The following is a 62,077-nucleotide window of genomic DNA, read 5'->3' as shown; positions in this document are numbered from 1 at the left end:
TGGCCTCCGGGCATAAGGAATAAGTTACATTCCATGTTCAGCACTGGATGAGTTGATTTTTCACCTGCTGTGAAGCACCAAGTATTGGCTATTGCCCAGAGCCAGCAACTATGTCAGAGGCAAAACCAAAAACCAAGTCCCATGAGAGCTGGGTGCATAATACCTTGGAGGACCTGGGCCTGGAACAAGTTCTGAATTCCTATCTACTGCACGAACTTCCTTAGGCTCCCTTGAAAATAAAAGCCCAAATATGTAATTTTTTGCACAATTCTGGAGTCCTTTCAGGATGCAGAATAAAAGTGACATTTGAAAATGTAGCTCAAAATAATTATTGCAAATTTTGTTTTAAAATTAACAAGACAGCAAATACAAAGATTGAAGGACTCCTGAAATGAGCTGGACTTGGCATGTGAGGAAATGAGGCATTGTAGGCATCACCTTTGAATGGACTAAAATCTCACTATCTTAGGAGCTACAGGAAGACAGCAGCTTTTGATTTTTATACCAGGCTCAGCGGTAAGTCATTATTAATGTTCACTTCCAAACATACACATGCACAAATATTTTCCCATAAATACACCCATCATGTACATGTAGAAACACACACACAATAATTCACAGTCACAATACACATGTAGTCACACAATATTTTTCACTAATAAACACACAATATTGTGTGTTCACAAAGACAACAATAACGCACACTTGCACTCCAGAAGAAGCAGTGACAACACACACAAAAGTTACACAACATTTTTCAGTAATAAACACATGATATTGTACATTCACATCATGTATGTTCTCAAGGACACACACAGGAATAGAAAACTCACATGCACATTGATTTTAACTCAGGTATACACTCACAATAATGTACACTGACAACAACACACATGTGAGCAGTGTACTTGTCTCTTCTGTCCATAACGTCTGCTAATTTATGAAAAACTGAGCGTGGCATGGGGAAGAGCCTCTCGTGTTCTTCTGTGTAGTTGGTGTCATCCCCACAATGAAGAGTCATTGAGTGGGGTGATCCAGGGGAAGCAGCTCAAACATCCAATGTGGCTGGACAGGGGCAGGACATCAGCACTGCAGGGGAGGGGTGGGTGTGGCAGTGACATCACAAGGGCCTTTGGCAGGACCTCAGCCTATTGGACAAAGGTGGTGGGGAGGCAATGATCTGACAGAGAGATCTTGACATCAGCCAGGCAGGACAGGGGTGCAGGACAGGGGAACCTTGGAGATCCCTGTGGCTTTGCTTCAGAACGTGTCCTTCTCTAGGTCTCTCCTTGAGGACTGAGAAAAAATTCACTTTCACGTACATGAGCGCAAGGAGGACCCTCTTCTGAGTTTTCTCCTTTTCTTTTATTGATTTTGCTATAAAACAGATGTCCCTGTATAGAAGGTAAGAGCCTCTGAGAGGTTTGGAACCTGTTCAGTCTGATCCATCAGGTGCCGGCTGATTTTTAGGAAAGGAAAACACTAGATTGTGGGGGCAGCATTTTATTTCCGACCTAGGACTTCGTTCCTTAGAATTACTGGGGACATTGGGGTTTCTCCTTTTTGTTTTCCCTTTTCCTGTCTCTCCCTCCTTTCTCTTCTTCTCTTGCATCTTTGTCCTTTTCCCCTGCTCTCCTTTCACCATGTTGGTGTCACTAGGCATCACCCTAGATAACTCGGGGGGATCGAAGACCACGAGAGTCGATGAAGCCCCCCTGCTATAGGCCAAAGTGAACCAAAGCCCCTCCATGTTAAACTGTACTAACCTCACAGGCCAGCAGCTGGAAAGTGGTAGTGATAAGGGGAACCTACATGCTTCTAGCTGAAGGACAAGATTACTTGCAGAAGGGAACATTGCGAACAAGCTACACAGCCAAGATCGTTTAATATAACTGCTGCAGGGGGAGGAAGGGGTCGGGGAGGTAGGGAAGGAAAAAAAAAGAATAAAGAGGGAAAAACTGCTTGTATCAGTGCGCTTGATTTGAGACATGCTGGTCTCCTAGTGCCTATTCAGAGGTCTTGAATAAACTTTGTCTGCTTCTCCACCCTGGTGTGTTCATTGGCGCAAAGCACACCGGGCAACGAACCCCGCTGTTGCCCCCCTCGGGCCCTCTGTGCCAGCAACAACCACCAGCACCTGTCTGTGCATGTGGGGCGGGGGTTCACTCCAACCCTCATTGTGGGAGGCCCTCCCAAAGACATGTGGCTGGAATAGTGCTCTAAGAGTGACTCACTCCGGTGGTGACCTGGGACATCTGGTGAGAACTCTCAGCTTTCTGATTCTCAGAGTCTCAATGCTGATTGGGCGAGCATGGGGCTATTGTGAGGGAGGAGACTCAGGTCCTTGTTACTCTCTTTTAAGACCAAGGAAATAAGCCATAACCAAACATGTATTTGATTGCTCTTGCCGCTTTTCTCCATTTATTGTCTTTGAGTAATTCATGATTCTCTCTCTAATGGGCTAGTTCTTCTAAAATACTTACTGAATAATTAGGTTTTAATAAAGCCATAGGCAAACCCATACTTCCAGTAACAAAGGAGTCAGGCGGCACCTTACAGAATGGGGGACAGTCTGCTGGAAGGCAGTGACCCTGAAAAGGATTTTGGGGCCATAGTGGATGAGCTGCTCAACATGATCTGTCAATGTGAAACTGTGGTAAAAAAGGTTAAAGCCATTCTTGGATGGATAGAGTAGTGAGTATGGAAAGGGAAGTGATACAGCATTGGTGAGACTGATATTGGAATGTTGACTCCAGTTCTTGTGTCCACATTTTGAATATTATGTTAAAAATATTGGAGAGGGGACAGAAAAGATTCATAATTGAGTGATGGGGATGATGCCTTATAATGAGACATTGAAAAAGCTCAATCTGTTTAGTATATACAAAAGAAGAATGAGAGATGAGTTGCTTGACTTCATGGAGAGAAAATGTTGAGTATAAAAGGGTTATTATCTAGCAGAGAAAGGCATGACAAGACCCCATGGATGGAAGCAGAAATCAGAAAAAGTATAATGACAATAAGACCCAGATTTGTAAGAGGGTGATTCATCATTGGAACAAACTACCAAGAGAAATTATGGCTTCTCCAGCTCTTGATATCTTCTAATAAAGACTAGATGTCTTTCTGGAAAATGTGTGAGTAAAAGAAAAACCTGGCTCTTCTGACATACAGGAGGCATTAGGATACACAGGGGATCAGATTACATGCTCTAATTGTCTCTTCTGTCCATAAAGTCTGCTAATTTATGAAAACCTGATTGCGGCCTGGGGAAGAGCCTCTCGTGTTCTACTGTGTAGTCGGTGTCATCCCCACAATGAAGAGTCATTGAGTGGGGTTATCCAGGGGAAGCAGCTCAAACATCCAATGTGGCTGGACAGGGGCAGGACATCAGCACTGCAGGGGAGGGGTGAGTGTGGCAGTGACATCACAAGGGCCTTTGGCAGGACCTCAGCCTATTGGACAAAGGTGGTGGGGAGGAGATGATCTCACAGAGCGATCTTGACATCAGCCAGGCAGGACAGGGGCAACTTGGAGATCCCTGTGGGTTTGCTTCAGCATGTCTCCTTCTCGAGGTCTCTCCTTGAGGACTGAAAGAGAATTCACTTTCACGTACGTGAGCGCAAGGAGGACCCTCTTTGGAGTTTTCTCCTTTTCTTTTATTGATTTTGTTGGAAAACAGACATCCCTGTGTAGAAGGTAAGAGCCTCCGAGAGGTTTGGAACCTGTTCAGTCTGATCCATCAGGTGCCGGCTGAATTGTAGGAACAGAAAACACTAGATTGAGGTGGCAGCATTGTATTCCCAACGTAGGACTTTGTCTCTTAGAATCACTGGGGACATTGGGGTTTCTCCTTTTTGTTTTCCCTTTTCCTCTGTCCCTCCTACCTTTCTCTTCTTGCTTCCTTTGTCCTTTTATTCTGCTCTCCTTCCACCACCAGGAGCTCTGTGTGTGTAGCGGGGGCTGGGGGTGTTGTGGGAGGCCCTCACAGAGAGGTGAGACTGGAATAGTGCTTCGAGAGTGATCTCCTCGGTGCTGACCTGGGCCATTCTTTGGGCTATTTGATGAGAACACTTCACCTCCCACCCCTCAAAGTCTCAACCTTGATTGGCTGAGGAGGGGGCTATTAACAGGGAGGAAACTCTGGTCTTTGTTGTTCTCTTTTATGACCAAGCAAATAAGTCACAACCAGTTATATGGTTGACCAATGTTGATGCTGATCTCCATTAATTGTCTCGGAGCAGTTCATGATCCTCTCTAACATTCCAATTGTTCTAAAATACTTGCTGGATAATTACTATGAACAATTGTTGGTCTGTAGCTCATTTGAGAGCAACTCTGCTACTGACTGGCTGCATCAGCGAAGACAAGTCACTGCTCCTTTCTCAGCCTTAGTTTCGCCTTCTGTCAAGTACGAATAATAATCCTCTCCCACCTACCTCATGATGAGTGGATGATGGGGATCCATTGAAGAGTGTCACTAGTAGCAGTGCAGAATAGGAGGTGTCCTATCACATTGAGCCATATCAGATTATGACATAATATTCTATTTTATTTGTATTTTATTCTTTTGAAATTGTTAAGAGCAGGAACTACTTAGCTCAGACTGAAGCATCTCGTCTAATTTTCTAGATCATAGTGTCTCCCCTTTATGTACGACAAGACAGTTTAATGCACTGTGACAAACAGGAGATCCTCTTGTTTTGCAAACAAATATTTTTGCAAAGAATTTTCCTTCTACTTGTTATGATTTCAAGAAACAAAGTGGTTTAGTCTGAATGGATTTTCTGACAGAAAACGGTTTCCATGAAAATTTTCACCCCTTATTTCCTGGGCTCTATCCCTGCCTCCGGGGGGAGTTGTTGTCTGTTAGTTAGAACAAGAGTCAGGACTGTTGGCTTCTCTTTCTGGCACTGTCACCGCTTTGCTGTGTGACACCTTGGGTAGGTCCAAAGGGAATAGGGTCAGTTCTCTAACTCCAGGCAGCAGTGAGCCTGGATGAGATAAGGGATGTTCAAGCCATCTGCGAAGGAGAAAGGGATGTTTCCAGGTGTTGAACGTCAAGAATTCTAAACTTTGCTAAAATGGCTAGTCTAGAGAAACAAGAAATAGTTGGGGCCAAACTTGAACCATTGTCTTTTTTAAAGCCCATTCAGGGATGTGAGTCCCAGAGAGCCATAGAGAGTGGGAGTAACTTGCTCAAAGTCCCACAGATCAATAGGCAGCAATGGAACCAGGAGTGACACTCCCTCTCAAAGGCAGGGGGACTGGACATGAGGGCCTGGTTGTAATTGCCAGCTGTGTGAGGGAGTGTGCAGCAGTGGTTAGTGAAGGGGTCCATCCGTGGTTCTGACACTGGGTGTGACCCTGAGCCGGTAGCTCAGGCCCATTTGCCATCAGTAGGGTTGGGGTCCCATTGCTACAGTCCAGGGGGTTGGGAGGCTCCAGGAAGGTGTATAAGTGCTGGGAGGTCAGGATCCTGGAGGCGCTGTCACCTCCGCACTAGGGCAGTGTTCTGCATCCCGCTGCTGCTGGCTGAGTTTCTCTGTCCCTTGACAATAAGACAAACTCCTCTTTTTACAGAGAGTTGATCGTCCACTGTCATCACCCTGCCTGCTGGCTGGGCAGGGTAACTCCTCAGATCACCACCCTCTCCAGCCTACCTTGGGCTTGGAGAGTGAGGAGGAGGGTGAGGGACATCTGCTGACCCTGAACATCTGCCATCCATTATACCATCACCTAGAGCAAGTGCGTGGCATTAGGGTTCCTCGGTGGCTTCCCCTGTCTGTCTGGGAAGAGGCAGAAACAGGGGGAAAGAACATCTCCAAAGTGGGATTTCATTTGCAAACAGCCCCCAAGAGCCCCTCACTCTCCGACTGGGCAGAGGCTTCTCCAGAGCCATCTCCAGTGTGTTTGGAAAGGTTCTGGCAATGGGGCTCCCAGCCCTTCCCTTGTGAGACACTGTTCCCCAGGCTGAGAGTCTCTGAGTTGGGCCAGAACCTGTGAGCTGCTGAGCATGGAAATCAATGGGGAATGAGGAGGGCCCTGATCTTCCTGTGCCTGGGGTCTTTGTGACTTTGACGTGGGGAATGGTTTCCCAGGAGAAGTCCGGACTCCTGGGTTCTGTTCTTTCTCTAGCCTGGGCGGGGGAGTGTGGCCTGGGACGACAGGAGGGGGCTGCTTGTCCAGAGTAACCGATGGTCTTTGGGACTGACCCCATTGCTCTAAAAGGTTGAGACTTCCTGGATATTGCAGCAGCAGCAGGGATTATGAGGGGGAACGTTGGGAGCAGATCATGCAATGAACTCCTGCCAGTGTGTGTAGCTTGCACTCCCTGCACTCCTGTGGGGGAGAAGGGGCTGCTCTGGTTGGAGCAGGGATGAGGAGGGACCGAAAAGGCCCATGAGTGAAAGGCTGCCTTGACCCCAGACTCACACCTGCTCCCGCTCGGTTCCAGGATGGCCAAGCTCCTGAGGATGTTCAGGAAGAAGGCTCTGCAGGTGGCCCCAGAGCCTGAGGGAAGCAGCTCCCATCTTCCCAAGGGGCAGAGCAACCTCTCCATCCCCACTGGCGGGGAAGCAGCTCCAGTCCAGACCAGAAGGCGGAAGTGCCCAGCCTTCTGGCAAACAAAGCCCGCTCCCGGCGCAGGCGCCGAGCTGGGAGAGGCCCCGACCAGGCCCAAATGGAGTGGGCTGAGGATGCGGTTTCGCACACTCCACCACCATTCTGCACTTGCTCAGCCGGTAGTTGAAGAGTTCTTCTTCACTGTCCAGGGCGCCTGTATAGGGCTTCATGAGCAGGGCCGGCTCTAGGTTTTTTGCCGCCCCAAGCAAAAAAAAAATTTGGCTGCCCCCCACCCCAGTCCTGGGCTCTTCCCCCCCACACACACCAGTGCCCTCCCCCACCCGCTCGCCCCAGCCCTGGGCTCTCTCTTCCCCCCCCCCACCCGCACCCCCTGCTGCCCCAGCCTGAGCTCCCCCCAAAACATGACCTCCTTGTTCACCACAGCAATCCCCATTTACACTTGCAGTGGGGATCAAACCGTTTCTCCTATTTTTGTTTCACTTTAGTATAAATCTCGCCCCCGCAACCCCATCTTTAATGCTCCAAATGCACATGGAAGGCATAGGGACTAACCCTCAAACTTTGTACCCAGAAAGGGATGGTGATCTAGTAAAGAGGGTTCAGGCAGAGGAGCGGGTGTGGGGGTGCTTGGGGGCTCTACACTGGCAGAGAGGCGGGATGTGATGTACTTGTGGAGGAGGAGAGGGGGTATCAGGAGGGTTGCGGGAGAAGAGGTGCAGGGGAGGGGGGAGGTGTGGGAGGAGAGGGCTGGGGGAGGGTACAAGGGGAGAGGTGTGGGTGAAGGGAGAGTACAAGGGGAAGGGGTGCAGCGAAGGAGCAATGGGGGAGGTACAAGTGGAGGGGCTGCGGGCAGGATGAGGGGTACAAGGGCTGAGAGGGGCAGGCGCTGACAGCTGCTTCCCCAGCACTGTCCAGGCAGAGCTGAGAGGACAGACACTGATAGTGTTACCATATCTAATAAATAAAAAAAGAGGACCCTCCATGGGGCCTGGCCCCGCCCATTTCCCCACCCCTAGCCCTGCCCCAACTCCGCCCCTTCCCCGCCCTAACTCTGCCCCCTCCTCCCTCCCACTCCCAGCCATGGGGAAAGGGCTGCCCCAGCGCTACCGGCTTCACAGTTTGCCGGGCAGCCCCCGACCCTGCGCACCCGGCCGGCGCTTCCCCAGCACAGCTGGAGCCTGGGAGGGGAAGCTCCCAGCCGGGGGCGCAGGGTCTGGAGGCTGCCCGGCAAACCGTGAAGCTGGTAGCGCTCGGGCTTTTGGCAGCCCCTATGCCTCCGGACCCTGCGCCCCCAGCCGGGCACTTCCCCTCCCGGGCTCCAGCGGCGCAGGGTCCGGAGGCACGGGGGCTGCCCGAAGCCGGTAGCGCTTGGGCAGCCCAACTCTTAAACAGAGCCGAAGAGTCGGGGAGGAGCAGAGCTGCCATTTTCCCGGACATGTTCGGCTTTTTGGCAATTCCCCCAGGACGGGGGTTTGACTGCCGAAAAGCCGGACATGTCCAGGAAAAAGAGGACGTATGGTAACCCTAGACACTGACCCCCAGGTGCCTGAGCTGCGGGGGTCCCCCGGCAGGGCAGTATCCTCCGCTGCCCCGCTTGGAGCCGGGCTCTGCCTCTCCCCTCCCAGGGCAGGCAGCGCGGGGCTGAGGCGGGGGAGGTGCGCGGTGGTCTGGGTCTGGGGGCAGGAGGCGGCAGCTCCCTGGCAGCTCGGGCTGCCCAGCCACTTGCCCTATCAGCGCGAGAGCCGGGATCCACGCCCCCTGCCCAGCCCGGCGGCGCCTGCACAGCCCACTCGGGCGGGGAAAGGCCACGCTGCCCTGGGGAGACTCAGAGCAGCAGCGGTGGCAGGACCCCTCCTCCCTCCCTCCCTCCCTGGCTCCTCACACCCAGGCTGGGCTGCAGTTCAGGCTGCCCGGCCGCTGGAGAGCCGGAGCATCATCCCCCGGAGCTGAGCCCCTCTTGCCGCCGCAGCCGGGCTCAGCTCCGGGGATGACGCTCCGGCTCTCCAGCGGCCGGGCAGCCTGAACTGCCGTCCAGCCTGTGCGACTCCGGCTGCCATGAGCGCCATCTACTGACTGCAGCCAGAACTGCAGCGTCAGTTCCAACTCCTGAAAGCCTCAGCTGACAGGGAACATCTTGGTTCAGGTCCGGCTCCCGGCTTTTTGTGCCCCAAGAAAAAAAAAGGGGGGGGGCCTGGAGTGCCGCCCCTTGGAAAGTGCTGCCCCAAGCACATGCTTGGAGCGCTGGTGCCTAGAGCCGGCCCTGGACCCAGCCAAGAGAAAGAACAGTCTCTCTTATCTCCCCTGCCCCTGTTTTTCATTCTTTTTTTCTTCATCCTCCTCCTATAAGTAATAGCAAGTAAATGAAAATAAAGTGAGGTACCGTGATTGTTCTTGTAGTCTAACTTATTTTTCCACAGACCATTTGAAAATCGCTGAGGGTCTTGACGGACCACTTAATGATCTTTCCAAATATTGTTTGTACCATGTACTTTTAGCTAACTATTGTAAAGCACTTTGGTTAAGAACGCTTATTAAAAAAAATGTTGGGGTTCAGGGTCTGGCCAGGAGCTAGGGAGAGGGAGGGGGCTCAGGGTTGGGGCAGGAGGTTGGGGTGTGGTGTGCTTACATAGGGCAGCTCCTGTTTGGTGCGAGGGGTGGGTGCAGGAGCTCCCATTTAGTGCTCAGGGTGGGGGTGGGGATGTGGGGGTGAAGGAGTCAGGGCAGGGGTGTGGGGGTGGGTATGTGTGGGGGGGTGCAGGAGTCAGGGCAGAGGGTGTGGGGGGCTAGGTATGTGGTGGGGTGCAGGAGTCAGGGCAGGGGGGTCTAGGTATGTGGTGGGGTGCAGGAGTCGGGGCAGGGGGCTGGGTATGTGTGGGAGTGCAGGATTCAGGGCAGGGTGTGTGTGTGTGTGTGTGGGATGCAGGGGTAAGGGCAGGGGGATGGGGCGGTATGAGGGGGGTGCAGGGGTCAGGGCATGGCTGGGGGTGTGGGCTGGGGTTGTGGGGGTGCTCATGGCATGGAGATGGAGGGGGTATGCTCCGATTCCACCCCCTTCCCCAAGGTCCCGCCCCCACCTCTTCTCTGCCTCCTCAAAAGGTAAGGAACAAAACTTAAGTCTGTAGATAGTTTCTCTGAGCTGCAGCTGCATTTACTTCTCAGCAAACCCACAGACAAGTAACTGGTATATGCGATATTCTATTTCTGCCAATAAATCCACAGTAACACAAAGTTTATAGGCCAATTCTTCAGCTGGCATTTAAGTCTTCGGAGCTTTGCTGACTTACAGGCTTAGCCTCACCCTACTGCTGGGCAGAGAAGACCCGGACCTGCTGATAGTGGGGAGCCAGGGCGGTGCCTTCCCAGCTGATGTTACTGAGCACGCTCATTGCAAGCTAAGCAGCAAATCTCAGGGGGGAAAGGGGCGGCACATGGCTCCATTTCTTTGTCCCCCTCCCACCCACACACAGTGCCTCTGCTGCTGGGAGATGGGGAAGGGTTGTTACATCCATTTTAGACAAGAGAAAATCAGGCCCAGACAGGATAAGTGACTTGCCTGACTTCACACAGAGCAGGGAATGGACCCTGGATCTGCTCAGGCTAACTTAGCACCTTAACTACTGGGCAAACCTTTTCCTCTACAGCCAGAACCTGGGATAGGAGAAGGGGATGGGCAGATGCACACGTGCACAGAGTTTGTCTGATAATCATCTCACTGACCTTCCTTCCAGTCTCTAGGCCAGTCTGTGCAGAGTCAGGTGAGAATGGTGATGTCACCAGTCCTTGATATGGTTTTCCAGGGGGTCTCTGCTACTCCCCAGTTGGCTTTCTTTGGTTAGCCCCTGGTCAGAACAGGTCTTGGCCCTTGGAATCTAATTAGGCCAAGCAGTCTGTATCAGTGCCTTTGGGCTGTGTCTCTAGAAGCAACCAGGTACAAGAGTATTAGCCCTTTGCTAGTCCAAGCCTTTCTACCCCCTTTCCAGCTCCGGCCTCTCTTCTGTTATAGCAGGCCTTGTTTCCCTTATTGGTTGCAGCTCTGGGTGCCTGCCTCCCTGACTGGCAGTTGAGGCATCTATGGGGGGGCGTGGTCAGGCTGCTCACCTGCAGGCAGGAGGGGCTCCCCTCCCCCTACAAACCTCTACTCCGTATGGAGTGTGTGTGTGTAGACCCCAGTACAGGTGGATAGGAGTGAAAGTGAATCATTTTCAGGCCTGCTGTAAAACGCTGAGGTTCTCTCTGAATGCCCAGCCACTTTCTGTGCTCAGCTATTAGGTCCAGCTGCCTGCAGCCCCATCTCCGCCCAGTTCTGTTTGCATTCCCTAGATGGGATTCTCTACTGGGCATCCCCTGTTCCCATTAAGATCCCTTTGGAGGAAGGGATGAGAAAGAGAGACAAACATTTCTCCCTCCCCCACAATTTCTACCAGTCCCTGCTCCTCATCTGGTGGGGAAATAAAGTAAAACCAGCCCATTGGGGCTGTGAGCAGGTAAATCTCCTCCCTCCCCAAGCAGCTCCCCCAGAGCACTAACCCAATGGCTCCCCCCCACCACATGGACAGAGGCTGAAAGTCCATCTGATGGCGGCTCAGGGGCCAGTGTGGAATGTGCTGGCCCTAGTGGGGCAGGTGACCCTGTAACACAACCACACCCAGCAAGGCCTGCACCAATTTTCTCCCTTTTTGTCAGTCCCCAGAAGACTCAGGGACTAAGTGGTCCACAGAGACCAAGCTCCTCCGCACCAGGTGAGGGCTGGGGACCAATGGCTGAGGGGAGTAGGTGTGAGGGGAGCTCACACTTGGGGTCCTGCAGTGCCCAGGGTGTGGGATAAACAGGGAGCTCTAGGAGTCCCTGGTTCAGTGCTGAGTGCACTAGCCAAGAGGGCAGCCGTCACACCTGTTCTTAGCCAAGTGGCTACTGCTTCTGTTTCCCTGCACAGTCTCCCCAGCTCTCGGGGACTCCTGGCTCTCTGCAGATGGCAGCGGGTGTGAGGGGAGCTGGCATTGGGGCTCCTGCGCTGTACAGGGGATGGGCTAACCACAGATCTCTTGTCTCCAAGGCTCTCCGGCCCCCTTTCCAGTCTGGCTGCAGGAGGGGATCTGGGGACAGACAGAGGGGGCCTGGGAGAATCTGGGGAGCAGCCACCTGGGACCAAAAATGGAAATCCAGCTGTGGTGAGAAGGGAATGCTTGCCAGGGATGTAGCTGGTCACAGGGGCCGCTGTACAGCTGGACACAACTTTGTAGCTCTTTAACACTTTGCACTGTGGAATTCATATGTTCTTGCAGCTGGATGGTGTGAGCTGAAATTATTTTCTTACAGGGGAGGGCTGGCACTGCTCCTTGTTTTGCTGGAGAATGCCTGGCTGGAGATCTGTAGCCATCAGTCACATGCCTTTATTCTGCTGCTGTTTCCTGTGGCTGGGCACTGCAGCCAGGACTCTTTTGTAGCAGAGTGGATTTGAGATCAGATTCAATAGGGAATTTGGGGAGTGGCCGCCTGGACCCAGAACAGGAGCTGCAACTGCGATGGGACAGGCGTGCTGGGCGGAGATGCTCTGGGGAAGCAGCTGGTTACTTCATGAGCAAGAAGATACCATATTGTTACGTTTTACTCAGACTGTGATGAGATGTATTGTAACCATTGTGTAAGGCAAACTTGCTTTCAACCAGTCTTGCTACTTCTTGGCAGCCAGATGCCGTCAGCTCTGGTGGATGTGCTCAAGCAGAGGTTCTCACTGTCGGCGGGTTTTTTGCTGGTGAATGTATTGCCTGAGAACTGTAGTCATCAGTCAAACACAGATGACATGCCATTATTTTTGGCCAACAGAAGTGACCTCCAGGAGCTGTGAGGGGGAGGCTGGAGAGATGAATCCCTCAGCCCATGTCACTTGCAGGCAGCTGACTGTGCCAATGAGACAATTCCCAGACTGCTGAGTGGAACAGCGGGATGGGGGAGTGGGGACACTTTCCAACAGCTAGGTCAAAAAACATGGGCTGGGGTAAAGCGAAACAAGCCAGAGGACAAGTACAATTCTCACTTGACCTTCCAGCCCTAGCAGGCAGTCTAGTACTGAAGACCTTTGCCACCCATTCTACTCCTAATTTACCAGAGAAGTTGCAAAAGGTGACTGAAGCCAAAATGGGGAATAGAACCAGGGTCTCCAACATAGAAGGTCCAGGTCTTAGCTACTCAGCCCCACTGCCTTGGTTGAAAGTGTCAACTATCTGTTCATTAGGTCACTTATCTCTAACCGTTACAGCAGAGCCAGCAATAGGAGCCCAGAGTCCTGATCACAAATGTTCTACTGATGATGACTAGCAAATACTTGTGTAACCCACTGGCAAAGCACATGTCACATCGCCTCTACTGGCTGGTCTACACACAGCACAACAATTATTCCCAGAGCTGGTATGGTGGGGCTCCGAAAAGACAAGATTCAAATCATGTAGCAGAGCTAGGGAGAAAAGCTTTGTAGTTCAATGTGTTTTATTTTTATTTTTATTTTTTTTAATGGTTTGTTTAATTCACACAATAAGGAAAAAATACTTTAAAGCAGGATTATAGTTTATAAACATTTTTATCTGTAGGTTATGGAGCAATGTGCAACCAAACACAGCTGTTCCACATTTCAGCTATTCAGCATATACATTTCTTGCTGGTGCCACATCTTCGCATGTTTGAAGGCTGATGGGCACCGTGACCAGCCAGCTCCCTCCAGAGCTCCATGAACAGTTCCTGAGTTACATGGTTATATGCAGTAAACACCCAGACAGGCCGTAAAGGAACATGTCACAGGCTGGCCAATGTACCTGGACAGGCAGTTAAATGTGTCTCTCTCTTTCACAAAAAAGGTAAGCATTGCAAGTAAACACACTGGAAGTCTGTTGGCATATGGAACAAACAGGAGTATGAGATGACACCTTGGAGCCCCACAAACAGACCCACAGGGTTCCACCTGCCTTTCTGGAGCAGAACAATGAGTTCTGGAAATACAAGAAGAAGCAAAACAACATTTCCCCCCCCCATTTCCTGAGAAAACCCCTGGTACAGCCTGGGGTGTTCAGGAAATCTTGGATCCTGGTTACGACTGTAAAGCAGCAGCTCTGTCAAAGACAGAGACCTTGGGAGAAACTCCAGGGAACTGGAAGCAAAGGGCAGTGGGGAGTGGCCAGGCGCATGATGGCCTCAGTCTATGGTATTTGCATCTATTGATTCCAGTGAGACAATTCTCAGTATGCCTGGAGCAGAGCTGGGCCCTGACTTCATTCTGAGTTGTTGGTACTCAGCACCTTTCAGGGTTGGGCCTGAAGTATGTACCTGTTTCCCAGTCTGGTTACTATGGGCCGAGGGAAAGGGACAAGTGCTCAGTGCAGTTTTCCTTAGGTATCTACAGCTCAAGTCAGTGAAGATGGTGATTGGTTGGTCTCTGGGGGTTTAACAATCAAAATGATCATTAAAACGACAATAGATCTTAGTCATTTGTATTTTAAAATTATTGAGAAACCTTCACTAGCCAGTTCCCCAAGATGCCGATAACCTGAGTGTTAATAAACTTCTTTTGCAGGCTGGCCCCTTGAAATCAGTGGAAAGATTCCCAACCACATCAAAGGCCTTTGGATCAATCGCTAAGTGACTTGGTCCGTCACCCCAAGTGCCATTCACTGCACCCCAGTAACTGGGTTCTCTGCAGGTGAAGTGCCAGGGGGTGGAAAGGTGAAATCCACCCCCATCCTGGGGCCAGGACATAGGGCTCCAGCACAGCACATCCTGTCCACCCTAAAGTCAGCCCCTCCCCCAGCCTGTGCCCTGGAGCGCTGGTTTCAGCCCCCCTGCACCACTGGGATTCCCCTTCCATGCGACATTGGGGCTGCTTCCCCTCCAGCAGCTAGTCCAAGCCGTCCCTTTGCTGCCACGGCCTCACTGCTATTGGTAGTGTGCTCGCTCCAGCAGTATCAGCATGTTTACATGTACCCGAGCTGGGAATCACACCTCCCAGGTGCGGTGTAGATGTGCCCTCAATTGAACTAGGACATTCTTAATGTAAGTAGGGTCTGAATGAGCTCTCCCCCACACCTAGTGATGAGCTGGGGAAGAGGACCTCAGGAGCTGCCCTTGTTTGCATGGACACACCCACCCTGCCTCGGTGCTCAGCATGATGGGGCTGCTTTGACCAAATGGTCACTTTTGGCTGGTGTTGGATCACCAGTCACTTAGTTATTGGGGCAGGTACTAAAGGGTTGTTCTTCTTGTTGTGTGAATCAAGGGCAGCAGAACTGTGCTTGGCATACCCTGATTGAGGGACTCACCTCAACTAAACTGCACTCGCTATGCAGGGGACATGGGTTCCAAAGACTAGTGGAGGTGTGAGGGGGTGGTGAGATATCTGTACTAGATGGTTGAAGCCCTGGATGTGATCTGATCTTTTCTGTGTCCACTGTGTAATCACAGAGATGGTTAAGATTCAATGGGGAGTCTTGTTATGTACAAATGGAGCTGAAATCACTGATTATCAGGTTTAAGCATTAGGTCTGCTTTGGGAGAGTTTTTCTGATACAATAGACTGCCCTGTCTGTGCTACCAGTGAGTTTCCCACACTAACAGCTGAAATCACTGAGAGCTGTGCTATGTGGTATGACTTGAAGATGTCCTAGTGAGTGTGGGGCGGTGAGCTAATAACTGGCTGAGCAGCTGGTGCAGTGGTAAGTAGAGCTGTGAGTGGCTGGCAAGGCAGTTGGTGCCAGAGCAAATGCCTGGACAATGGAGCAAGCAAGATGCACCCCCTCCACCCACCACCAGGGGGAGAGGTGAACTCTGCAGATGCACCTCTAAATTCCGGATCTTCACTGTGAGTGCGGCAGAAGGAGAAGGGACGGGTACGTTAAAGGAACTTTTGGTTGCTGGACTAAAGAGCCTGAGACAAAAGGTCACTGCCCAAAGTACTCCAGGGTGGTGGTTTTGCTCATGGTTTTATGTTTATTAATCCAGCTTGCAGCGTTTTCCCAAATGAATGCCCTGTGATTTCCCTCCTTTCATTAAAAGTTTCGTTTCTACACTCAGACTCTGTGCTTGCGAGAGGGGAAGTATTGCCTCCCAGAGGCACCCAGGGGTGGTGTGTAATTTTCGCAGGTTACTGGGTGGGGGCTAGAGCCGGTTCTGTGTTGTATTGTTGAAGAGGAACCCCTAGATATTGAACCCAGCCCTGGTTGCTGCCAGCTCCACCGGGCAGAAGGGTTATATTAATACACAATGAGGGCACCCACAGCCACACACAGACTTGCACTGAAACAACAGTGCAAACAGACACACAAACAGGTGTGTTGTGAGCAAGACATGAGAAGTCATTCTTCCGCTCAACTCTGCGCTGGTTAGGCCTCAACTGGAGTATTGTGTCCAGTTCTGGGCACCGCATTTCAAGAAAGATTTGGAGAGAGTCCAGAGACAAGCAATAAGAATGATTAAAGGTCTAGAGAACATGACCTATGAAGGAAGACTGAAAGAATTGGGATTGTTTAGTTTGGAAAAGAGAAGACTGAGAGGGGACATGATGTTAGGATATAGATATTCAGGCCTGTCTGCAAACGCCTATACTTTAAGAATTTAGGTGTATTCTTATCACTTAGCTAGTTATAGAGGTATAGAAGAAAGAATCAAAATCACTGTCTGCCGGTCTAAGGGCCTTCTCTTACTGTGACAGTCTGAGGCCCTGTTCTTAGGCTAAGGCCTTCGGCTAAGCAGCAGAGGCAGCCATAAACTGGGAAGTGTATGGTCACATCCTCACATTCCAAACTAGTCACATTGAAATAAGGTGCTATTGGGCTGTTAGGAATCCAATCCTGTCCTGATATTCCTATCACCTCCAGAGAAAGGGAAGAGCCTAGAAGATGTAAAAGGAAACTTAGTTTGATAGCATCCTGTCTGGCAAGAACTCACTTATCAATAGCTGGGATGTGAAATCCTCATTTCTGTGTTGTTCTATCACTGTAGTCTCCACTTCCCTATTGTTTGTCTGTATAATCTCTGTCTGGTTCTGTGATTGTTTCTGTCTGCTGTACAATTAATTTTGTTGGGTGTAAACCAAATAAGGTGGTGGGATATAATTGGTTAAATAACCATGTTACAATATGTTAGGATTGGTTAGTTAAATTTCAGTAAAATGATTGGTTAAGGTATAGCTAAGCAGAACTCAAGTTTTACTATATAGTCTGCAGTCAATCAGGAAGTAAGGGGGGAATGGGAACAGGGACTGGGGGAATTGGAATCATGTTTTGCTAAGGGGGGAATGGGAACAGGGAATGGGAACAGAAACAGGGACACAGGCAAGGCTCTGTGGTGTCAGAGCTGGGAAGGGGGACACTGAGGAAGGAAACTGGAATCATGCTTTCTGGAAGTTCACCCCAATAAACATCGAATTGTTTGCACCTTCGGATTCGGGTATTGTTGCTCTCTGTTCATGCAAGAAGGACCAGGGAAGTGAGAGGGTGAAGGAATAAGCCCCCTAACACATGATAGCAGTTTTCAGGTATATAAAAGGGTGTCATAAGGAGGAGGGAGAAAACTTGTTCATCTTAGCCTCTAAGGATATGTAAGAGGGGGAATGGTCCCGCCATTGTGGGGAACTTTCCTGGCTTCTGCACTACCCCGGTGAAGTGGGCTAGCGAAAGGATCTGAGTCCTCGCTCCCACTCCCTGTACCCAGAGGCCTCCCTGCCCTTGAGGATTCTCCTTCCACACTCCTGTCTGGCAGAGTCCTCGTAACCCCAACAAGGCTGGGCCCAGGATTCCTGGGCATTCGACCCCCAACCCTGCTGTGGTCACCCAGGATAGGGGCTAGGGTGTCCCCACTCCGGGGTACTCTCTCTGCACTGGGCACCTCCCTGACCCACTGATCATTTCATACAATTTAAAACAAATACAAGTTGTTTAATTAACAATTACTTAAAAAAAAAAAAGAATAAGGAAAAATGGGAAAGGTTAAAGGAAAACACATCACCCTGCTCTGTGGCAGGGAACATCACAAACAGTGTCTCTGGACATCAGGGCACTTCACAGTCTGTTCCTTGTAGGTCCCAGCTCCTTCTCAGGCCCTGGTTGTGCTGCAGGGATGCTGCGGGTTGGACACTTGCAATGGTGGTGGCCACACACCTCCGGGCTTTGGGTGGTGGGACCCTTCTTCCCAGCATCAGCCCCCCGTCGGGCTAAGATCCCCCTCCCAGTCTGGCCTGCAAGAACCCTTGTCTGGGGGTGTCTTTCTGCGCTGGGCCATTGGCCCAAGGTTCCCCCTTGGCTGGCCCCAGTTGCTCACCACACCTGGCTCTGTGGCTGCAGCCCTGCTGCCAGTATAGGATCTGCTCTTTCCCTGGGCTGCTTCTGTGACTCTGCTCCTAACTCTGACCTGCTTCCTGAGCTGCTTTTCTGTCCCCTCTGGATTCTGCACGGCTCTGCTCCCCAGCTCAGCTTGGGTCCCTGCTCTCTCCTTAGCTCGGCCCCACTCGGTCTGACCCAGGCAATTCCAGCTCACATGGAGGATGGGACCCCCCTGGCCTCCTGACCCCCTGATTAGCCTGCCCGCCCTGTCAACGAGGCTCAGAGGTTGAGGCTAACCTGGAGCATTGGCCTCTCCCCAATCTTTTAGTGCTGGGAGCTAACCAACCAAAACACCCCCATTGAACGTTAGTAAGGGGGCAACAGTCCCCTTGCAGATAGAACAAGAAGCAATGGTGTTGTACTTAAAGTACTGCACAGGATCTTTTCAGGGGGAATAAGACAAAACGCCACATTTATTAGTAATACATGTATTCATTAACACTGTATTATATGCATATAATATATTACACTTACACTCACACACACACACACAAACACACTCCGTCTTGTTGTTACCAATTAGTTGCTCCCCTTAACTTCACTGGCCAGGTGAGTTAGATGGGGGAGGGGGTGGAGCCGGGCTTCTGCCGATCCGGATCGATGCTCCCATGTTGACAAGACGAGACCCGGGGTCCTCTGCAAGACACCTCACTTTTATAGCAGCTTTCCTCTTATGCAAATCTATACCAGATTCAAACTCTGTGTCTGTGTCCATTGGTCCTTTGTGCTGCTTTTTTTGAGTGTTGTCCCAATGCTGCAAAGAGGGTGTTTCCAAAAGAAGGTGCTTGCTTCTAACCCCCGAGGCCGTCAGTATGTCTGCTTGTCTTTAATGAGCCCACTTGACACGTTTTATTGTCCTTGGGTCTGGCTCCCAGCCCCTCTCCAACAGTTGAGGCTGTCTGGAGGTGCTGCCTTCCATGCCTTCCTCATTCACACCTCATTCATTCAACAGGGCAATTGATTAAGAGTGGGGGAGGGGGGGGAGAGCTCTTGTTCTACTGCTAGCAAACAGAAATTTTTCTTCTATCTTATTATATCCTTAGGGGCTATAATATTATACCAAGGGCAATGCAAAATTTCTAAATGAAGCTTTGATACAAAGTCCCATGAAAACAGAGGTCACACGTGGGTAGACCCACCACAAGGTTATATGAAGAGGCACAATGTAAAGTCATATGAAAATTATCAGAGATTGATCTACAATGGGCTTAAACTGCAGCAAGGGAGGTCTAGGTTGGACATTAGGAAAAAGTTCCTAACTCTCAGGGTGGTTAAACACTGGAATCAATTGCCTAGGGAGGTTGTGGAATCTTCATCTCTGATATTTAAGAGTAGGTTAGAGAAATGTCTATCAGGGATGGTCTAGACGGTATTTGCTCCTGCCATGTGGGCAGGGGACTGGACTCGATGACTTCTTGAGGTCCCTTCCAGTCCTAGAATCTATGAACTATAGGTGGGAACTAAACCCCCATTGAGTTATTTCAGTGACAGTGTGTGTGTAGAGGATCCTTGGCTTCACTGTTTCTTGCTGAACATCTAACAACCCTCCTGGGACCAGCCAGGCTAGAGGGGCTCCCTGGGTTAAGGTCAGAGGCAGCTGGTGTGTGTTAGTGACAAGGCATGAAAATGGCAGCAACTCATTAACCCAGAGCAACCCTTGAGCTGAAGGGTGATTTTATGGTAAATCTTCTAAGATTTATGTCATCGCAGTCTAAAGGTTACAGCCCGGCCCATTCAAAACACGAGCTAAGAGCTGGAAAGAAGATTTTAGGTTTTAACTTTGTAAAACTCCAAACACAAAAGGGAAAGTAACAATCCTACCCGTTCCCCACCCCAATCCTCCACCCTGTTCCAGCTGCCCCAGTCTCTTCCTGTCATTTTTTCTCCTGGGGCCAATACTGAGTTCGTTATCACTGTGTGGACTGGTTCTGCTGGGGGGAAATACGAGCCATGGATCCATGTTTTGGTTTGTCTGACTCTGGGCAGAGGAATGTCAGGCCGGAGAGAAGGGGCAATGGGGACTGCTCGGCGCACAAAGCTGGACATGCTCAAGTCCACAATCAGCAGCAATCTGCTCCTCTGCACAGGCTCTTTGCTGCTGGAGCTCCCGGCAAATGTTTCCCACCAACACATTTGCCTCCACAGGTCTAGATTCTGACTCGGGTTGTACCATTGCTCCTTTGACCTCCGCAGTTAGCCAGTGTTTGGGGCTTTGCTAGGTTCTTCCATTGGCAGGAGAAATTGATTATAGGAGTTTGGTATTTCTTTAGTGATATCTTTATTATTTACGAATAATGTCCACACATTCCTGTGTCCTGAACACGATAGAAACAAACAGCCCCCGGCAGTTTCTTTTCTCAGAACTCCACATCTCCCTTTCCAGGGAACCCTGTGCCTGAAGCCAGCTCCGTCTCTCCGTTTCCTGCTGGGATCATACTCACGACTGGTTCTCTTGGCTTTCTGCCTCATGCACACCAAGCTCCAGCCAGTCCCTCAGACTCTGTGTTTTCAGCCAGCTCCAGGGAAACCGCTCTTAGGCCTGCTCTACACTTAACACTTAAGTCAACCTGGTGACATTATTCAGGGCTGTGAAACATTGTGTGTTCTGAGTGCTGCAAGTAGATTGACCTAACCCCCGGTGCAGACAATGGAATTCTGCCGGTGACCTGGCTACAGCCGCTCAGAAAGGGGGATAAACTAGAACAATGGGGGGGGGAGAACAATTCCATCAATGCAGGATGCATCTACACTATGACACTTCAGCAACACAGCTGTAGTGCTGTAGCTCTGCTGTAGTAGCGACTGTAGCGTAGATATACCATTATTCTTCTGGAGACCTGGTCTACACCTAAAACTTAGGTCAGCCTAGCTACATCGCTCAGAGCTGTGAAAACTTTCACACCCTGTGAGATGTAGTTGGGTTGATCTAACCCCGAGGTAGACGCAGATAGGTCAAGGGAAGAATTCTTTGTTGCCCTAGGTACTGCCCCTCCTAGAGGTGGATTTGCTGCATTGATTGTAAAGCCCCTTCTATCGATGTAGGAAGTGTCTACGCTAGTCACTCATTTCTACTGGATATTGGGATGAATGCACACTTCCCAGTCCCCGGGTATCCCTCTCCCAAGCTTCTGGCTGTTCCAGAGCTTCCAGCTTCTTCCCAAAATGCCAAATCCCAATTAATTCTGTGTCCCTGCCACCCCACATATGCCTGTCCCCAGCCCCACATTAATTCTGCCCCACAACATCACATCACTTCTGCCCCCAGTCCCTCCACCAATTGGGACCCTGCAGCCCCCATAGCTGCCCCTCAGCAGGGCCGGCTCTAGGTTTTTTGCCACCCCAAGCAAAAAAAAAATTGGGCTGCCCCCTACCCCAGCCCTGGGCTCATCCCCCCACACACACACCAGTGCCCTCCCCCACCCGCACGCCCCAGCCCTGGGCTCTCTCTCCCCCCCCCCACCTGCACCCCCTGCTGCCCCAGCCCTTACCTCCCCCCCCAAACATGACCTTCTTGTTCATCCCCATTTACACTTGCAGTAGGAATCAAACTGTTTCTCCTATTTTTATTTCACTTTAGTATAAATCTCACCCCCGCAACCCCATCTTTAATGCTCCAAATGCACATGGAAGGCATAGGGACTAACCCTCAAACCTTGTACCCAGAAAGGGATGGGGAGCTAGTAAAGAGGGTTCAGGCAGAGGAGTGGGTGTGGGGGTGCTTGTGGAGGAGGAGGGAGGTATCAGGAGGGTTGCGGGAGAAGAGGTACAGGGGAGGGGAGAGGTGCGGGAGGAGAGGGCTGGGGGAGGGTACAAGGGGAGAGGTGTGGGTGAAGGGAGAGTACAAGGGGAAGGGGTGCAGCGAAGGAGCAATGGGGGAGGTACAAGTGGAGGGGCTGCGAGCGGGATGGGGGGTACAAGGGCAGGCGCTGACAGCTGCTTCCTCAGCCCCATCCAGGCAGAGCCGAGAGGACAGACACTGACCCCCAGGTGCCTGAGCTGCGGGGGTCCCCCGGCAGGGCAGTATCCCCCGCTGCCCCGCTCGGAGCCGGGCTCTGCCTCTCCCCGCCCAGGGCAGGCAGCGCAGGGCTGAGGCGGGGGAGGTGCACGGCGGGCTGGGTCCAGGGGCAGGAGGGGGCGGCGGCAGCTCCCTGGCAGCTCGGGCTGCCCAGCCACTTGCCCTATCAGCGCGCGAGCCGGGATCCGCGCCCCCTGCCCAGCCCGGCGGCGCCTGCCCAGCCCCCTTGGGCGGGGAAACGCCGCGCCGCCCTGGGGAGACTCAGAGCAGCAGTGGCAGCAGGACCCCTCCTCCCTCGCTGCATCCCGGGCCCCACTTCCCCCCCTCCCTCCCCGGCTCCTCACACCCAGGCTGGGCTGCAGTTCAGGCTGCCCGGCCGCTGGAGAGCCGGAGCATCATCCCCCGGAGCTGAGCCCCTCTCGCCGCCGCAGCCGGGCTCAGCTCCGGGGATGACGCTCCGGCTCTCCAGCGGCAGGGCAGCCTGAACTGCCGTCCAGCCTGTGCGACTCCGGCTGCCATGAGCGCCATCTAGCGACTGCAGCCAGAACTGCAGTGTTAGCTCCAGCGCAGCCTGAAAGCCTCAGCTGACAGGGAACATCTTGGTTCAGGTCCGGCTCCCGGCTTTTTGTGCCCCAAGAAAAAAAAGGAGGGGGGGCCTGGAGTGCCGCCCCTTGGAAAGTGCTGCCCCAAGCACATACTTGGAGCGCTGGTGCCTAGACCCGGCCCTGAGTGGGGTGATCCAGGGGAAGCAGCTCAAACATCCAATGTGGCCGGACAGGGGCAGGACATCAGCACTGCAGGGGAGGGGTGGGTGTGGCAGTGACATCACAAGGGCCTTTGGCAGGACCTCAGCCCATTGGACAAAGGTGGTGGGGAGGCGATGATCTCACAGAGAGATCTTGACATCAGCCAAGCAGGACAGGGGTGCAGGACAGGGGCCACCTTGGAGGTCCCTGTGGCTTTGCTTCAGCATGTCTCCTTCTCGAAGTCTCTCCTTGAGGACTGAGAGAGAATTCACTTTCACATACATGAGCGCAAGGAGGACCCTCTTCAGAGTTTTCTCCTTTTCTTTTATTGATTTTGCTAGAAAACAGACGTCCCTATATAGAAGGTAAGAGCCTCCGAAAGGTTTGGAACCTGTTCAGTTTGATCCATCAGGTGCCGGCTGATTTTTAGGGAAGGAAAAGACTAGAATGTGGGGGCCGCATTTAATTTCCGACCTAGGACTTTGTCCCTTAGAATCACTGGGGACATTGGGATTTCTCCTTTTTGTTTTCCCTTTTCCTGTCTCTCCCTCCTTTCTCTTCTTCTCTTGCATCTTCGTCCTTTTCCCCTGCTCTCCTTTCACCACCAGGACCTGTTTGTGAATGTGGAGTGGGGGTGGGGTGGGGGTTGCACTCCAACTCTCATTGCAGGAGGCCCTCCCCAAGACATGTGGCTGGAATAGTGCTCTAAGAGTGACTCCCTCCGGTGGTGACCTGGGGCATCTGGTGAGAACTCTCAGCTTTCTGATTCTCAGAGTCTCAATGCTGATTGGGTGAGCATGGGGCTCTTGTGAGGGAGGAGACTCAGGTCCTTGTTACTCTGTTTTAAGACCAAGGAAATAAGCCAGAACCAAACATGTATTTGATTGCTCTTGCCGCTTTTCTCCATTCATTGTTTTTGAGTAATTCATGATTCTCTCTCTAATGGGCTAGTTCTTCTAAAATACTTACTGAACAATTAAGTTTTAATAAAGCCATATGCAAACCCATACTTCCAGTAACAAAGGAGTCAGGCGGCACCCTACAGAATGGGGGACAGTCCGCTGGAAAGCAGTGACCCTGAAAAGGATTTTGGGGCTATAGTGGACGAGCTGCTCAACATGATCTGTCAATGTGAAACTGTGGTAGAAAAGGTTAAAGCCATTCTTGGATGGATAGAGTAGTGAGTATGGAAAGGGAAGTGATACAGCATTGGTGAGACTGATATTGGAATGTTGAATCCAGTTCTTGTGTCCACATTTTGAATATTATGTTAAAAATATTGGAGAGGGTACAGAAAAGATTCATAATTGAGTGATGGGGATGATGCCTTATAATGAGACACTGAAAAAGCTCAATCTGTTTAGTATATACAAAAGAAGAATGAGAGGTGAGTTGCTTGACTTCATGGAGAGAAAATGTTGAGTATAAAAGGGCTCTTTTACCTAGCAGAGACAGGCATGACAAGACCCCATGGATGGAAGCAGAAATCAGAAAAAGTATGATGACAATAAGACCCAGATTTGTAAGAGGGCGATTCATCATTGGAACAAACTACCAAGAGAAATGATGGCTTCTCCATCTCTTGATATCTTCTAAAAAAGACTAGATGCCTTCCTGGAAAATGTTTGAGTAAAAGAAAAACCCAGCTCTTCTGACATACAGGAGGCCTTAGGATACACAGGGGATCAGATTAAATGCTTTAATGGTTCCTTCTGACCATAAAGTCTACTAACTTATGAAAACCTGATTGCGGCCTGGGGAAGAGCCTCTCGTGTTCTACTGTGTAGTCGGTGTCACCCCCACAATGAAGAGTCATTGAGTGGGGTGATCCAGGGGAAGCAGCTCAAACATCCAATGTGGCTAGACAGGGGCAGGACATCAGCACTGCAGGGGAGGGGTGGGTGTGGCAGTGACATCACAAGGGCCTTTGGCAGGACCTCAGCCTATTGGACAAAGGTGGTGGGGAGGCGATGATCTCACAGAGAGATCTTGATATCAGCCAGGCAGGACAGGGGGTGCAGGACAGGGGCAACCTTGGAGATCCCTGGGGCTTTGCTTCAGCATGTCTCCTTCTCGAGGTCTCTCCTTGAGGACTGAGAGAGAATTCACTTTCATGTACATGAGCACAAGGAGGACCCTCTTCGGAGTTTTCTCCTTTTCTTTTATTGATTTTGCTACAAAACAGACGTCCCTGTATAGAAGTTAAGAGCCTCTGAGAGGTTTGGAACCTGTTCAGTTTGATCCATCAGGTGCCGGCTGAATTCTAGGACTGGAAAACACTAGATTGAGGTAGCAGCACTGTATTCCCAATGTAGGACTTTGTCCCTTAGAATCACTGGGGACATTGGGGTTTCTCCTTTTTGTTTTCCCTTTTCCTCTGTCCCTCCTACCTTTCTCTTCTTGCTTCCTTTGTCCTTTTCCTCTGCTTTCCTCCCACCACCAGGAGCTCTGTGTGTGTAGTGGAGGCCGGGGGGCATTGTGGGAGGCCCTCACAGAGAGGTGAGACTGGAATAGTGCTCTGAGAGTGATCCCCTCAGTGGTGACCTGGGCCATTCTTTGGGCTATTTGATAAGAACCCTTAGCTTCCCACCCCTCAAGATCTCAACCTTGATTGGCTGAGGTGGGGGCTATTGACAGGGAGGAAACTGTGGTCTTTGTTGTTCTCTTTTATGACCAAGCAAATAAGTCACAACCAGTTATATGTTTGACCAATGTTGATCCTGCTTTCCATTAAATGTCTCAGAGCAGTTCATGATCCTCTCTAACATTCCAATTCTTCTAAAATACTTGCTGAATAATTACTATGAACAATTGTTGGTCTGTAGCTCATTTGAGAGCAACTCTGCTAGTGACTGGCTGCGTCAGCTAAGGCAAGTCACTGCTCCTTTCTCAGCCTTAGTTTCTCCTTCTGTCAAGTTTGAATAACAATCCTCTCCCACCTACCTCGCGATGGGTGGATGATGGGGATCCATTGAAGAGTGTCACTAGTAGCAGTGCAGAATAGGCGGTGTCCTATCACATTGAGCCATATCAGATTATGACATAATATTCTATTTTATTTGTATTTTATTCTTTTGCAATTGTTAAGAGCAGCAACTACTTAGCTCAGACTGAAGCATCTCGTCTAATTTTCTAGATCATAGTGTCTCCCCTTTATTTACGACGAGACAGTTTAATGCACTGTGACAAACAGGAGATGCTCTTGTTTTGCAAACAAATATATTTGCAAAGAATTTTCCTCCTACTTGTTATGATTTCAAGAAACAAAGTGGTTTAGTCTGAATGGATTTTCTGACAGAAAATGGTTTCCATGAAAATTTTCACCCCTTATTTACTGGGCTCTATCCCTGCCTCCGGGGGGGTTGTTGTCTGTTAGTTAGAACAAGAGTCAGGACGTTGGCTTCTCTTTCTGGCTCTGTCACCGCTTTGCTGTGTGACACCTTGGGTAGGTCCAAAGGGAATAGGGTCGGTTCTCTAACTCCAGGCAGCAGTGAGCCTGGGTGAGATAAGGGATGTTCAAGCCATCTGCGAAGGAGAAAGGGATGTTTCCAGGTGTTGAACGTCAAGAATTCTAAACTTTGCTAAAATGGCTAGTCTAGAGAAACAAGAAATAGTTGGGGCCAAACTTGAACCATTATCTTTTTTAAAGCCCATTCAGGGATGTGAGTCCCAGAGAGCCATAGAGAGGGGGAGTAACTTGCCCAAAGTCCCACAGATCAAGAGGCAGCAATGGAACCAGGAGTGACACTCCCTCTCAAAGGCAGGGGGACCGGACATGAGGGCCTGGTTGTAATTGCCAGCTGTGGGAGGGAGTGTGCAGCAGTGATTAGTGAAGGGGTCCATCTGTGGTTCTGACACTCGGTGTGACCCTGAGCCAGTAGCTCAGGCCCGTTTGCCATCAGTAGGGTTGGGGTCCCATTGCTACAGTCTGGGGGGTTGGGAGGCTCCAGGAAGGTGTGTAAAGTGCTGGGAGGTCAGGATCCTGGAGGCGCTGTCACCTCCTTACTAGGGCAGTGTTCTGCATCCCGCTGCTGCTGGGTGAGTTTCTCCATCCCTTGACAATAAGACAAACTCCTCTTTTCACAGACAGTCGATCGCCCACTGTCATCACCCTGCCTGCTGGCTGGGCAGGGTAACTCCTCAGATTACCACCCTCTCCAGCCTGCCTTGGGCTTGGAGAGTGAGGAGGAGGGTGAGGGACATCTGCTGACCCTGAACATCCGCCATCCATTATACCATCACCTAGAGCAAATGAGTGGCATTAGGGTTCCTCAGTGGCTTCCTCTGTCTGTCTGGGAAGAGGCAGAAACAGGGGGAGAGAACATCTCCAAAGGGGGATTTCATTTGCAAACAGCCCCCAAGAGCCCCTCACTCTCCGACTGGGCAGAGGCTTCTCCAGAGCCATCTCCAGTGTGTTTGGAAAGGTCCCAGCAATAGGGCTCTGAGCCCTTCCCTTGTGGGACACTGTTCCCCAGGCTGAGAGTCTCTGAGCTGGGCCAGACCCTGTGAGCTGCTGAGCATGGAAATCAATGGGGAATGAGGAAGGCCCTGGTCTTCCTGTGCCTACGGTCTTTGTGACTTTGACGTGGGGAATGGTTTCCCAGGAGAAGTCCAGACTCCTGGGTTCTGTTCTTTCTCTAGCCTGGGCAGGGGAGTGTGGCCTGGGACGACAGGAGGGGGCTGCTTGTCCAGAGTAACCGATGGTCTTTGGGACTGACCCCATTGCTCTAAAAGGTTGAGACTTCCTGGATATTGCAGCAGCAGCAGGGATTATGAGGGGGAACGTTGGGAGCAGATCATGCAATGAACTCCTGCCAGTGTGTGTAGCTTGCACTCCCTGCACTCCTGTGGGGGGAGAAGGGGCTGCTCTGGTTGGAGCAGGGATGAGGAGGGACCGAAAAGGCCCATGAGTGAAAGGCTGTCTTGACCCCAGACTCACACCTGCTCCCGCTCGGTTCCAGGATGGCCAGGCTCCTGAGGATGTTCAGGAAGAAGGCTGTGCACATGGCCCCAGAGCCTGAGGGAAGCAGCTGCCATCTTCCCAAGGGGCAGAGCAACCCCTCCGTCCCCGCTGGTGGGGAAACAGCTCCCATCCAGGCCAGAAGGTGGACGTGCCCAGCCTTTTGGCAAACAAAACCCGCTCCCGGCGCAGGCGCCGAGCTGGGAGAGGCCCCGACCAGGCCCAAATGGAGCGGGCTGAGGATGCGGTTTCACACACTCCACCACCATTCTGCACTTGCTCAGCCGGTAGTTGAAGAGTTCTTTTTCACTGTCCAGGGCGCCTGTATAGGGCTTCATGAGCAGGGCCGGCTCTAGGTTTTTTGCCGCCCCAAGCAAAAAAAAAAATTTGGCTGCCCCCCACCCCGGTCCTGGGCTCTTCCCCCCCCCACACCAGTGCCCTCCCTCCGCCACCCGCACGGCCCAGCCCTGGGCTCTCTCTTCCCCCCCACCCGCACCCCCTGCTGCCCCAGCCCTGAGCTCCCCCGCCAAACATGACCTTCTTGTTCACCACAGCAATCCCCATTTACACTTGCAGTGGGAATCAAACTGTTTCTCCTATTTTTATTTCACTTTAGTATAAATCTCACCCCCGCAACCCCATCTTTAATGCTCCAAATGCACATGGAAGGCATAGGGACTAACCCTCAAACCTTGTACCCAGAAAGGGATGGGGATCTAGTAAAGAGGGTTCAGGCAGAGGAGCGGGTGTGGGGGTGCTTGTGGAGGAGGAGAGGGGGTATCAGGAGGGTTGCGGGAGAAGAGGTGCAGGAGAGGGGGGAGGTGTGGGAGGAGAGGGCTGGGGGAGGGTACAAGGGGAGACGTGTGGGTGAAGGGAGAGTACAAGGGGAAGGGGTGCAGTGAAGGAGCAATGGGGGAGGTACAAGTGGAGGGGCTGCGAGCGGGATGGGGGGTACAAGGGCTGAGAGGGGCAGGCGCTGACAGCTTCTTCCCCAGCCCCGTCCAGGCAGAGCCGAGAGGACAGACACTGACCCCCAGGTGCCTGAGCTGCGGGGGTCCCCCGGCAGGGCAGTATCCCCCGCTGCCCCGCTCGGAGCCGGGCTCTGTCTCTCCCCGCCCAGGGCAGGCAGCGCGGGGCTGAGGCGGGGGAGGTGCACGGTGGGCTGGGTCTGGGGGCAGGTGGGGGCGGCGGCAGCTCCCTGGCAGCTCGGGCTGCCCAGCCACTCGCCCTGTCAGTGCGCGAGCCGGGATCCGCGCCCCCTGCCCAACCCAGGCGGCGCCTGCCCAGCCCCTTTGGGCGGGGAACGGCCGCGCTGTCCTGGGGAGACTCAGAGCAGCAGGACCCCTCCCCCCTCCCTGCCTCCCAGGCTCCACTTCCCTCCCTCCCCGGCTCCTCACACCCAGGCTGGGCTGCAGTTCAGGCTGCCCGGCCGCTGGAGAGCCGGAGCATCATCCCCCGGAGCTGAGCCCCTCTCGCCGCCGCAGCCCGGGCTGAACTGCCGTCCAGCCTGTGCGACTCTGGCTGCCATGAGCGCCATCTAGCGACTGCAGCCAGAACTGCAGTGTCAGTTCCAACTCAGCCTGAAAGCCTCAGCTGACAGGGAACAGCTTGGTTCAGGGCCGGCTCCCGGCTTTTTGTGCCCCAAGAAAAAAAAGGGGGGTGGGGGCCTGGAGTGCCGCCCCTTGGAAAGTGCTGCCCCAAGCACATGCTTGGAGCGCTGTTGCCTAGAGCCAGCCCTGCCCCTCAGGGCCCCCTTTCCCCTCCGGCACCTCCAGAAGATCTTCACCCTCCCCCTCCCATCCTGGTGCTGCTGAGAGGGAGGGGGAAGGAGCTTCCAGGGGTCATAGAGCTAAGAGGCCAGAGGTTTGGGTAGACAGGAGTCCTCCAGGCCATAGGGGCTGGGATTATTTGGCTAGAGAAACCCATTTTTCCATTCCCAGTGGGCTGTTCCCCCCCATGTCTCAGTGACACTGTCTGACCCAGGATCCCCAGAGTCTTCCTGTATCATAGAGGACAGTGGCAAACAGGCTGCACCATGCCTGGGGCAGTGATGAGATCGGCTTCTCTATCTGACTCACTCAATGCTCTCTACGGTTTGACAGTCCAGAGGCTGCACAGAGTTGAGACTGGAAGCAACCTCCAGGGTCAGAGAGACGGGATGATACAAAGTCCACAGGAAGCAGCCATAGAGACAAAGGTGTGCGAGGCTAGATAGGCTGATTTCAGGGCTCCTAGTGAGATATTCCCCCGCTCCCCCATCTCAGGGACACAGTCTGAGGTGGGATCCCAGTCACACCCAGAACCAGGGTCGGATTCTCTCCCCAGGGATGGAGCCTGGCAGGAAAGTGAAGATCGGGGCCTCATCACTATCATCGATAAATGTCACCTGCCCCCGGTCACAGTCCAGACAAACCCGGATCCTGCTGGGGACCCGGCTCAGGGGCAGGGGGGTCACAGGGGAGGTGAGAGCCTGGAACCGACCCCCCCACCAGCACTCCACAGCCCAGATCCCCCCTTCAGGGTTATGGCTGATCCGTCCCTTCCTCCTCACAGATTCTCTGGCCACCCCCACAGCCCAGAATCGCCTATCCCCAACCTCCACCTCCCAGCAATGTCTCCCTGAGGTGAATCCCTCACAGCCCAGCACACAGAACACAGTGTCAAATCTCTCCGGGTTGTTGGGCAGTTGCTGCCATGTGTCTCCCCATCTCACACTTTTCCGATCCTCAGACAGGACGAGTTGGGAATAAACTGTGTCTGGATCCAGAGTCACATTCGCTGGGGAGAGAGAGAATCAGAGCGTTAGTGGCAGAGCTCTGCCCTGGGGGAGGCTGGAACCATTTCTCTCACTTCCCAGCAGCCCTGTCCTGGCTGTGACAGTCCTGGATCCCAGGGAGCTGCCTCTGTCCTGGGCACCTGAGACTGAGCAGAGATGTCACTGCAGTTCCTCAGTGTGTTTCTCATTTGCTTCCAGAAGCTTCAGCTCCCTGCTCCCTCTGCTGGGGCTGCTCCATTCCCAGCAGCAGAGACACAACCAGGAAGGTGTCAGAAGCTTTTATTGAGGAGGGAACAGACAGAGGAGTCAGTTACCAGCTCTATACCCCCGAGGGAAACTCTGTCCCTTAAAGGCAGCCTCCAGTCCCAGGCTGGGGAACAGAGAGGAAGATGCAGCATTAGGGAAGAGCTGTTTAAAACCAGACAGTAGGAGGTGGCATTAGGTGGCGTAGCCCCATCCCCAGCGCAGAGAGAAGGGAGGAGCTGGCAGCATCAGAGGGAGAACATCTCCCCAGTCCATGAAGCAGTGAGCAGCTCTAATGGGAGAACCCAGCCGTGCCCAAAGGAAAGGCAGGATGTTGGAGAAGAGCGATGGGGAGACCCCCTGCACCAGGGTGAAGCAGAGGGATGTGTCAGCCCTCAGGGCAGAGAGCTCTGTTCTGGTGCTGCTCAGTGAGTGTTTCTGTTCATCAGCGTGGGCATGAACTCAGCACTAAGGTTGGTGTCAGGATTGTTTGTGTGATGTCAGCTTGGAATCTCCCCAGGAGTTCCGGACCCTTGGTAGAAGTTGGGGGTGGGGCACGAGGTCCCACCACTGGTGGCCCCGCCCACTCCATGGCCCTGCCCCCTCCTCCTCTTCCCGCTGAGCCCCTGACCCCTGGCCAGGCTGGGAGCCTTGGCTGCTGGGGAGATCTCCTGACCCTCCACCTGCCCTGGGTGGGTTTCTGGGGGGCCTGTGAGCAGCCCCCTGCCCATGTCCCTGCTCCCTGTCGTGCACCACCCCAGGGCAGGTGGAGGGTGCAGGACTCGCCAGTGCCGCTCGGGTTCCCTGGGTGAGACCCCGGCTCTGGCTTCTGGCCTGGCCAGGGGGTAGGGTCCTGGAGGAAGTGGAGCAGGGGAGGAGCCACGCTGGGGCCAATGCCAGGAAGCGGCTGCAATCTCACCCTGTCTGTGCGTGCCTAGTGGTTGCCCTCTTTTTCTTTCCAGTGCAGATGGCAGAGTGTCTGGAGGGGGAAAGGATAAGAGAAGTGAGTTTTCTGGCTTTCATATTTATAACAGCATCACCACTCTTAACTCCTAGATCTGTGTTTTCATCATGACACAGAAACAGACAGAGACACACTCAGGTACTTAATGTAAAAAAGGTCTGAAACTTCTTTCCTCTCTCATTCAGGCATCTCCCAGCAATGGAACCAACATCCTTTTGAACTCCCAACTTGTCAAAAGACATGAAATTGTATAAAAGATCCTTGGGTCCTGATTCTGTCATCTCAGAGCTGCTTAGGCTTCATCAGGGGAAGTTTGAGTCGCAAGACTGAGGTCCCAGTTATGCTGGTACGCTCTGAGGTGATATTGGACAGTGGACTATGAACTATTTCTGAAAGAACTCTTTACAACTAGAAAGTTCACCATCTCTGCTATGAATCTGGACCTCAATGAATCAAGCTCATGTCTGTATGTATATTGATCTTCTAACAATACTCTCTCTCTTTTGTTTTGTAATAAAGTTTAGTTTAGTTAATAAGAAATGGCTGTAACGTGTATTTGGGTAAGATCTGAAACATTCGCTAACCTGGGAGGTAATGTGTCCGATCCTTTGTGATTGGTAGAACCTTTTCTTTTATATGATGAAATAAGATTTTTAGAAATCATCGTATTTGACATAAGGGAAATGTTGCCTTAAGTGACCTTGCTATTAAGTGATGTGTTCATAAGTTGCTATGTGGGATAAAGAGATGTTTTGACCACACAATGTGCTTAAAGACACCAGGCACCCAAAATGTGCTGTCAAGGAGTAGTTACCAAAGTCCAAAAAATCCCATGTGGAGAAAAGGGTCAAAGTGACCCGTGCACATCAGTGTGTAATGACTGGTAATGAACAAATCAGAAAAGAGAATAACTTGAAAATAGCTTGGCCAGCAAAAGTCCTGCCAATTAGAACATTCATGCATGTGTAATGTATGAGTTATACAAGATATTTACAATGCATAACAGACAAAGGTGATTGGAAAAGAACTAATAAATATATAATCTGGATGTGTATAATATGTCGTACATTGTAAGGGATAGTCGGAGCATAGGAAAAATGCATCATGACCTGCCTATTCCCCTGGAGAAGGTAGATGAACAGTATTTCTTTCAGTATGTCTGTCATTTCTTACTTTCATAGTAATTGTAATAGCAAGGCATGCTTTTGGAACAAATAAGGGGTTGAATTAATCAGTCTGAGTGTCTTGGACTCTAAGTATGTGGCATTCTCATCCAACAATGAACTAGAAGTCTAATCTACACCAACTGACTAGCGCCATTCTCTTCCCACAGTCTCAGACACTGATCCCAATTTCCCCTCCTAGATCCCGTCTAGGTACCTTTGAACTTCCTCAGAGCCTCTAATAGCGCAATAGTTTTCTGGGAGAAACCACTGACTCGCTCTTCCAGTTCAGGAGAAATCTCCTCTGGCGGCTGGAACTTCCCCTTCTCCCACCTGAAGAGAAACAATTTCACGTGATTATATTTCATTTAGTGACTCATTATAAGTGCTTACTAATGAGTCACTGCTCTAATGGGCCTGGAGTTAGAATTCCTCTACTTCTCCCAGCCTCAAAGCAGGTGAGACACAGCCCATGGCCATGCAACCTTCCCCGCAAAGGTCCCATTAATATTCTTCAAATGTGGCCTGGAGATATCAGCTCTGGGGACAAAAGGGGAATTGAGTCTCTGTGGCCAATTCACTCCTTGGCCTCCATGGTCTGAGGGACAGGAGGTTCCCAGGTGAAGTGCTGTAGAAATCTGACCACTAGGAACTAGACTGAGACACCAACTCCCCCCTCCCCAGCTCATTCCACACAGGTCTCCAAACAGTCCTCAGGTGGGAAAGACTCTTGACCATTGCTGCCCTGGGCTGAATGGTAACCAGTGCCCCAGCAGTGACAGGCCCATATTCCATCCTCACTATCCTGGGGCAGCCAGTCCCCCAGGGATGTGACATCCCTGGGAAATACTTTAGGTCCGTCCTTCCCACTGAATGGATAATTTCAGAGTCTTCTGTGCAAAGGTGAGAACGTCAGGATAAAGCTGATCAGAGAGATTTGTATCCAGAATGTGACCTTCCCCACACATTTTGCTATAGAGCCCTGGGGAGACGTGGTGCTAACATCACCATCAAGCTCTTTCCAAGCATTGTGAAGTGTGAGGTGGAGTGAGAGAGCCACGTACCTGCTCAACGTGCTTCTGACATCCTAGAGGGGAGAGAGAGAGAGAGAGAGAGAGAGAGAATCTTAGGGCAGGTCTTCACTACGGGGGGGGGGGTCGATTTAAGATACGCAAATATTCGACGTATCACAGCCGACTTACCCCGCTGTAGGGACGGCGGCAAAATCGACCTCTGTGGCTTCCAGTCGACGGCCCTTACTCCCACCTTCACTGGTGGAGTAAGAGCATCGATTTGGGGATCGATTGTCGCGTCCCGTTGGGATGCGATAAATCGATCCCCAGAGGTCGATTTCTACCCGCCGATTCAGGCGGGTAGTGTAGACCTAGCCTTAGTCCCATCTGACGCACAGAGGAGATCCCATGGTAGGCATTTTGCAAATATGGGGAAAAGAGGCCCTACCCTGGCCCCAGGGCCATGGATTCCCTGAATTAATGATGCTTTTCCACCTTTAATATCTATGTGTCTGTAACGCTGCAAAGATAATAGCCATTCACATGTCAGCAATGCACATGCCGAGTTACACTGAGATCTCTGACCGCTGGCCCCCAGTGCTTATGATTCAGGAGCCCTCCCTTCCCTGTGTGGGGAGCTGGTATATTTCTGACCACAGGTGCTGGCTTCCAATTGTCCCTGGGGGTGCACAACCCCAAGCCTCACTCCACCCCTTCCCCCATGCCACACTCTTGCCCAGCTCTTCCCACCCCCACTCTGCCCCCACCCCACCTCTTTCTGCCCCCTCCCTCATGCGCACCCCCTCCCCACTCCTCCCCCTCCCTCCCAGTGCCTCCTGCACATCGGGAACAGCTGATTGAAGCAGGTGGGAAGTGCTGGGAAGGAGGGGGAGGAGTTGATCAGCAGGGCTGCCAGCGGGCAGGAGGCACTGAGGGGAGGCGGGGGTGGAGGGGGCTGGCTGCCGATGGGTGCTAAGCATCTGCTAATTTTTTTCCGTGGGTGCTCTAGCATTTAAGCACCCATGGAGTCGGCACCTCTGTTTCTCCCTCAGTCTCACCTGCAGGAATTCACTTGCTGGCTTCTGACACTTCCCCTCCAGCTCACTGATCAGCTCATTGAGACGGGAAATCTGCTCGGAGAGTTTACTGACATTTTCATTCTGGATCCTCACAATCTCCTCGTCCAGCTTTTCCAGCTGGGCCAGCAGGAGTCGCTCTTGTTCCTCCAGGAACTGCCGCAGTTGCTGAAATTCAGACACAATCTTCTGCCTCTCGGTTTGTATTTGTTTCTGTATGAAAATAGGGAAAGGGCTGGTCAGGGACAGGAATGGCATCTGGGGTCCTTTCATGGAGAGCTGAGTGAGCAGGAGGGAGAACTTCATTGAAAATCCTGATTTCTGACATTTGACTTTACCCTAGGGAGAGAATTCTCTCACAACTTCCCCTTCAGCCCCTATATCTCTGAAAGGGAGGTTTCCATGTCTGTCATGGTCAGCATATTGAGTTATTCATGGCCTCTGGGAATTCAGACCCAGAGCAGCAGGAGGCAGGACTCAGCACTACACTGACAGACACCAGGGGAGAAAAAAGAAACAAACATGTTAATGCACAAAATGACTAGACAAGTGGACAGCATGTCATGGGTGACATTCAGTTCACTTGGGGGGATTTCTGGGAAAGCCACAAGAGCTAGATATTAACTCATCAGCTGAAATGGAAGCTTAGGGCTTGTCTACGCATGAATCTAACCCCAGCAATCTATGATCATGGAGAAACACACAAGCCGATGTTCACCAAGGCCACACAGGAATCTGCCTCCAAACAGACCTCTGACTGCCACTCTCTGCTGGTTAATAACAACAGGCACCTACCAGATACTCCTGGCGTTTCCCCTCTCCAGTCACATGAAATCCCCACAGCTTTTCTCTCTCTTCCCGCAGAGTCTTCAAATGGGCCTGAATATTTTCCTGAAGAAACCAAAAGGATTTGGGAAGTTTCACTTTGAGGGTTGAGAGGGGTTTGGAGTTGGATGTTTTCCTACCCAAACTCAAGATTACTGTTGGTCCTAATCACTTTGTGACATCAGGGCCACCAAGGAGATGAAACCTTATTAATGTAGATTGGGAGTGTGTCATATTCAGACTTGTTACCAATTCAGGTTCAGTCTTTTTAGTAATTACACAGAGATCTCAATTATAACCAAACTTTATTGGTATTTGTGAATTGATTAGTGGTTCAGTGCATAACAGGACACTGAAGTCACTTGGGGGTGAATCAATAAACTTGTTTTTGAGAAGGTTTAATGAACAAAGTGATACAAGTCCCAGAAACCACCAGGGTTCAAATATGGGCTGGATTTCAGCCCTGAATCCCTGGGGATTGCAGTGGTTGGACAGAGCTGGTTTAAGCACCAGGGCAAACCCCATGAGAAGTATGGAGGCCATTCGTCTGGTTTGAAGCTGCGCAGTCCCAGTTTTGTGGAGAACTATCCCTGTCTGGTCGGGACCCAGCACTGGACATGTGTTTGTCCAATGAAAAAGAGAGAAGAGGAGACCAAAGATGCAGGAGGATACCAGTGAGGGTGGAGGCAAGGGTGGGGATAGCACTTCCATGCAGAATGATGCAGGTGGGGGCGTGCTGACAAAGGTGGTGGTGGGCCCACACAGGCTAACTGATTCAGGTGTGGGAGGGCCCATGCAGGCAGGCGTGGGGATGTCCTATATTCTGGGGATGCCTCAGTGGCCTCCATAATTAGACAGGCAGATTTGTATAAAGAATGGTTGGGGTTTGCCTCAGTACTGTCCTAAACCTTTTCAGTGGCAATGCACTCTGGGTAGGTCCCCACTGTCCCATTCCCTGGTAAGAATCCCAGAAGCAGTGCATTCTGGGAGATTTCAAAAGGCTGTCTGGTGGGACTAACGGAACCACTTAGGCTGCTCTTTGCCCACGTACACACTAGAACAGGTCAGACTGGCACCGGGTCAGCTCCAGCCTGGGGTTAGTTTTGCTACAATCCAGTGTAATCCCAGTGGTACTTGGCATGGACCTGCGCTGTCTGGAGCACTTTTGTGTGTGGACACAAGGTGCTTGGGGTTCACACGGCGTTTAGCCCCATGATCTCCTCTAGTGCAGGCCAGCAGCATCTGAGTTTAACCCTTCATGGAGCAACACAGGAGTTCAGAATCTCAGTGGGAAACCTTGTCTCCCTGCTGGACCTAGGGCCTTTATCAAGGAGTCTTTCCCTCCTACTGTCCGCACTTCATCACTGCTCAGTGCTGCTGATGGAGGCAGTGTAGCCTAGTGGTTAGGGCACTGGCTTGACCTTGGAAAAGTGGGGGTTTATACCCACCTCTGCCACTGACCTACTGAGTGACCTTGGACAAGTCACTTCCCCTCTCTGTGCTTCAGTTTCCCCTTCCACCTTTTGTCCCTCTTGTCCAGTTAGACTGTGAATGGCTCAGGGCAGGGATTGTTGTAGATCAATCTCTGATAATTTTCATATGACTTTACATTGTGCCTCTTCATATAACCTTGTGGTGGGTCTACCCACGTGTGACCTCTGTTTTCATGGAACTTTGTATCAAAGCCTCATTTAGAAACTTTGCATTGCCCTTGGTATAATATTATAGCCCCTAAGGATAGAATAAGATAGAAGAAAAATTTCTTTTTGCTAGCAGTAGAACAAGAGCTCTCCCCCCCCACTCTTAATCAATTGCCCTGTTGAATGAATGAGGTGTGAATGAGCAAGGCATGGAAGGCAGCACCTCCAGACAGCCTCAACTGTTGGAGAGGGGCTGGGAGCCAGACCCAAGGACAATAAAACGTGTCAAGTGGGCTCATTAAAGACAAGCAGACATACCCACGGCCTCGGGGGTTAGAAGCAAGCACCTTCTTTTGGAAACACCCTCTTTGCAGCATTGGGACAACACTCAAAAGAAAGCAGCACAAAGGACCAATGGACACAGACACAGAGTTTAAATCTGGTATAGATTTGCATAAGAGGAAAGCTGCTATAAAAGTGAGGTGTCTTGCAAAGGACCCCGGGTCTCGTCTTGTCAACATGGGAGCATCGATCCGGATCGGCAGAAGCCCGGCTCCACCCCCTCTTCCATTTAACTCACCTGGCCAGTGAAGTTAAGGGGAGCAACTAATTGGTAACAACAAGACGGAGTGTGTTTGTGTGTGTGTGTGAGTGTAAGTGTAATATATTATATGCATATGATACAGTGTTAATGAATACATGTATTACTAATAAATGTGGCGTTTTGCCTTATTCCCCCGAAAAGATCCTGTGCAGTACTTTAAGTACAACATTTTGGTGGAGAATGCGAAAGGGGGAGCAAGCATAGAACCCACAGTTATTATAAAACTGGTGTGCACACCGCCAGCTTTAGCAAGCCTGGCACTAGAGGAAAAAGAGCGTAAACTTTCAGTTAATTAACCAAACTCTGAAGGATATAGGAGTTTAGGTTTGAATTGTGTTATAGAGGTACATACACCCTCAGCCGTAGCAAGACTGAGCTAAAGAGGAGAACTTAGTGTTTCTCACTCTGATCCGGGGAAGGATCTAATCCGGGGAAGGATTTGTATAATTGGTGTATGAACCCTCGGTGGTAGCAGACCGAGTAATACAGAGGGAAGCTTAGCGTCTCTCCCTCTGGCCCAGAGTGGGTTAAAAACATAAGATGCAGATCTTGTTCTGTTAAGCCAAACTCTGAAGGATATAGGAGTTTGGGCAGTGTAGTGTGGTTTATGTTTGTTTGTTTTTTTTGTTTTGTTTTTTGTAAGTAATATTGTGGTAATTTCACAATTTTGCAAAAAATGTTTAAGAAACAGAACCAGGAAGGGTGGGGGCTAGTTAAAAAGCCCACCCTCCTTGCTAAATTGGTAGTAAAACAAGGCTTGTGCCCATGGAAAGAAACTGTTTATTGGAAAAAGCAGAATCGGGCCCAGGCAAGCAACAGATAAAGAAACTGGAAAACAGGTTGGGTACAGAGAGTTAAAACAGCAGTCTCAAATCTTACAGCAGCAGTAACATCAGGAGAAGAAACATTTGAGACCCCAGAAGGGGGCAGACCTTTGGGACCCCTCTGGAGATTGGGAAGGGGGATATTTGGGATATTTGGGTAAATTCCTCCTCCCAGGGCCAAAATGCCATTGAAACAGTTAACAACAAGGCCTGCTTCTGCCTCAGATCTCCAGGCCATGGCAAAATGGCTCAAAATTTTAAAACAAAATTTTTTTTTTCTAGATGGAGTGTTAACGCCCTTTTACTGAGAGAAAGGGAGGATTTACACTCACAAAAAAATGCACCATTTAATTAGCATTTGTGCAGCCCCGAGTACCAAACACACTGTGGCAGAGACTAAGCAGGTTCTGCCATGGTGGAAGCACTGTGCTAATTTGTTTCCAAGCTTCTATCTTTCAGGCTCTGAACCAGAACATCAGGAGAGCTGGTACCAGCTGAAGAGTTATAAAATACCATGGTTATTGTGTCATGACAAAGTCTGTGTTCAGTGTTCTGTGTTGCATGTTCTGTGTCTGTCTCTAGTGGTGTCCTGTGCTAGCATTTGGTCTAGAAAAAGAGGGGATACTACACTAGACAGGGCAAATGTCTTTTCCTCTCTCTACTTCCCCCATGTCCATCCAATTTATCAATCACCACTTGTGTCCAAAAAACTTTGGTCCCCAGTGCATCAGGTTTATTTTTTGTTAGGTTCTCTAACAGTCATTTTGTTGTTAATTTTTGTCATTAATACATTTGTATTGTTAGTTACATTTGCTTGTATTGTTAATTCCACACTTTCCTCTATGCACTCTGGTTCTATTTCCCCAAGCCCTAAAGGGTAGTTCTTGGGCCCCCATAACCTGTAAGACCTTGGCCCATAATTGTATGGCCCCATCTTTCAGGTCCCCAGAAACCTCTAAGAACAACTGTTAAAAATAGGGAATTCTACAACATTTTAGCAACTGAATGTTAGTTTAAGTCCAAATCAGCTTAACCTTGCATAACAACTGTGGTACTCCTACAAAATCTTATTTGTTGTGTGTGCTTAAGAATGTCCTAACCTCAGTAACTTTTATTGTTTGATGGCTATTGCAGCATCAAACTTGGGCCTCATTTTGTTTGTCAATGTACCCATTTATTGTAATGGTAATGGTTTTGTTGTATTTCCAATTATTATAATTATAATTGTTTGCATTTGTGTTTGTTATATCTGGTGTTTAGTCAATTGTAATGGTTTTAGTTATATTCACCTGGTTATAATTGTTTGGTTTGTTTGCAACAAATACAAAATATTTATATGGTGACCACTCAAGAATTGTTCTTGAGAGGTCAAAAGGGGAACAATGTAGATCAATCTCTGATCATTTTCATATGACTTTACATTGTGCCTCTTCATATAACCTTGTGGTGGGTCTACCCACGTGTGACCTCTGTTTTCATGGAACTTTGTATCAAAGCCTCATTTAGAAACTTTGCATTGCCCTTGGTATAATATTATAGCCCCTAAGGATAGAATAAGATAGAAGAAAAATTTCTTTTTGCTAGCAGTAGAACAAGAGCTCTCCCCCCACTCTTAATCAATTGCCCTGTTGAATGAATGAGGTGTGAATGAACAAGGCATGGAAGGCAGCACCTCCAGACAGCCTCAACTGTTGGAGAGGGGCTGGGAGCCAGACCCAAGGACAATAAAACGTGTCAAGTGGGCTCATTAAAGACAAGCAGACATACCCACGGCCTCGGGGGTTAGAAGCAAGCACCTTCTTTTGGAAACACCCTCTTTGCAGCATTGGGACAACACTCAAAAGAAAGCAGCACAAAGGACCAATGGACACAGACACAGAGTTTAAATCTGGTATAGATTTGCATAAGAGGAAAGCTGCTATAAAAGTGAGGTGTCTTGCAGAGGACCCCGGGTCTCGTCTTGTCAACATGGGAGCATCGATCCGGATCGGCAGAAGCCCGGCTCCACCCCCTCCCCCATCTAACTCACCTGGCCAGTGAAGTTAAGGGGAGCAACTAATTGGTAACAACAAGACGGAGTGTGTTTGTGTGTGTGTGTGAGTGTAAGTGTAATATATTATATGCATATGATACAGTGTTAACGAATACATGTATTACTAATAAATGTGGCGTTTTGCCTTATTCCCCCTGAAAAGATCCTGTGCAGTACTTTAAGTACAACATTGTCCCTCACTGGGTTTTGTGCAGGGCCCCCTACAATTGAGGTCAGATCTCATCTGGGGTCTGTAGGGGCTGCTGGGATGCAAATAACAATAATAAACTGTGATGCAATCAGCAATAATAGCCACAGCTTGTAACTCCCCCTTCTCCAGTCTGAAGGCAGCACTCTCACATAGACTGGCCTGCAGCTCTTGTCAATAAAACCTCACTAGTCATTTAATAACTTCCAGTCTGCAGAGAGTTCCCTTATTTCACTGGTGGGAGCTGAGTTTGAAAAGGATTCAACTGCTCAGAGAAAACTTTCCCACATCAGACAATTTTAAAATCTTCATCTCTTGTCATTCTTGCCAGGCTGGAGTATCATTAATTTGTACAGCATCTTTCATGCAATGAAGGCTACACAGAGCTGAATGACACAGTTACACCTGTCTCGGGCAACTTGTGATGCCAGTAACCTGTAATTAAAATCCAAAGTTATTACCCATTAGACTGGACAGCAACTCAGTACCTTGTACTCCTGGGCAGCTTCCTGTATGAGAACCACAGTGTGAGCACGGTGAGCCCGGGACTCTCTGCAGATCACACAGATGGGGGTTTGATCCTCTTCACAGAACAGTTTCAGAGCCTCCTGGTGTTCCCCACACACCCCATCCCCTCCTGTTCCCTTTGTTGCCTGTAAACTCAGCCGTTTGGCTATTTCTACAACATTTGCCAGCTGCCTGTTGGGCCTGAGGTTTCTCTGTTGCACAGTTTCTCTGCACTGAGGGCAGGAGGTGGCTGTAGTGGATCCCACCCAGCACTGGCCAATGCAGGCTCGGCAGAAATTGTGCCCACACTCCAGAGTGACAGGTTCTGTGAAATACTCCAGACAGACGGAACATGAAGCTTCCTCCTGGAGACTTTCCAAAGGGGTCTCCGCAGCCATGGCTCCTCTGGGCAGTGTAACAGCGTAAGTTTCAATTTCCTGAGTTCACACTATGCCCCGCCTTCAGCAGCAAGGGGATATTTCCCTTCCCGGAACTGACTCGTGCTGTTTGCTGAATTGGAAGGGGCCCACCCGTAACTTTACATCCCTGGAGGCTTTGGTGAAAAATGTACCACTCGGGCTCTGGTCCTGCAATCAGCCCCTGTGCTGGTGTCGAGGGTAACTGGGGCTTCACATGGACATCAGCATCCCCCTGTGAGGATGAACCTGGAGGAGCAGGGCCTGTGTGTCTAAGGAGCGATAGTCAGACTTGGCAGAATTCGTTTTTTATGATATATAATTTTGACAGATATTGTTTATTTTAAGCCATTTTTATATTTATTGATTTAAACTTTCACAGTTGCACAAAAATCTGGGTTTCAGCATTTCATTCCAATTGTTACCAATTGAAATTTTCACAGCTGTGGGAAATCAGGAGGGATCAGACAATATTTTGGTCAGCCAATAACTATTTAATGACACTGGACACTGAGATTCAAAAAGTTAAAGCTTTATAACCGTTAATTTTGTCTGTGAGCATGTAAATCTTCTCCATCCCTCAGCAGCTCCCTGAGGGCAATAATCCAATTCCTCCCCCCGACCATATGCACAGAGGCTGAAAGTCCATCTGATGGTGGCTCAGTGGCCAGCGTGGAATATGCTGGAATCTCAGCCTTAGCCCTAGTGGGGCAGGTGACTCCCCTTTCACGCCACCACACCCAGCAAGTTCTGCACCGATTTTCTCCCTTTTTGTCAGTCCCAGCAGAGTGACCAGGGACTCAATGGTGTACAGAGACCAAGCTCCTCCCCACAAGCTATGGGCTGGGGCCCAGTGGCTGAGGGCAGCAGGAGTGAGGGGAGCTTGTACTAGGGGCCTGCAGGGTACATGGTGTGGGATAAAGAGAGAGCTCTCAGGCCACCTGTCCATTCCAGGTGCAGGAGGGGATTGTGACAGGTTGGATCACAGAAATCCCCTTGGGAGCTGCCACCTGATGTGCCAAGACTACTACTTCTAACCCTGCCTTCCCTGCCAGCTTAGGACTCCAGCACCCTGTCTTGCTGAGCCAGACACTCCCGTCTGCTCCAACACAGACCCAGGGTCTGAAGTCCTGACTTGGCAGGGAAGGCAGGGATAGAAGTAGGCTTCGCACATCAGTTGGCAGTTCCCAAGGGGGTCTGTGATCCAACCCATCACAGTGGGGTAGTCGGCACGATCTGTGCACAGCTGATTGTTTTGAGGTACTGGTAGTAATTCTAAGTGAGTTTTAAGTGTGGTGGCTGAAGAACAGACAAAGTGGTTACTGGTTTGTTATTTTCTGTTTGCTTATTTTGGGTAAGGGAAGTAGGGACAGAAAAGGAAGCAAAATAAATAAGATTGAAGATTAGAAGAAGCTAGAACTATACAAGTTGCAAATTGTCCAGAAAGGCCGAACACTGGGCACTGGGAAAGTCTCTGTTAACTAAGAAGCCCCTGAACTGAGTGCATCTCAGTTTCAGTGAACCTCTGTGTCTGTGCTGAAGCTGACTGGAGTGTCTAACTTAGCAAGACAGGAGCGGAGGGGTGCCTTTTCTGAAGTGACAATCTCAAGGGAAGACAAATGGAAATTGACGTGCAATTTGCCCAGGGAAAGGCTGCCCTGGAAAAAGAAAAGGCTGCCCACCAGCGAACCCTGGACTTAAAAGACAAAGCAATTAAGACCCAAAAGCATGACCTGGCTGTAATGGAGTGGAAGAGGTGCACAGAGACATGTATCCTGGAGCTGGAAGTTGGGGTCCTGGTGACTGCTGCGGTTGGAACAAACCCCAAGGACTCTAGCTGGAAGCAAACCCAATCTGAGTGAAAGGGGGGTGGTTTTTCTGGCCAGGATCTCTTTCTGGATCAGGATCTTTCCCTTTTGGGGGACACAGGAGTATCTGCCCCATAGGGGAGCCCAAAACCGATTTTTAGGTATACTGCCTCCGCCATGGTCTGTGTCCAAGTCTCTGGTAGTAAGTCCAGAAGGAGGGTGTGACGTTGCAGTCTATATGGTTTTATAAAAATATGCTAATGAGTGACTATAATGTAACTGGAATATGCTTCATGCAAAAGGTCTCTTGTAAGGTATCATTACAAAGCTTATAATCTACGGAGTGTGATCATCCTATTTGTATAAATGTACCACTCTTGTATCTGAAACTAGAAATATGAAATATAACCCTGAGGGCCTATTGTAATTATGCAAAGTGTGGGCCATTAATGGTGGATTGGAATCTTGATGACTCCCATTAACCAGAACAATTGACTGCAGATGGCTGTTTTACCTATAAGTCTTCCTGGTTATGTGTGTGCTGGCAAGTGGGTAATGAAGTCTTGCAGAGACATGTGATCATGTCACCTGAACTGGAATCCATCTTTAACCTGGTGTCTTTCCATTGAGAAGTGTGGGGTGGGAACCCAGAGAGGGACAAAGGAGTCCCGCCTTATGCAAATATATAAAGGGGTGGAACAGAACAAAGGGAGGCAGTCATCATGAAGGTTCCCCTAGCTACCACCTGAGCTGGAACAAGAGCTGTACCAGGGGAAAGAATTGTGCCCAGGCATGGAAGGTGTCCAGTCTGAGGCCTGGTCTACACTAGGCGTTTATGTCGAAGTTAGCGCCATTACATCGAATTAACCCTGCACCCGTCCACACTGTGATGCTGTTTAGTTCGACATAGAGGTCTCTTTAATTCGACTTCTGTACTCCTCCCCGACTAGGCTAGGTGTGGATGGAAATCGACGCTAATAGCTCCGGGAGCTATCCCACAGTGCACCACTCTGTTGACGCTCTGGACAGCAGTACGACCTCGGATGCTCTGACCAGCCACACAGGAAAAGCCCCGGGAAAATTTGAATTTGAATTCCTTTTCCTGTCTGGCCAGTTTGAATCTCATTTCCTGTCTGGACATCGTGGCGATCACAGCAGCACTGGCAACGATGCAGAGCTCTCCAGCAGTGATGGCCGTGCAGTCTGTGAATAGAAAGAGGGCCCCAGCATGGACTGATCGGGAAGTCTTGGATCTCATCGCTGTGTGGGGCGATGAGTCCGTGCTTTCCGAGCTGCAATTCAAAGCAGGTCACCATGGGCGACAAAGAAGGAATGCAAAGATCTACGAGAAGATCTCTAAAGACATGTCAGAGAGAGGATACAGCCGGGATGTAACGCAGTGCCGCGTGAAAATCAAGGAGCTGAGACAAGGCTACCAGAAGACCAAAGAGGCAAACGGACGCTCCGGATCCCATCCCCAGACATCCCGTTTCTACGAGGCACTGCATTCCATCCTCGGTGCGGCTGCCACCACTACCCCACCACTGACCGTGGACTCTGATGATGGGATACTGTCCACGGCCGGTTCTTCGGACATGTTAGGGGACGGGGAAGATGAGGAAGGAGATGAGGAGGGCGAGGCAGTCGGCAGCGCTCACAACGCTGATTTCCCCGACAGCCAGGATCTCTTCATCACCCTTACAGAGATCCCCTACCAAGCATCCCCAGCCGTTACTCCGGACACAGAATCTGGGGAAGGATCAGCCAGTAAGTGTTGTAAACATCTAAACATTTATTTTTAACAGAACAGGAATATTAACAATTAAAAGAATGGGTTGTTCATGATTACTTTGCCCTAGGCGCTTAACGGTTCAGTCATGGGCAGTGCAAGTTTTGAAAAAAAATCTAGCAATGTCCGGTTTTCCGTGATTGTCCTGCCCAAGCCGCTCTACTGTTTAGTCCCTGCTACTGCAGCTACATTAAAATGCGGTCTATATGTGCGGGGATAGAGCAGTAATCCTCCTGGGACATCTCAATGAAGCTCTCCTGGAGGTAATTGGAAAGCCATTGCATGAGGTTCCTGGGGAGAGCGGCCTTATTGGGTCCTCCGAAGTACGACACGTTGCCGCGCCACGAGACTATCAAGTACTCGGGAATCATTGCTCTGCACAGCAGGGCGGCATACGGCCCTGGTCTTTGGAGGCTTTCCCGGAGCATTCTCTCTCTCTCGCTCTCAGAGATCCTCATCAGGGTGATGTCGCCCATGGTGACCTGCTTTGAATTAGGTAGGGGAATGTTAGTGTTGGGACTGCTTGACCGTTCCTTTACAGAACTGTAACCGCTGGTTTGCAGCCACGCGGTGGAGGCGGGAGAGGGGCAGCCGAAAGGGATCGTTCCCGGGGACAGCCGCGAGGGGGTGGGACAGAGGCAGAGTTCCTGCTTGCCGGATTGCTGGCAGCAGGGACTGACATTGCTTTAAATGTCAGTCGAGGCCAGTGGTAATATAAAAGTTTTACACTGCCACAAGTCTACGGCTTACCATGTCTGCCTGCAACAGAAATTCCGTTGTGCTGCCCCGCTTCTCAAATGTGCTGTGCAAGACCTCAGGCACTGAATGCGAAGGCCGAGAATTCGACCTTCTGCTGAGTGCGCATGTGATAGGTGCTGTGCATGGTCTTGTTCACAGAGAAAGACTATGTTCTTTGTTCACTACTACATTTATCTTTCTGAGGAATTCACTCCCTTTTTCCCATTTCCACAGCCCCATCTGTGACTGTCTCACAACCTAGCCTGGCATCACACTCCCAGAGGCTAGCGAGGATTAGGCATAGGAAGAAGAGGACACGGGAGGACATGTTCTCGGAGCTTATGGCCTGTTCCCAAGCCCAGGCAGCACAGCAGACCCAGTGGCGGGAGAACTTGACCCAAATGCACCAAGCAAACATGGATCGGGAGGAGAGGTGGCGGCAGGAAGACCAGCAGACGACTCAAACGCTGCTTGGACTACTGAGGGAGCAAACAGACACGCTCCGGCGCCTTGTGGATGTTCTGCAGGAACGGAGGCAGGAGGAGGACAGAGCCCCGCTGCAGTCCATCTCTAACCGCCCTCCCCCGCCACCAAGTCCCATACCCACCTCACCCAAAGTGCAAAGAAGGAGAGGCGGTAGAGTCCGTGCTAACTCTCACTCCACCCCTGCAGAGAGCTCGAGTAGCAGAAGGCTCTCATTCCCCAAAATTTGAAAAGTTCTTTCCTTCCCGCCTGACACAAGCCCCAGTCCAAGTTTCACCTCCCAGTTACATGTGTAGTTGATAATAAAAAATACGTTTCTGTTAACTACTGTTTCCATCATGTTCTTTTGGAGGAGGAGGGGAAAGGGGGTTGGTAATTGGACAGGACAGTCACCTTTGGCAGGGTACATAGTCGGGGGCAGGCACAGCAGCAGGGAACATACACAGTGCAGTGATGCAGTGACTAGTTTCCCTGGTTAGTCTGGGAGGTTGTTTTCATGTTATGTGGTGGGGGGTGGGTTGCTCTGTGACTTTGTGGCGGGGGAGGGCAGTTACAGATCTTAAGCGGTGGTCCTTATGCAGGATCACAGAGCCACGCAGCAGGGGATCTGTAACCGTCCTCCCCCTGCCACAAAGTCACATAGCCCCCCCATACACACAGTCCCAATCAGGAGGGGTGACAGGCTCCGTTGAAACAACCATCCCACCGCAGCGGAGCCTGTCAATCCTTGTGTTTAGAAGATTCATTCGCGTCACTACACTACACCCACTCCGCACCACAGTCTGCGTCCCAGTTTTAAAAAATTCCCGCGAAAACAGTAGTAAAGAAAACGGTGTGCATTAACAAAGTAGAACTATTTTTATTTGGACACGTGTGTTGGAAGGGGAATGAAGGGGGTATGTAACTGGATAGGATAGTCAACATTAACTGGGTAAAGAAACGGGGGCAGGTTCAGCTTCTCTGTACAAAAACTTGAAAGTCACAGGTTACCCTGCTCACTTAGGAACTTTGCTGTCAAAGCCTCCCGGATGCACAGCGCTTCCCGCTGGTCTCTTCTAATCGCCCGGCTGTCTGGCTGTGCGTAATCAGCAGCCAGGCTATTTTCCTCAACCTCCCACCCTGCCATAAAGGTCTCCCCCTTGCTCTCACAGAGATTGTGGAGCACACAGCAAGCTGCTATAACAATGGGGATATTGGTTTCGCTGAGATCACAGCGAGTCAGTAAGCTTCTCCATCTCCCCTTGAGACAGCCAAAAGCACACTCCACCACCATTCTGCACTTGCTCAGCCGGTAGTTGAAGAGTTCTTTTTCAGTGTCCAGGGCGCCAGTATAGGGCTTCATGAGCCAGGGCATTAGCGGGTATGCTGGGTCCCCGAGGATGACTATAGGCATCTCCACATCCCCAACAGTTATTTTGTGGTCCGGGAAGTAAATACCTTGTTGCATCCGTCTAAACAGACCAGAGTTCCTGAAAACACGAGCGTCATGAACCTTGCCCGGCCATCCCACATAGATGTAGGTAAAACGTCCCCTGTGGTCCACCAGTGCTTGCAGCACCATGGAAAAGTAGCCCTTTCGGTTAATGTACTGGGTGGCCTGGTGGTCCGGTGCCAGGATAGGGACGTGAGTTCCATCTATGGCCCCACCGCAGTTTGGGAATCCCATCGCTGCGAAGCCATCTATGATCGCCTCCACGTTTCCCAGGGTCACTACCTTTGGCAGCAGTACATCAACGATTGCCTTGGCTACTTGCATCACAACAACCCCCACGGTAGATTTGCCCACGCCAAAGTGGTTTGCGACTGACCGGTAGCTGTCTGGCATTGCAAGCTTCTAGAGGGCTATGGCCACTCGCTTCTGGACACTCAGTGCAGCTCGCAACCGGGTGTCATTGCGCTTCAGGGCAGGGGACAGCAACTCACAAAGTTCCAGGAAAGTTCCCTTCCGCATGCGAAAGTTTCACAGCCACTGGGATTCATCCCAGACCTGCAGCACTATGCGGTCCCACCACTCAGTGCTTGTTTCCCGTGCCCAGAATCGCCGTTCCACGGCATCAACATGACCCATTGCCACCGTGATGTCCTCGGCGCTGGGTCCCGTGCTTTCTGAGAGGTCTGTGCTACTCTCAGACTTCAGGCCATCACCGCGGTGCCGTAGCCTCCTCGCCTGACTTTTCTGCATCTGCCTCAGGGAAACCTGTATGATAAGCTGCGAGGCGTTGAGAGCGGCCACAACTGCAGCGATGGTCGCAGCGTGCTCCATGCTTGCAGTGCTGTGGCGTCCGCGCTGTCACTGACTAGAAAAGTGCGCGAACTGATTTCCCGCCGGCGCTTTCAGGGAGGGAGGGCGGGAGTGATGGACGGATGACGACAGTTACCCAAAAGCACCCTCGACACATTTTGTTACCCAGAAGGCATTGCCGGCTACACCCAGAATTCCAATGGGCAGAGGGGACTGCGGGAACTGTGGGATAGCTGACCACAGCGCACCGCTTCGAATGTCGACGCTTTCACCGTTAGTGTGGACGCACAAAGTCGAATTGCTGTCCTTAGTGTGGACACACACGTTCGACTTTGCAATATCGATTCCAAAAATTCGATGCAAGTAAAATCGAACTACTCTCGTAGTGTAGACAAGGCCTGAGGAAAAAACTTACTGAAGCATCTCTGAGGGTGAGATTATCTGCATTCAGTTTGATTAGACATAGATTTACGCATTTTATTTTATTTTGCTTTGTGACTTACTTTGTTCTGTCTGTTACTACTTGGAATCACTTAAATCCTACTGTCTGTATTTAATAAAATCACTTTTTACTTATTAATTAACCCAGAGTATGTATTAATACCTGGAGGAGTAAAGAAATGTGCATATCTCTCTATCAGTGTTATAGAGCGCGAACAATTTATGAGTTTACCCTGTATAAGCTTTATACAGGGTAAAACAGATTTATTTGGGTTTAGACCCCATTGGGAGTTGGGCATCTGAGTGTTAAAGACAGGAACACTTCTGTTAGCTGCTTTCAGGTAAACCTGCAGCCTTGGAGCAAGTAATTCAGACCCCGGGTCTCTGTTGGAGCAGACGGGAGTGTCTGGCTCAGCAAGACAGGGTGCTGGAGTCCTGAGCTGGCAGGGCAGGCAGGGGTAGAAGTACTCTGGGCCCATCAGGTGGCAGCTCCCAGGGGGTTTCTCTTATCTAACCCATCACAGGGATCTGGGGACAGACTGCGGGGGCAGGAGACAAGGAGAGGGAATTCAGCTGTGGTGGGGGAGCCGTGCTGCGCAGAGATGCTGCTGTGGATGCAGCTAGTTCCCCAGGTACAATGTTGCAGCAGTTTAACAATGTGGTTAATGGAGATGTTGCAGCTCATCTGAGCGAAGTGTTGCTTTTTTGCTGGTCAATGCACAGCTTGAGATTTGAATTCATGTTCAAACACCTTTGCCCTGCTGCTGTCTCTGGTACCTGGGGCTTAACTCATCATTTCAGAGCAGAGCAGATTCGATGTTCTAGGTACAGGGTTACATATATAACATATGGAATGGTACATATAATACCCTGTAATTTATCTCCCCTGGCTGTCGGACGTACCGTGTCCCGCTGGTTACTTAGGGACACTCAGAGACCTGGGGTGGCATGTCTGTGCTCTGCCCCTTTCTCAGTAAATGGTGGCTGTAACTTTACCCACTCTGGTCCCTTTGGCATCATTGGGACACTGAGACTTTTCAGGATCAGGACTCTGAATCGTAACCTTTTCGGGTCTATTTGCTCAATGTCTGCTCAGAGCTCAGCACCATGGTGCCATCGTCCTTCATAGACTGTACAGCAAATAACCTACAAGCCTTGTGTAGATGGGGAAACTGAGGCAGGAAGAAGGCTGGTTCAATAGGCCCCTATTCAGTGGCTGCAAGGGCCAGTGCAGACCTTAGCAGCAACTAGGCAAGTCCTGAGCTCCAGCCAGAGCTGCATCCCTCTTCTAATGGTCCTAAGGGGATTTGCCAGGGTGCAGAGTATAAGAGGTGAGGTGCAGCTTCACCCTGGCCACACCCCTCTATCCCTGCTCCGCCCCCTTCTCCTCCAGCCTGTCCATGCCCCAACCCCACTCCCTCCCCACCCTTCCCAGGAGCACTCCCTGTGCCTGCAGCTGCAGGGGAGGAGGCACAAGCGGCTCCTTTGTTGGAGGAATTTCCCAGGTTGGGGGAGGGCTTTACCCCTTCCCTACACCCACTTGCCCCACACTAGCCAGCTCGGGAGCCAGAGCACAATGATGGGCTGGGTCCAAATGTCAAGAATGTCTTTTGATTTAGGGTCCAAATTTGGGATAGTGACCTGAGTACTTAGGGGCTGGTTCTCCAAGGGGCTGGGCACCTGCAGCATCCACTGACTCCAGCTGCAGATGTAGATGCAGGTGGAACACATGCCCTGAAGTCCTGCCAGGAGATAAACGGAGGCACCCAAAATTAGGCCAGTGTTGTAAATTTAGGCCTTACCGACTTGGCCATTAACAACAGTGTGTGGGCTAAGCCTCATTGTAACTCGCTATTTATTCTTGATCATGACTTGATCACATGGTTGTAAGCAGAGACCTAGCAGTGAACAGGCCATGTTATACCCCTAGTGTCTAGACCAGGGATGGCCAACCTAAGCCTGAGAAGGAGCCAGAATTTACCACTGTGTATTGCCAAAGAGCCACAGTAATACATCAGCAGCCCCCCATCAGCTCCCCTGTCCCCGGCTTCCAGATCCTCGCACCCACCGGCAAAGGTCAAGGGACGTGGTTAACGTTTGATTGACGGTAGGGCCCTTATACTACTTTGGTGGCAGCAGACTCAGATTTCCAAGTGCTCCAATCTGGCTGAAGAGAATGACAATTTACCACAGGCTCCACTTCCTGCTCCTCAAAAACTGCTCAATACTGTCATCATCTTAATAATAATAACGATATTTTCCAAGTAGAAACTCCCCTTTTAATTACTTCAGTAATAAACAACCTTGTACTACTTCCCAGGAGCCACCTAGAATCATAGAATATCAGGGTTGGAAGGGACCTCAAGAGGTCATCTAGTCCAACCCCCTGCTCAAAGCACCTGCAGTAAGCGCTGCCCGGCTGCAGCCCACACCCCTCACCCCCTCCAACACCCGATCCCTCTGCCCCATCCCTGGGCCCCTCCTGCACTCAAACATCCTCCCAGAGCTCGCACCCCCTCCAGCATCCAGCCCCCGTCCCAGCCCAGTGAAAGTGAGTGAGGGTGGGGGAGAGTGAGTGACGGAGGGAGGGAGGATGGAGTTAGTGGGGGCGGGGCCTCAGAGAAGGGGCAGGGCAGGGGGCATGGCAAGGGTGTTTGGGTTGGTGCAATTAGACAGTTGGTAACCCTACTTCCTGTCTTTCACCCTCAACTCCTTCCCCCCCGCACATACCTCTTCCTCCTCTCCCTCCCACATCATCGAAGAAAGCTTTCCTCGTAGGAACTGAAGGAAACCAATGAAGCAGGGATAGTTTATTGGGTTGTTTGTAATGATTTTTTCAACTTGGTATTTTTAATCTAAGGAAAAATACTTACCCTTGTCTGCTGGGTCTATTTGCCTTGACTGTTGTGTTGGGGAGAGGGGCGGGGCTCTGGTTTCATTCTCAGGGGTACTGCCCTTTGTGAAATACAGGGCTAAGGCAGAAGTAGTATGAGAGGTGCTGCTCATGGGTAACTGGAGCAACTGATCGGACCCAAGCTGAGTTCAGCAGGAGAGGTAGCTCTGGACGTGCATTTCCCCTCTAGCTACCTGAGGTCCTTTTAGGGCCTCCAGGGTCGTAAGATCTGAGTGATGTAAAAAGCTTCAATGTATTTATCCTCTCACCCCTTTTCACAGATGGGGGCTGTGGTCCAGAGAAATGAACTGAGTGTCCTGAGGCCACACAGAGAGTCTGGCAGAACAGAGAATATAACCCAGGTCTCCAGTCTCAGGTTCACACCATGACCACTGGACAATCCTTCCTCCGAAGTTTCAGCTCCTCCTTATGCAGTTCTAGCCCTTGTGCTTGATATAGTTTAATGTATTTCTGTTGGGGAAGAGGCGACAGTCAATGCACTGAAAACTTGCTGGGGCAAATCTCAGCAGCGCTGTGAAGCTGTGAAACTTTACACCAGCTGAGGATCTGCCCAGAACTGTCTTACCCAGGATAAAGAAATAAATAAAAGGAAGAACAAAGCATTTTAAAGCTAAGATCCTTCCACCGCAATCTTTCATGATAATGGCCAGAGTCTCAGCAGGTGGAGAGTTCAGCTGAAGGAAGTTATGAAGGCGCTGCTTGCACTGTCATATGTAATAACTAAAATTCCTCTCCCCCACCAGAAGGAGGAAGAACGCTCCTGGGTGGCTGTGTGCTGGTCCCAGTCTCATGTTCAGGGTGAGTGAGGACAGTCAGACTGAAGAATCCCACCCTCAGGCCTGGTCTACACTACGACTTTAATTCGGATTTATCAGCTTTAATTCGAATTAACCCTGTAACCGTCCACACAACGACGCTAGTTAATTCGATGTAAAGGGCCCTTTAAATCGATTTCTGTACTCCACCCCAACGAGCGGAGTAGTGCCAAAATCGATTTTAACAATTCGAATTAGGGTTAGTGTGGCCGCAATTCGATGGTATTGGCCTCCGGGAGCTATCCCACAGTGCATCATTGTGACCGCTCTGGACAGCAATCTGAACTCGGATGCACTGGCCAGGTAGACAGGAAAAGCCCCGCGAACATTTGAATTTCATTTCCTGTTTGCACAGCGTGGAGAGCACAGGTGACCACAGATACCTCATCAGCACAGGTAACCATGCAGGCTGATAATCGAAAAAGAGCACCAGCATGGACCGTGAGGGAGGTACTGGATCTGATCGCTGTATGGGGAGAGGATTCAGTGCTTGCAGAACTTCGTTCTAAAAGACGAAATGCAAAAATTTTTGAAAAAATCTCCAAGGGCATGATGGAGAGAGGCCACAATAGGGACTCAGATCAGTGCCGCGTGAAAGTCAAGGAACTCAGACAAGCCTATCAGAAAACAAAGGAGGCAAACGGTCGCTCCGGGTCAGAGCCGCGGACATGCCGCTACTACGCCGAGCTGCATGCAATTCTAGGGGGGGCTGCCACCACTAACCCACCTGTGTTCGTGGATTCTGGGTCGGGGATAGTCTCGACGCCTGAGGATTCTGCCGATGGGGTAGAGGAGGAGGAGGAGGAGGAGGATGAGCTTGCAGAGAGCACACAGCACTCCATTCTCCCCAACAGCCAGGATCTTTTTATCACCCTGACTGAAGTACCCTCCCAAGCCTCCCAAGCCTCCCAAGCCAGTACCCAAGACTCTGACCCCATGGAAGGCACCTCAGGTGAGTTTACCTTTTAAAATATAAAACTTGTTTTAAAAGCAAACGGTTTTTAATGATTACTTTGCCTGACTTTGCATTCGCGGTCAGTTCAGCTACTGGAAAAGTCTGTAGCTATTGGAAAAGTCTGTTAACGTGTCTGGGGATGGAGCGGAAATCCTCCAGGGACATCTCAATGAAGCTCTCCTGGAGGTACTCCGAAAGCCTTGCCAGAAGGTTTCTGGGCAGTGCATCTTTATTCCCTCCTCCATGGTAGGACACTTGACCACGCCATGCTTGCAGCAAGTAATCTGGTATCATTGCCTGACAAAGCCTGGCAGCGTATGGTCCCGGTGTTTGCTGGCATTCAAGCAACATCCGTTCTTTATCTTCTTGTGTAATCCTCAGGAGAGTGATATCACTCCTGGTAACCTGGTTGAAATACGGGAACTTAATTAAGGGGACAGAGGTGGCCGTTCCTACTGGGCTGTTTGCCTGTGGCGGAAAATAAATCCTTCCCTGCAGTTAGCCAAGCGCAGATGGGAAATTGGCCCTGAGTTTTTCGCGTTTGGCTAGCAGGGATCTTCCCTGTTACCAGCCACGCGGTGGGGGGAGGGGTACTGTGATCATCCCAGAGAATTCATGGCGAGGGGGGGGGGCGGCGGTGGGGGGGGGATTAGTTTGGTGCCTGTAGGGATCTTCCCTGATACCAGCCACGCGGTGGGGGGGAGGGGTACCGTGGTTAGTTTGTTTTCTGGTGCTGATGAATGTTAACAGAAAAACCGCAGCACTCTACTTGCCCAGACAAGCCCCACCACACTCCCCCCCCCCCCCCCCAACTGGCTGAGATTGGCCAGGCTTCTGCAGCACTCTACAAGCTATGCTTGGTATGTGGGAAAGTAGGGCGCAGAAGCTGTAAGAGAATGGCTTACCATGGCCGCATGCAAGCAGAATTCTGTTGCCCAGACCTGTGATCTCTAGCAGCAAAGCCACAGGCACTCAGCATTAAGAGGCAAAATGCGACCTTGCACAGAAATCACATGTGCTATGTAATGTGAACAGTGTTGGTCACCGTGAAAGAGTATAAGCATTGTTCTGCAAAATGTAGCTTTTAAAACAATTCTCTCTTTTTTCCCCTCCCTACAGCAGCTGCAAATTCCTCAAGCCTCCCTCCTCCATCCCGAAGGTTATCACAGATAAGGCGTCGTAAGAAGAAGACGCGAGAAGAGATGTTTTCTGAAATTATGCAATCCAGCAGGAGTGACAGAGCTCATCTGAATGAGTGGAAGGAAACAGTTTCAAAGTATAGGAAAGAAGTCATTGAACGTGAGGAGAGGAGGGACCAACGTGAGGACATGAGGGACCAACGTGAGGAGAGGAGAGACCAACGTGAGGAGAGGAGAGACGCTCGAGATGAGAGGTGGCGTCAGGAAGACCAGAGGATGAAGGAAGCAACGCTGGGGCTGCTCCAGCGTCTGGTGGAGGTTCAGGAACGGCTGCTGGAAAACAGACTGCCGCTTCAGCCCCTGTTCCACCCTCCCCCCTCCCCATGTTCCGTATCCTCCTCACCCAGACGTGTAAGAACGCGGGGGGGGAGGCTCCGTACACCTTCCCATTCCACCCCAGTAGACAGCCCAAGCAAAAGGCTGTCATTTTTTTAACCTTTTCTTTGTGGCTTTTTCCTTCCCAGTAATCCTCCTCCCAAATACCACCCGGGTTCCCTCCCTCTTTTTCTAATCTATTAATAAAGAATAAATGATTTTTAAATGATAGTGACTTTATTTGGTTTGAAAGAAAGCTGGGGGAAGGGGGAGGGTGGGTTCCTTACAGAAAATCAGTCAATAAAGGGGGCGGGTTTTCATGAAGGAGAAACAAACAGATATTTCACACTGTAGCCTGGCCAGCCATGAAACTGGTTTTTAAAGCTTCTCTGATGCACACCGCTTCATGGTGTGCTCTTCTAATCGCCCTGGTGTCTGGCTGCGCGTAATCAGCAGCCAGGCGATTTGCCTCAGCCTCCCACCCTGCCATAAAGGTCTCCCCCTTACTTTCACAGAGATTGTGGAGCACACAGCAAGCAGAAATAACAATGGGGAGATTTCTTTGGCTGAGGTCAGAGCGAGTCAATAATGATCTCCAGCGGCCTTTTAAACGGCCAAATGCACATTCTACCACCATTCTGCACTTGCTTAGCCTGTAGTTAAACAGCTCCTGACTCCTGTCCAGGCTGCCTGTGTATGGCTTCATGAGCCATGGCATTAAGGGGTAGGCTGGGTCCCCAAGAATAACTATGGGCATTTCAACATCCCCAACGGTTATTTTCTGGTCCGGAAAGTAAGTCCCTTGCTGCAGCCCTTTAAACAGAGTTGTGTTCCTGAAGACGCGAGCGTCATGAACCCTTCCCGCCCAGCCCGCATTGATGTTGGTGAAACGTCCCTTGTGATCCACAAGTGCTTGCAGCACCATTGAAAAGTACCCCTTGCGGTTTATGTACTCGGTGGCTTGGTGCTCCGGTGCCAAGATAGGGATATGGGTTCCGTCTATCGCCCCACCACAGTTAGGGAATCCCATTGCAGCAAAGCCATCCACTATGGCCTGCACATTTCCCAGAGTCACAAACTTTCGTAGCAGCACCTGAGTGATTGCTTTGGCTACTTGCATCACAGCAGCCCCCACAGTAGATTTTCCCACTCCAAATTGATTCCCGACTGACCGGTAGCTGTCTGGCGTTGCAAGCTTCCACAGGCTATCGCCACGCGCTTCTCAACTGTGAGGGCTGCTCTCATCTTGGTATTCTGGCGTTTCAAGGCAGGGGACAGCAAGTCACAAAGTTCCATGAAAGTGCCCTTACGCATGCGAAAGTTCCGCAGCCACTGGGAATCGTCCCAGACCTGCAACACTATGCGGTCCCACCAGTCTGTGCTTGTTTCCCTTGCCCAGAATCGGCGTTCCATGTTTAGAATCTGCCCCATTAACAACATGATCTCCAAAGCACCGGGGCCTGTGGTTTCACTGAATTCTGTATCCGTGTCCGTGTCCATGTCCTCATCATGCTTGTCGCTGCGCTGCCGCTGCCGCTGCCTCCTCTCCTCGTTTTTCTGGTCCTGGCTCAGCATAAACTCCACGAGAACGCGCGAGGTGTTTACAATATTCATGAGTGCTGTCTTGACCTCAGCGGGCTCCATGCTTGCCGTGGTATGGAGTCTGCAGTGTTCACCCACCCAGGAAAAAAGGCGCGAAAATGGTTGTCTGCCGTCCGTTGCTTTCATGCAGGGAGGGAGGGAGGGAGGGAGGAAGTGAGGCTGTACCCAGAACCACCTGCGACGATGTTTTTTGTCCCATCAGGCACTGGGATCTTAACCCACAATCCCAATGGGCGCGGGAGACTGCGGGAACTATGGGATAGCTATGGAATTGCTACCCACAGTGCAACGGTGCAGAAATCGACGCTAGCCCCAGTACTTGGACGCACACCACCGAATTAATGTGCTAGTGTGGCCGCATTCATTTCGACTTTATACAACCTGTTTCTCAAATCCGAATTATCTAAATTCGGATTAATCCCGTAGTGTAGACATACCCTCAGACTGTACCGAGGTGTCCAGCAAACAGAGCTGCATTGCCAAAGTGACCAATTTTGACTGGTTTGGGGTTTCCTTAGTGTATGAGTAAAGGTCAACAGAACTGTGCGTAGCTGCCCTAATTAAGGGTCACACCATGAATGGAACCTCACTTGCTAAGCAGGGGATAGGGATGCCAAAGCCCAGTGAAAATCAGAGGAGGGTAGGGATAGATGTTCCTGCCTGATGGTCTGAATTCTGCTTAGAGAGTCTGTTACTGAACCTCAGGGCTTTCTTGCACGCTATGGCTTTCACCCCGAGGAATTACGAATGAGAAGCTTCGTTCCGCCCACACACCTAACACCCAAGCGTACAAGACAGAAATTTATTAACCGGTTAACCAGAACAGAACCAAAACCAGAGTCAGATAGTGTTTTTTTATTTTATTAGGGCTCACCTTATCGGAGCATGAACCCCAGGGGCTGTGGTGAAGTGAGGAAAAGGGGCTAAGCACCCTGTTGGCGCCGTTCCTAGTTTGCCGCAACCGTCCGGAGTTTAATGTCCGAGCTAGGAGGGTCCCATCTGGGTCACCAGAAACTGTTACCGAAATGTTGGGTCTGCCTAGCTGAGAGTCCGTAACAGCCAGACAGGGATAAGGAAAAGGTTGCTTTATTTTGCAGAAGAAAGGAGAGCTTTGCACCTTGGTACAAAAACTCTGTTTTATATACATTTTACAGATTTTTTATACACACTTAAATAAAAACTTCTGCCATGTTAACATTTAATTAATGGTTGCCAGACCCCGTACTTCTGCTATCTGGTCAGTAAAAACCAGTTGAAAGCCAGTCTCCTCTGCTTTAAGGCAGGGGAGACAAAATAGTTTAAAAGTTTAAGCTAGCTCTGTACGTAAAGGGGGCCATTGGCTGCTATAACGGCTGCTAGCTGTTAAGGGGGGGGGGTCGCTGCTAACTGTCACGAGTCCTAGACACCTCTTAATGCCCCCATTCCCTCTCCATTGTTTAAAGCCAGAGCTGAGTGGAGAGCCCTTGTTTCTGTTCAGTGATTGCTAGAACTGAAATCACTGATGAGCAGGTCTGGGACCCAAACCTTAGACCGGATGTGGGGAGAGCGTTGCAATGAAAGACAATGGAGAGGCAGCAGTGGGCAGGTTCCCCACTACCTGCCAAAATCACTAAGCCTGGGGCAAGTGGTCAGACCTGAGAACGCACCATTGCAGAAGTGGCAGGGGGTGGCCAGCAGCAGCAGTGATAGCAGTGGAGCTGTGCGATGGCAGAGCTGGGGATAACAGCAGCAGAGGTGGTAGTGGCAGCAGTGGTGAGCAGCGGTGGCTGTGGCAGAGGCATCAGCAAGTGGTAGCGGAGATAGCAGCAGTGGGCCAGTTGTAGAGGTGGAGGCAGCTGCAGACGCATTGCTCAATGGCCCCCCCACACCTTCCGGGGTGGGAGGTGAGCCCATGTGAGGGCACCTCTGAACTCTGGGTCTTTGCTGATTAAGAAGAACTGACGGTGAGTGGGGTGCAGTGGTGGGAGAGGGGAGTGGTGTGTTAAAGGGACATTCATTTATTGGACTTTCACGCCACAAGGTGGGAAACTGAAGCAAAGGACACTGCCCAATGCACTGTTGGGTGGGTATTTGCTTATGGTTACATGCTTTGGAATTATGGTTGTGGCATTTTCCCAAATCAATACTGGGTTCCCTTTGCCTTGTAATGAAAGTTTTCTTTTGTTACACACAGACTCAGTGCTGGCAAGTGGGAAGTTTTGCCTCTTGGAGGGGTTCGGGATGATGTTAAGTTTTCCCAGATCATTGGGTGGGGTCTCAAGTTGTTTCTGTTTTGGGTTGTTAAGAGGAACCCAGCCCTTGTTGCTGCCGACTCCACCTGGCAGAAGGGTGCCAGATTGATAGACACAGAAATAGTTTCAATACCATAGTAAAAGGCTGCATTAGATATATATAAACACTTACCGGATTCTTTTTGAAGGGCATCTAGGGAATAAAGAATGAGACAAAAATACACACTAATTAACTGCTTCCTTTACAGGCTGGAATCAACTCCAGCCTCTCATTATGCAGCCAGCGCTCACAATCGGTACTGGCTTTTTTTTTTTTTTTTTTTTTTTCCAAAATAGCTCAGGACTCAGTGTGTTGAGCCCTTCTGGAAATCTTGCAAAAGAGTTTGGTGCCCGAATGGGAGCTGAGTTCTCATGAAAATGTACCACTAGGGCTCTGGTCCTACAATCAGCCTCCTGTGCTGGTGGGGAGGGTCACTGGGGCTTCACATGGACATCAGAATCCACCTGTGAGGGTGAGATAAGCTAAACAGGTTGAGCTCTTTCAATAGCTCACTAGAAGGCATTTTTCTCCAGCCCTCCGAACATTTGGTGGCTCTTTGCTGCCCCAGCTCCAATTTCACAGCATCTTTTTCAAATGAGGACACCAAAACTGGATGCAGTATTCCAATATCAGTCTCACTGATGCCGTGTCACCTCCTGTGATGTTATTGACATAATCTGTAACTGTATAGATCATTGTTGCAACCACTGTTATATATTTGCAGCCAATATTGTATAAAGGTTGTCGTGTAAGTGGTCTATGGAGAGGTTATGATTGGCTGGTTATAATAATGCTATCCGTATATGTGTATCATTTTTGTAGTTGAAGTTATGAATATTGGCTCTATACTGTCTGTATTTCAAATTTGTTCTATGCTTCCAGGGAACACCCCAGACAAGTTGGTGTCAGCTCTGCCTAGCCTGCTTGATGGCCCATTAAGGACCATCAGCTATACAAAAACAACAAGGAGTCTGGTGGCACCTTAAAGACCAGCTATACAATCAACCCATTGAGAGAAGGCAGACACACCTTGTGACTCAGCAAGGCATGCAGGGACCTACCTATGGACAGAACTCTAAGGTTTTTCTATGCCATGTGCTGGATAGAGTGTCCTTGGGACAAAGAAAGCAAAGACCACATGGCAAGAGACAATAAAAGGCTGATGCCTCTCCTCCATCTTGTCTTCAATCCTGCTTCATACCTCTGGAGGGACTTTGCTACAAACTAAAGCTCTATACAAAGGACTGAATGACCCATCCCAGCTGTGGATGTACTCCAGAGACTTGATTTGAACCTGCAGTTTATTCCATCACTGCTACAAGCCTGAACCAAGAACTTTGCCATTACTGTATGTAATTGATTTCATTTAACCAATTCTAGCTCTCAGCTATATCTTTTTTCCTTTATGAATAAACCTTTAGGGGCAGGAGCGGTGACCACCGAAAAAGGGAAGGGTCTGAGGGGGAAGGGCAGACTCAGGGTTAGTCTGCCCTGGCAAGAGAAAGGGGGGCACTAGGACCCTGTCGCAGCAGTTGATGCAGGGAGGCAGCATGGAGCTGCACAGGAGAGGCAGGGACACTCTGCTCCGGGGCCCGGGGAGGTATTGGGGACAGCAAGGGGAGGCCGGGGGAGGCGCGGGGGGGCAGGTGGAGCTGGGGGGGAAGACCTGGCCCCAAATATTGGGGGAGTTGGGCCCCTGGGCTCTGAATATTGCTGGAGCCTGGGCACCACCAAAGAATATAACTCGCCGCCCCGCTCTCCTCATCAGTCATTACCACTCCGCCAGTATTTTGTTACCCACCTATCTTATCAGCAGTGATTATATGTTTTCTCCCAATTCACTGATAAAAAATATTTTAAAAAATGAGTCCTTGAGAGCTTCTTCAGACTCTTAGTCCCCAGGACGTGCTCCCCACAGCACAGTGAGAAAAGGCCGTCCAGCCCTGCTGGTACCTAGGAGAGAAGCACAGAAGGAAGCAGGATCTCTCCCTCAGCAACTACCTGAAGGTCCCTCTCCCTAAGGGAAGGGAGGACCTGCTCCTGTTGCACCAGGGTGTGGTGTTCTGTCCCAGCTAGTGGCGCTGAGACCACCTAGAGAGAGAACTAAATGACTCAGCTCTATAGCCTTAGCTAATAGCCCGTTGGCTTTTAGCTCTTGCTGAAGAGGCTCATGCACTAAACTCCCAGGTTCAATCCTGCCCACTGACGACTGGGGTCTATCGGTGTTATAAGTGGGGGGGTTTGACGTTATTGACATGAACTGTGACCATATAGATCATTGTTGCAACCAAGATCCTATAGTTGCACCAAATCTTGTACGAAGGAGGTCATGTGAGGTGTCTATGAAAAGGTTGTAATTTGCTGGTTATGATTATGCTGTCTGTATGTGTGTATCATTTTTGTATTTGAAGTTATGAGTATTGGCTATGTACTTATATCTCAATGTGTTTGATTCTAAGTAGCATTAGTGAAGCATTTGGTCAGTTTCGTGCAAAAGGAATTTTCAGATTAAATGCCCAATCAAGAATCACTTAACTCACAATGCACC

The 62,077-nt window shown here is 50.6% G+C and overlaps 2 protein-coding genes and 1 long non-coding RNA gene across 3 annotated transcripts; 1 reads left to right on the top strand and 2 right to left on the bottom strand.

Moving 5' to 3' along the window:
- Positions 1-28,191: 28,191 nt before the first annotated feature.
- On the bottom strand, positions 28,192-41,967 carry LOC101931572 (zinc finger protein RFP-like). The gene is made up of 7 exons (XM_065565038.1): positions 41,523-41,967; positions 35,697-35,792; positions 34,884-35,114; positions 33,877-33,899; positions 33,030-33,145; positions 31,605-31,664; positions 28,192-30,444 (listed from the first exon to the last, which is right to left on the bottom strand). Exons 1-7 carry the CDS (start codon positions 41,937-41,939, stop codon positions 29,957-29,959), a joined length of 1,431 nt encoding a protein of 476 aa, XP_065421110.1. The 5' UTR covers positions 41,940-41,967; the 3' UTR covers positions 28,192-29,956.
- An 11,240-nt stretch (positions 41,968-53,207) lies between these two features.
- On the top strand, positions 53,208-57,697 carry LOC135975019 (myb/SANT-like DNA-binding domain-containing protein 2). The gene is made up of 2 exons (XM_065565056.1): positions 53,208-54,139; positions 55,262-57,697. The coding sequence occupies exons 1-2, from the start codon at positions 53,590-53,592 to the stop codon at positions 55,774-55,776; spliced, it is 1,065 nt and encodes a 354-aa protein (XP_065421128.1). The 5' UTR covers positions 53,208-53,589; the 3' UTR covers positions 55,777-57,697.
- On the bottom strand, positions 54,167-55,264 carry LOC135975048 (uncharacterized). Its single transcript, XR_010592105.1, has 2 exons — positions 55,048-55,264; positions 54,167-54,547 (listed from the first exon to the last, which is right to left on the bottom strand). It is a non-coding gene; the product is annotated as an uncharacterized LOC135975048 (long non-coding RNA).
- Positions 57,698-62,077: the final 4,380 nt, after the last annotated feature.

This window comes from Chrysemys picta, chromosome 12, assembly GCF_011386835.1.
Source record: "Chrysemys picta bellii isolate R12L10 chromosome 12, ASM1138683v2, whole genome shotgun sequence".
NCBI lineage: Eukaryota > Metazoa > Chordata > Testudines > Emydidae > Chrysemys > Chrysemys picta.
Note: the sequence above shows the minus strand (reverse complement) of the source record. Positions and strands in the feature narration are given on the sequence as shown.

What these genes read in the sequence shown, in the direction of transcription:
- LOC101931572 (XM_065565038.1), bottom strand. Translation starts at nt 41,939, where the DNA reads ATGGCTGCGGAGACCCCTTTGGAAAGTCTCCAGGAGGAAGCTTCATGT. An exon ending in CAGCAAGTGAATTCCTGCAG is followed by an intron (nt 33,900 to 34,883) that starts GTGAGACTGAGG and finishes TCTCCCCTCTAG; the next exon opens with GATGTCAGAAGCACGTTGAG. An exon ending in GGCTCTGAGGAAGTTCAAAG is followed by an intron (nt 31,665 to 33,029) that starts GTACCTAGACGG and finishes TTCCCCCTCCAG; the next exon opens with ACACTCTGCCATCTGCACTG.
- LOC135975019 (XM_065565056.1), top strand. Translation starts at nt 53,590, where the DNA reads ATGCAGGCTGATAATCGAAAAAGAGCACCAGCATGGACCGTGAGGGAG. An exon ending in CCCCATGGAAGGCACCTCAG is followed by an intron (nt 54,140 to 55,261) that starts GTGAGTTTACCT and finishes CCCTCCCTACAG; the next exon opens with CAGCTGCAAATTCCTCAAGC.